General features: G+C 42.6%; 1 protein-coding gene across 1 annotated transcript; it reads left to right on the forward strand.

The window, feature by feature from the left end:
• Window positions 1–4,040: 4,040 nt before the first annotated feature.
• Window positions 4,041–40,386, forward strand: ARHGEF38 (Rho guanine nucleotide exchange factor 38). The gene is made up of 14 exons (XM_030492643.1): window positions 4,041–4,236; window positions 14,336–14,526; window positions 16,553–16,676; window positions 21,551–21,698; window positions 24,671–24,688; window positions 29,074–29,273; window positions 29,790–29,923; window positions 31,619–31,723; window positions 32,899–33,021; window positions 35,087–35,407; window positions 37,040–37,180; window positions 38,396–38,594; window positions 38,771–39,030; window positions 39,776–40,386. Exons 1-14 carry the CDS (start codon window positions 4,041–4,043, stop codon window positions 39,959–39,961), a joined length of 2,346 nt encoding a protein of 781 aa, XP_030348503.1. The 3' UTR covers window positions 39,962–40,386.
• The last annotated feature ends 12,996 nt before the right edge of the window (window positions 40,387–53,382 follow it).

Here is a 53,382-nt window from a genome sequence, read left to right on the forward strand (position 1 = left end):
AGGACAGCTTTCTGCAGCAGTACCATGGTGCCTTTCTGCCTCTCCACTGCCTGTCAGGTGTAACTGCTTTATATGGCCAAAATTGGTGCTGGCTGTTTAAAGTCACTCTGCAGTTGCATTTTGAGACTCCCTTTTAGATTAGATACAAGATCCCTGGAAATGTTCAAGGCTGGGTTGAACGGGGATTTGAGCAACCTGGTCTCATGGTAGGTGTCCCTGCCCATGGCAGAGAGGTTGGAACTAGATGATCTTGAAGGTCTCTTACAACCCAAACCATTCTTTGATTCTATGATTCTTTTGCCTTTGTGGCGTTGCTGACCATTGCAATGAACGAACTTGAAAATGGCAGTCTGGTGTCATTGCCGCAGGACTCCAGCCTTCACTCAAAAGGAACAGGCACAGCAGTCAACCCACACCAGGATTTTTCATATATGCTCTGGGATATGAAGTTATAAAGAAATCTTCTGTAACAGCTGTAAGGTATTACAAGGAAGCAAATAACTGTTTGCTTACTTAATGGCCATCAGTCTTGATGGCGCTCCCGGTTCGTTTATAGCTCAGGACCAAGATAAAGGTTAGCATTGACCGTAAAACAATAAGCTCTTATATGTGTCTAATACAGTTGCTTGGGAACACAATGCCAATATTTTCCATGTTGACACCAGCACCTGTTCTGTCTCTTAAGCAGGGTGGCTTCCGTGCAAATAGCTCTTGCGTGAGCACTCACATCAACTGGATTCCAGTTAGCTTTGTAGAATTAAATGAGCATGACATAGAGCGGTTAAAGAGATTTTCACATTAATTGCAAAAAGAGCGTTTTGTCCACATAGATGCCAAATATTCCCTCATGTCTTATGGATTAGTGACTTTGATACCACTTGACTGTCAGTTGTTACCGGAGCAGAAGGGAGCAGGAGTAATTTGGAAATTGAGAGAAGGCTGCTGGTACTATGGCAAGTGGCAGCTGAACTCAAGTGCTTCACATGCAGTTCTGACTGTGCTCTCTGCAGCATTTTGTCCAGAAGCCCAGTAATAAGAGTTTATAGGGGTATCTCACACAAAAACTCATCTGATTATTTTTACATATTCCTCCTACTGACTGCACTGGCACAGGCCACTAGTGTAAAACAATCACTGGATTTAATGTGACGATGGATACACCAGGATGTGGCTCAAACCTCCCTCCCTCCAGAGGGGATAGGGAAGCTGCTGGATGCATCCCCCTCACTTGGAGTATTATAGAAGACATGCTAATTTTAGCCTTTTCTGTGCTGAGTGGCACAGAGGAGATACTTTGAGGTTGCAGAAAGCACTCATGTACGTTTCCAACCTGCGGTGTGAGCTAGCTCTGGGCTCCTGCCTGCAACAGGAATAGTGTTGCCAGCTGAAGCCAGGTAAACCATTGCAACTACAAAGGCAGCAGCAAACCACAGTCAGCTTTCCCTGCAACTGTCCCCTTGCTGAACGAACACATGCCTTTTCACACCCTGTGACTGAGTTGAGGAGGAAGAGGAAGACAAATTTTGCATGTGGGTAGATTGCTGTCATAATAAACACCTGAGCAAACTCTGTAATATCGTATCTTGGCTGTAACTCTGCATATGTGGCAAAGAGCCTACAAAGCCAAGAGTTTCATGAAGTTTGTTCGTCCACCTCCAGAATATATTCCCCAGTTCTCCCCCAAACCATCTTAATTTAAATAAATATAATGAAATCTCATATAACTGATGGGACCTGTGTCTTTGGAAAATCACACCACCAAAAGTCCTGGCTGGGGGATACACCTTCCCTGGGCAATGTTGGCTTAAGCAACCACCAGCTCTACCCTCAGCTGCTCACATTGTACCCAGCTACCTAGAATCATAGAATCAACTAGGTTGGAAAAGACCTTTAAGATCATAAAGTCTAAAAAGTCCATCATCCCCTGCCTTATGCTGCCACAACTGCTTGCGTAGCTGGATGATGAACTAAATACGAGCACAGATCCAGATGGAAAATAGCCCGGGGGAAAGGGGGAAGGGAGGGATTTTCCAGCCAGATCAGTTCCTCCATCTCTTCTCTTCTCAAATGCGGGTGTTTATACCCTGCAGCAATAGTGGGAACAAAATTATCTGGGGAAGGGGGGCAGTCAGGGTGGTGACTGTTTAAACCAGTTTTGCCACCCTCACTGAATGCCAAGCCATTGCTTCGGAAAAAAAACCCCAAACCCTCAGGAAGTCCCCAGTGTAAGGGAATGGGGTGGCTGATTTCCCTCAACTCCCACCTTAATCTTTGTACTTGTTGCAGGGGCTTTGATGCTTGTCATAAGGCCCTCACTGGGTCTATCCCTCCCGACGCCTCTCCCCGCTGTCACCACTGCTCTGTCTTTCAAGGAACTTCTGTGGTCTGACTTGCAAAACAAAGAGTTTCTTAGGGAATATGAAAGAGGAGGCGAGACGTAACACATGAATCGCCTACGTAATACGTGACTTCTCTGTGCGAGCACAAAGTCTTCCCAGTATTCCCCTCACCGCTTTATTCCTCTGCCAGACTGTGTTTGGGCTGGACACTTTGTGCAGCTCTGGCATGGTGCTGCAGTTTGACCTAGTAAATTGCTAAAGAGTTTCATAACCTTTTCCTTTCATTGCTGGGTAGAAATGAGGGGCTTTGATCAGGAGGTTGCATCACCGAGAACATAAAAGTTGGAAATGAGTTTGTGCTACTACGTTACATCCCCATTTGTTGTTTTCCACTACGCAGTCCTTCGGGGACAGAGCGTGGCGATGCTGAAGCAATACACTCCGCCACCGTGTGTCAGAGGGACATTAGCTGTGTCCCCTGGCAGACGCTGTGGCAATGAGTGTGCGTGAGGCTGACACCGATTAGGCTGCACCACGGGGCTCCCACCAGGCATTTCCTAGGGCAGGGAGTCCGCAGCGGGTGGGTATCACAGCCGTGGCAGTGATTGCTACTGATGGCTGTTGAGGCTCTTCCCAGGATTAGTCCCGTCCAAGCTCAGATGCCAGCAGCTCCTGCTGTTTTAACATGAGCTTGATTAGACTGGCGCTACGGAGGATCAGCAGACAGTACATGCGTGCCAGAGGCCCTTGCTAACAGACAGGATAATAAGATCTCTTCCAGGGACTGATCCAAAGGTATTATGAGCAGGTGTTTTGGTGTCCACTTCCTCGGCCATCAGAGCATGGTAATTTGTTCCAACAGCCTCCACAGGTCCTTGGCAAGCTTCCATGTTGCCTCTGTGTGTGTAGTGTAAAGCAGGACAGAGCCTGGCTTGAGACAAGCCTCAGCTCCGTGCTGCTTCCCATCTCCTGGAGGGGCTTTCATGTCTTTCCCAGCCCTTTTCTTCACTGTCCTGGGGTGTCCCTTCAAACCTGTAGATCAGGAGTTAATCTACAGTTGTAGCCTCTAGGCTACACCTCTCAGAGGGGTCAGGAGCCTGACAGATGCAGTTCAGCACATGAGGAGTTGAGGTTCTGACCAGGTTAGGCGCTAGCCTTTGGGAAGAAGAAGGACAGAGTGTCAAAGGGACGGTTGGCCTCCCCTTCCCATTTGCCTTGCCCTCTGCTTCCCCAGAGAGGGAAGGCATCTGAAAGGGAAGGTATCAGGTGAAAGCACGGCTTTGCCCTGCCGCACTCGGGCATCTCCCTGTCAGCACACAGCCTAGGCAAAGCTGGGAGCATGCGGCTCCGCTTAGGGGTGCCAGCATGCACGGCCCCGCGGCGGGGTGAGGAGCGTGCCCCGGAGCAGGGAGAGGGGCCGTGGATGGCTGCGGTTTGGGGCTGGCTCCGAAACCGGCCCCGCCAGGCGTGCTTGCACACAGGGCAGGTGAATGCAAACACCGCCCGGGGCGTCAGCTTCCCGGAGGTGGAGCTGCTCCGCGCAGGTGGCAGGGCTGAGCCCGGGGCCCTGCGGAGCCTGGGCAGCCCTGCTCCAAAACCAAGCCCAGAGCAGCCAGCCTTCACCTGGGCAGCGGGTTCACCGGCCTAAAAGTCAAGCTATTGACCCCCCACCACTACCACCACCACCAAGCAAGGCTGGCCATGACGAGCGTGGACTGTCCGGGGAAGGAAGGCGCGGGGGGCAGGAAGAGGAATTTGGCGCTGCTGAGGAACAAGCTGTACATGGGGGAGAGGAGGAGGACGGAGCCTATGGTGGAGAGCACCGCCGGCACTGGGGACCACGGCAGCTTGAGGAGGAGTCAGTCTGACAGGACAGAGTACAGCCAGAAATTACAAGGTACCAGGGAAGCGTGCTTGGTGCTGTGCTGCAAGGATGCTCTGGGCTGGGGTGGTATCTCAGGATGCTCTGGGCTGGGGTGGTATCTTGATGCTCTCTGGGCTACAGCATCCAGCTAAAAAAAAGAATGGCAGGCTCTACCCCATACACTCACAGCTGGAGTGAGAAATTGCCCCCTCTTACCCTTGCCCCTCACTTCCAGAGTGGAAATGTCTCCCCTATTTTTTCTAAATTGTGATGTGTAGACAGGTTGCAAAATGCAGTTGAAGGGTTTGGGGTCTTCCTGCAAAATGTGTATGCAACTGGGATCTTTCTCATTTGTCATCAGATTTGCAACGCTAACAGTAATGTGGAAATATGGTGGTTCATCCTATCTGTCTTTGGCTGTCGTATCAAGTGGGGTATATACTAAGTAATTAGAAGCACCAAGGGCAGTTTTTTTCTTTCAGTTAAAAATACCAGGATCTATAATGTGTTTATCGTCGCTCAGATTGGGCAAGCCTAAACTGAATTATGTCCAAATACATGTTTTGATGGATATGCTGATTGAAATTACACCATTATGGAGAGGGCTTCTTTCCAAACAACCAAATTGCATCTGGACCCCAAATTGGTAAAGTATGTCAGTGCTGGGCCTGTCAGTCAAAATTTAAATGTGATGCCACAAATTGAGAAAAAGCGTGAAGAATGCATGTGGCTGTTTCTGGGAGGGCTCTGGAACACAAACTGACAAGTTTCTGTGGGTTTCCAGGGTCTGGAACAACAGGGCCCCATCACAAATGCAGGGTTTGTGTATTATTACAATATAAACATTTATTACTAATAGTGATATAACTGCCTTGTGACAGTCACTCTTGTGGCGATAATCCTTTATAGGGAAATAAAACAGGAAGATACTTTGGGTTGCTGTATTATGGTTTTGACGCACTTAATTAGGAAGTAGCATTCCTTCAGAGAGACAATAAAAGCAGAAAATAGAATAATAAACCTGAAAATAATAGGATTTCTATGGGGGCTGCATGCACTGAGAAGAACGGAGCGGTCCATTGATTATGCTGTTCCCTCCTGTGATAGGTAATCAATGAGAAGGGGAAAAATTTTTAGTTAAGTCAGGCACTTGCTGCAGAGGTCTGGCTGGGGTGCTTCAGGGTGCAAGGGCAGATCACTATGGCTGGGCAGGCAAGCTCCTGGCACACGTCCCACCAAAACAGCAGTTCTTTACTTGTGAAGGTGGTTGCCCAGGTGAGGTCAAGGTTATCAGAGCGGTATCCAGCAAAAAGACAGGTTTTCTGTCCTGTGTAAGCTGTATTTGTGCCATGAACATCTCCTGTTTAAAATCTGGAGCAAAGGAGGCGGGGAAGCCTAGGTAGTCATGGCAGAGCATGAGGTTATGTTTATGGCAGCAGTCCAAGGAGGCAGTAAATCCAGCTTTACAGCTCCTGCCACCAGCTGAGACTGCCGCGGCCACCTATTGCAAAACACCAGTCTAGTATCAGCTCACTCTGCTTGCTCACGTTTGCTCAAGGCAAATGGTGATGGGTTAACAAGGTACCTGCAGGCTTTATATTGGATTAGAAGTTGCCTGTCCTCAGAGTGAAAATACGAAGTCAGTAGAAATTCCTATGAAGTGTATTTACAGTCACAATAGAAAGAAATGTGGTTGTGTGCCAAGGCCTGATCTGGATCAAATTTTGCATCGTGGAACCCAGACCTAATGTGCTACCTGCCAGCACTTATGATGTACTACGGTTGTATGCCTTTTTTTGGTCTTCATTTTTCTCACTAGCAGCTGACTCCAAGGTGAGGGAAGTGGTTTTGCTGGCACAAAGCTTTTGAGTTTTCCATTCTTGGTAAGAAAACCCAACTGCTCTGTTGGTGACATAAACGGTCTGTTGTGTATCGCCAGGTCAGGACTCTCTGATTACTCTGGAATGGTAAATGCTTTGCAAAAAGATACACATGGTAATAATTTACACTTGCTTCCCATATGACTTGGAGGGAAAGCTCTGCGTTTAGTTGCCCCTCCCTTCTACAGTCCCCTGTTAATATGTTTTCTAACACACAGGCTGCAGAGCTGTGGTAGGTGTTAGCACAGGCAAGGATATATGAGATGGTATTAGCACAGACAAGGGTATGTAAGACAGGCAGATGCAACAGGAGCAAACTCCACAGAGGGGAATCTCCTGTGAGTGCAGCAGGTTTCCACAGCTAAGAGTCAGAGGCTGCAGGACCCCCCATCCCTGGTAATGGCAGGCAGCCTAGGCAGAGCATGAGGAAGAAGGTGTCTTTATGCCCCAGTGCCTATGTCAGCATTGCAGCATGTTTGTGCAAGGTGAAGCATGGACCAAACATCTCTCAAGGGCCCTTCCAGCCCTTTGTGTGCTTTAAAAGTTCCCTGAGTAGAAACCAGGCTGTTGTTCCCCCCCTCTACAAACATGAGCACAATAGCATTGTCAAAGGTGCAAATTTCTGTGAGGGCTTTTCACTTTAAAAGTAAGGATTCCTTAAAAACACAAGAAAGCATTTTCATGGTTACTTATAATACTAGACACATCTATTCAATACCTTATCTGGTGTGAATGGTCATGCAACACCTCCTGGCTTTACTCTTCTTAAAAAGGAAATAAGATGCAAAGTAACCATTATATTCTCAAAGAGCTTGGCAAGAATTAGTGCATCTATTTCAACTCATCCTGTGAGATAACCAAATGCCTGCAGCCTCACTTTAGATAGGGGAGATAAGGTGATTGCTATCAAATGGCAGGTTGTGATACAACCATGCGGTCATCTACAACTCAGGTTGTAGTTGCAATCCTGGATGAGTCCAGAAATACCTTGATCAAGCCTAACATACATATTCTTCTTCCATAGTTCTCCATCAACTGAACAGAAGCATCACTTTTTTCAAAGAGGGAAGAATGGGGTTAAGGAAGATATATTGACTAGCATTTGTGGTGGGTGCAGAAGTAGGATCAATGGTCATCATAAGAGCTAAGACAGAGCTCCTGTGATATTTCTATGCGGTGCTCTGCTCTACGTTCACTAGAAAATCTTGCGCATATGTCCTTTCAAGAGGAATGAAGAACTTGCTACTATTCTTAAGCAATGGCATAAAATGGTATTTAGCAGCTCTGTTTTCTGTAGCTGTTTAGCTGGTAGGAGTCACTCTCTTTTCTACAGTGAAAATCCGTCAGTAGCAGCTGTAAAAGGAACTGTATTAATATCTATGTATTGCATTAATATTGGGATCAGTCTTTGAATTAACCTAAAGCTGGTATTCTAAGAGTACATATGTATTTTGTTAAGAGGAGTGTGTTTGATGTCATTACTTGCACATAAATGTTTGCAAGATCAGGGCAGATTAAGATAAGACTAAGATGTATCATGGGGATAGATGCTATCAACCAAAAAGGGCAGACCATAGTTCACTTTCTGCTAAGTTTGGGACAGGTTGTTGGTATTTTCCAACATAAGGAGGATGCGGACCTGTTGGAGCAAGTCCAGAAAATGATCAGAGGGCTGAGTTGGTCATGTTCATCCTGGGGAAGAGAAAGCTCTGAGAAGACCTTAGAACAGTCTTCCAGGATCTAAAAGGGGCCTGAAAGAAAGCTGGAGAGGGACTTTTTAGAAGGGCATGAAGTGACAGGGCAAGGGGTAATGGCTTTAAACTGAAAGAGGGGAGGTTTAGACCAGATATAAGGAAGAAGTTCTTTACTGTGAGGGTGGCACGGCCCTGGCACGGGTTGCCCAGGCAAGCTGTGGCTGCCCCATCCCTGGCAGTGTTCAAGGCCAGGCTGGACGGGGCTTTGAGCAACTTGGTCTAGCAGAAGGTGCCCCTGCCCGTGGCCGGGGGGTTGGAACTAGATGATCTTTAAGGTCCCTTCCAACCCAAACCATGCTGTGATGCTATGATTCTATGATTTTTTTAATAATCATATACCAAACTTGTGCTTGCTGTGAAAAATGAGCTACAGAAAATGGTGGGTTTCCAGAAGGAGACAGAGATCCTACTTGCAGTGTTCAGTGAGACCATGCATGCGTTGAAAATACTTCTTGTTTTACAAATCATATTAACTCCCTTATAACTTTAGCTGTGAATGGGCCAACTGCACTGTTAAATGATTTGCACATGCTTCAGTTTAAAATACATCAGTGACATATCTGTAACAGATGATTCAAATCACACAACTACCACAATATACTGACTCCGTGCTGTATCTGATCCTCAGGTTTCACATTTTGCCTGTGTCTAATGTAGTTACAAGAAATAACCAACACCAAAAATGATGCAAAATCCTGCAGATTTATACAAATTCCTAGAAAGTTGCTATCCCTTGGTATATAGAAGCCCAGTCAGAAAGAAACTCATCCCCCTTTGGTCCATCACAAGCAGGGCACCTTCCTTCATCCTGTCCTCCTCCCTGTCTGTGGAGCACACCACTTCTTCCTGCATGGACTGCCAATGCACATAGCTCCTCGGCATCTACCACCAGGAGGAAAGATCCTCCACGCCTCTTCCCAGTTCCTTGTTTGCTTTATGCTGTACTTACTGATTAACTTTCTATGGACCACAATGCAGATAGTATCCTATTTCACTGCAAAATGTATTGATCTTTGGAGCAGTTGATTTGCTGAAGTACAGTAAGGAGCGAAAGTCCAGATTATTTCCTGAAGTGCAGGAGATGGCTTGATGAAAATGCCCTCTTGTGCCCTGTGACGAGAAAGCACAATCTAACCAATACGTTTATTTTCTCCTGTGCAAATTTAAGCTCAGAGGATCTAATTCTGTTAACTTGCACTGCAATAAAGCTGAAGTTATTCCTTGAACTTATTGCAGTGGCAGCCAGGCTGGGAAGCAAGCTCATCTTTTCAGAGCAGAATCCATTTTGTGCTGCTGTGTTTGCACAGTGCTTAGCACAACCAAGTCCTGCCGTGTGGCTTAGGACTCTCAGGAGCTACTGCAGCATAACTAGTAACATCAACTGGGATAAAAGAGTGAAGGCTAGGACCCAAGGAGCTTTACAGATCCTTCTCTGATCATATTAGCAAACATGTTATTAATCGGGATACTTTGCATTGTGCCAAATCCTGAGGTGCATGTGTCCCAGGGGAAGTGGTTCAGATGCAACCCTTCCTCAGTTCTTACTTTATTAACATATTAGCTTGATGCTACAGTAGTGGTATATTTATACCGGTATATGACACGCTGGAAAGGTTTATTTGTAAGTACTGGCACTAACAATAAGGGCATTCTTCTGTCACCTAACGATAAGCTTTCTTCCCTTCCAGTGCGGTCACATGGGATCTCTCTGTAGTCCTGTCAGCACACATATAATTAAAGCGGTCTGCTGTCAAGGAATTGAAAAAAGAACTTGTGTGTTGAATGTAAATATTTTCTGTACCTTATGGAACAGAAAAATGATCAAAGATCGAATGACCTAATTGCAAGGAAGTCTCTGATGCAGGTTTTATGAGCAAACCTGTTACCCAGGAAGGCTGGTGCAAGGTCAGTCTGGTCCTGCAGTGTTCTCCTCCTGTGCTCAAAAAAGGAGCTCTTTGCATGTGGAACTCACAGCTCCTGTGCATCAGACCTGCTCCTGAACAATGCTGCTGTTACATGCATCTCTGTGTAAAAGAAAAAAATGTGTTTTCCACAACCCTCTCACAATCCTTTTGTATTTCAGTGCCCAACTTGGAATTCAGTGGATCTGATTCGCACCATATTTGCACCATATTGTCGTACTGTAACAACTCTGGTGTAAAACCATAATAACACCCCTATGAAGTGGTCCCTCATAAGGGGAGGGGGAACTGGATTAGAACTCCGTGTGTGTTAACTCATGTGATGCACAGCGGGACGCTCCATCCTTTCCCACTGCTTGTCCCATTTCGATCTCTCACTTCCAAGGATCTCAGTGCCCCTGTGCTCTGCAGCCTTCATGGCAGCCACAGTGAAAGCAGGTGTGTAAGGGGCAGAGCTGGGGCCACTGTACAAGGAGATACATGAGGAAGGAGAGGAAAGCTGCCACAGCAGCAGCCTCTGAACTTGGCTGCCTGCATTTCACTCCCAAATCCAGCTGATAAAAGCCGGTGTACATTCCCATGTGTAATAGCTAGGTTATCTGAGGGTACAGGCTATCTGAGGACTTGCTTTCACAGAGGAGTAATTTTATGCAGGGTGGTATGAGACTCAGGTTTCACATGTGAAAACACAGTAATGCTGTGATTCGTTTGTTATACCTTGATAACGTATGCCTTCACTGCTCTCTTGTGCCAGGCAAAATCCCCATATCCACACAGCACAGGTGCAGAATTTGGTGTTCCTTTGGCATCCTCCAAATACTGCCTGAGCAGTGAAAAGGCCTGTTACTCACTCCATGCACTGACATCACTGTACTTGTTGCCAATTCTGTGTCAGTATCTTCACTTCCAGAGGGAAAGCATTGGATGGGGAGAAACCTGGGTCCCATCCCCAGGGGCATACATAATGTCTAACCTGAGCATCTTACCTGGGAGGAAGGATGGATAGATCAGACCTCTCGGAGCTGCTCGCTCTCTAGGTGAGAAAGTCAGGGAAATCTGCACACATAGATCTTGTAAATCTGCTATGGCTGCTCACCCGACCACTTGCTGTGGATCCCCCAATAGCCCAGAAGAGAGCTGCTGCTTTTGCACTGGGCAAGCTCTTTTCCTCCATGCTCTTATTTTGCATTGCTGGATGTCTCCATCTGGGGGATATTTTTAGACTTCACACTTGCAAGAAACTGTTTTTGTAAGACGTGTGGCTGCTTTGTCCATGTCATCACATAGCGAACCTCTTGTTTAGTGCATCTAGAGCTGTGCACTTCAATACACAGCTAGAAAGCCAAAGTCATCACCTTCTTCTCCAAAGCAAAGTCCTCCAGAGAGGCAACTGTTGCAGATAACTGACATTACAAAGCAACAACTGCAAACATTACCTTCTAGGTTACATTTCTATGCCTACTAATAGTACCAATTAGTTTTTTGTAAACTGGCCTTAAGAAACAGCTGTCTGATGAACCATTCAGCAGACAGTTTTTCCTTTTTCCTAAACCTCGTATCTCTGAAGATGAATGAGCCAAATTCTTACTGTAACAGTTAATCCTCAGCAACGTCTCTTCCTGCTAATCCTCTCTCTCAAACTGTTCTGGGGCTGGTACATATTACCAGGTAGAAATGAGTCTGCTTATATTTCAGATATGCACTTGCTGTTTGTGCATTCATTAAACTTTCATTTACTCCACAAGGATTTCTGCAAGCTAGTAATGTTCTCAAACTGGTCAAAAGCAATCAGTTGAACATGAAATCACAGGTTTTGGCTGTAATCATCACTTCAGGTTCTTGCTGTTGCATTCTATAGAGACAGACATGACTGAAATGAAAAAGTGAACGTATTGAGTGAAAATGGAAAATAATATTACTTTTAACAAAAGGATACATTTATTAAAAAACATGTTTTCTATAAGGAAACAGCATCTACCTGTATTTCTTATGGTTATTTCTTCCTGTTGAGAATAGTTTTTCTTTCCTGGCATTATTATCTATCATGCAATAAGGATAATAGATGAACCCTGACATAATTCAGGAATCAAATTCGATCAGGGTGATCTAATGACATAAACTGAAAGAACAGCCTCTCGAGGGATTGTGACTTCAAGCCTGAAGTGCGATAGAGTGGCTTTATTTTGCTCATATAATGCCATCCCCTGCCACCAGTACAAAACATTACAAAGTTCTTTCACACAACATCTTGTGTTTACCTTAAAATTCCATCTGATATCATAACAGTGCTGCATCTGAGATGAAATGACAGTTCTGAGGTCTTCCAGGATGTCTGATCCTCTCTGCGCTTCCTCAGGAGTTGCCCTGAACTCTCACAGTCACACAAACACAAACATTTTCACACCTGACCTCAAGAAAAATGCTGATTTTGGCGCAGAACTGGAATGGAAGTGGATTGTTCATGTGGTTCCCTATGCATTTATAAGCGTGGTTACATGCTGAAAGTTTCTCGAGAAACAAGTACCTGCCATTTTAGCACGTAAGCAGCAGGCAAGGTGGGCTTGTTCTGCAGCCCTAGCAAAAATTGCTCAGAGGGAGCTGTGGAGTGATACTGGTACCAGTTTTGCTCTCCTCCTGGCGAAAGTAAGGACAGAGTCTGTTTTGTCTGGCACAAAGCACCTTTGGTGCGTGAGCTCTGCAGCAGTGTGAGCTCCTGTGCAGCCCGTGCACTCACGCCAGCAGAGACTCGCTGGGACAAGATTCAGTTTAAAATTCTTTTGATAACTCAGACTTTGCGAAGGGGAGACATCCCCATCATGTTTTCATTTTATTGTCTGTGTACAAACTTGGGGACAAAATGTTCCAGGTGTTATACACAGACTTCAGGGCTAAAATGGTAAAAAGTACATCTAAATACAAAAAAGGCTGAAAAACCAGCCCCTCTCCCATGGTTTGTTTGGGTTTCTTGTCCTTGCTGTTTAAAACTACCAGTACAGAGGCAGAGGTGCAGCCCCAAGGCAGCTATTTAAAACAATAACTGTGGTCACATCAGTCTCACTAGAAAAGCTGATGGAGAAGCATTACTAACAAAACTGTCCTTTCCAAATATCACTGGTCAGCATAGCTGTAGAAGGGATTAGGGTGATGATACATTGGATTTATAATATTTTATACCTCTCAGCTTAAGATGTCCCAAAGCTGTCTATCTCCTGAAAGCGGCTTGGTTTTCCCACAAGTCGAGTTCCAGGTTACCATCTACAGCCTCGGCCTGTGTTGTCTGGGCGAGCTGCACGCTGTTCGATGCTCACTTGAGCACTCATGACCTCACCCAATCAATTCAAACAACTACGGTATATTCAGTATTGGCTGTCAGCGAGCAAAGCATCAGATACAGCTTTCTATTGCCTCATTATACAGAGTGCTCCCTGCAAGAAGTTGACATGAAGGCATAAGTGTCTGATCCTCAGAAGAGATTCCCGTCCTTTGCCACTAAGCACAATAAAACCCGTGCTGTCAAAGCCTGACCTGGGTAATGCAGAGATGAGTACGGTAATGATATGTCCGTGTTTGTTGGTGCTCTGCACCATCTTGTGGCTAGCAGAAAAACACCAGAATAACCTCTCAAATCTTTCACTTGATTTTATTTGTGTGGGGGGGGATTTCCTCATGAAAAATACAGATTGCCAGTTAGGCAGATAAAATTCAATGCCATTTTAACAGCTGACATGGATGACTGCAAGCTGGCTTATGAACTAGCAAAAGGGAAGACCATCATCACAGATAAGTAGGTTATGTGCAGGTCCTGTGCCATACATAAATTACCTGTCTGTAGAAGATTCCCTTACATTTCCATGTATTTGGAATAAATCAGATATTCTAGGTCTTAAGTATGGAAATGATTTCTGTTGTTCCAAGAAATGTTTCTTGTTAATCATTAACGGTTTTCCCATATTCTCCTGTAAAAAATTTCCTTTGCCTCTTTCAAATAAATCTTTTTAAACAGAATTACAGGTTTCGTCGTCATTATTAGCAACATTGTCTTCATTTGGAAGTTCATCTTCCCATATCTGCAGCCCTCAGCTTCCCATGAATAGACTCAACATTACATTGTACAAGCAAAGGTTATTCCAGTGCAGCTTATTTACAGTAAACACAGCCTTTTTCTTCCACAGGAACATACTTTCTCCCATCCTCCAAATCAAAATAGATGTCAGACTGAGACTGTGTTTTTGAAACAAATAGAAGGGCATCAGCTATGCTTGAATTTCAGTATGACAAGAATCAGACTCTCCTGTGCTCCATGGAAAATTTCTGCTGACATATATAACATCAAAGCCAAGGGAGCCAGTGATGGGTTATCCCCTTACTGCCAAACCTGTGTTTGGCATGATGAGGGAGATGGGATGACACTTGGTCTGATCTGGGATTGCCATTTCTTATGCTTCTTTTCCTGCTCCCCGTGGTGATTTGGGACTTTCCAACAGTCACTGCTTGCTTTTCCCCACAGTTGTGCAGGGCAAGCTGTGTGAGCATACGGGATTACAATGCTCCTTACAAATCTTCCTCTTTTAAACAGAAAAAATGGCCCCGCAGGTGGGGTCTGCAACCCCTGCCGCTTCACTGCAGGAGGACGAAGAGCAAGTTAGCAGACGCATGATGGCCAAGAGGGTGAAAATCATCACAGAACTCATGCAGACAGAGAAGGACTATATCAGCGACCTGGATCTCTGCATCAAGGAAGTGATTCAGCCCCTGAGAAACAAGCAGGTGAGCACTGGGGGCGGAGGACGAGGCAGTGACGTCGAGGTCTCAACTCACGCACGTTCTGCTGGCAGATAATGTTAATGCAAGCACAAGTGTCAGCGTGAGAGTGACGTGGTGCCGGAAGCTGTCCAGTGGTAGCTTTCCAGAAAGGGACGTGCCAGGGCTGTAGCTGAGAATTCAAAGAGTACCTTTTCCTCAGCAGTATTTAAATTTGTAGATAAACCATGCAGCTGAAAGCTGGGAAGAGAAGAGGTTGTCCAGAGAAAGATTCGTGGAGCCTGCCACATAGTATTTACTGAGGCTGCACAAATGATATCTGCTGGTAATACAGAATAAGAATAATTTTAAACAGACCTTGAACCAAGTATTCTGTATGTAGGGTTTCTTATGAGATTGGTGACAAAATACAGATGCAGAGGCGAAAGTGTCTTTAGATAACATTGGCACTCTTCAGGAAACGCTGTGGCCAGCTGAAGCCTGTGCTGTTTAAGCCCATGCAAGACTTTATTTCTTTCTTGAAACTCTGTTGTTCTGACCCATTTTCAGGAGAGCTGACATCTGCTGACATAACTTTAAGGAGTTCTTGACTTCTTTCTGCTTACTTGTTCATCCACTTAGAAGTAGTCTCATCTTGCCTCCTTCCCCAGCCTGGCCAGCACCAAGCAAGAGTATTCCGTGGTTGAACTTGCTGAGATTTTTGGCAACTGTGCTGTATTCCTTTGCACTTTTCCAGCCAACTGAAAACATAAATTTCAAATCTGTCCTTTGTCACTCTATTAACATGTGTAAGTGCCCAGGCACAGCGTGGTTCCAAATACAGTGCAGGCATTGTGTTGGAGTGGAGGTCAGAAGTCCTGTGCTAGATGTGTACAGGAAAAGTAATTTAGAGATTATAACAGTCTTAATTTAATAACTTCTGCATTTTTAAAGGCTTTCGAGAATGTGGTATGGTTTTAAGGCTGGTTCTCGGATAAACTACCATATTGAAAGTTTGTAATGTGTTTAGAGAAGGATTGCATTTAGAAAATTGACCTAGCAATGAATCTGTTTCACATTTCCAAATGGATAAAACATATTTTTGCCCCTATAATACCATAAAGAAATTAACTGCATTAGTAGTGAAAGTATATTTCTGATTCTGTTACAATGGCACGCAATTTGATCCTCCTGGCATCTGGTAAGCTGCTATGTAAGTCAGCAATTCTGTTTCTAATGGAGAGATACATTCAAAGGGTATCAGTATAGATGGAAATCAGTCTTGTCTTTGTTCTCAGTATTAGCACATTACCACTGGCTATCTCCAGTTGTCCCTGAATATTAACTATTGCCCTGCCCTGCAAGATAATAACTGCTGCATGAAAAGCATGTGGCCTGGAAATTTTTTACTTGTTCTAAAATGAGTAGGGACATGGAACCCAGTTTTTCGTTGGAGTAAATTGATGCAGTTCACTGAAGTCAATGTTGTGTGCCCAGGCTCTGTAGGAAGCTCTTTAGGTTGTATTAATAGTTAGAATTGTAAATGTGTTTGTTATATGATCTTGATTGTATTTTTTGGATTTATAGGACAACTAACTTAAAATGGTACTTGTACCTGGTAGCTGGCACCAAAGCGCCAAGGTCTGAGTTTATGTAGTGGCCTCTATATCAGGGAATCAAACCCATTGTCAACTATTCTGTTCCTCAGTGGGAAAGTAAACAAACATTTGAAAGCTAGTTAAGGATCTTTTCTGTATTCAGATGATAATATTTATTTCCTTCCTAGGTAAACACTTTCAGATTAGGAATAGTTCAAAATAAGGTTAAAAGCACTTGATAACATGCCCTTTGTTAACTGCATCAACCATATTACACTAATCTGAAAACTGTGTATGTGTCCTTGAAGTCACAGGGAGGATGTTTATATGAGGTTTTGCAGAAGTGGTGCCTCCTGGAGTATTAAGCATTGAGGGCACAGCAAGAGTAAGTCTGTAATACACAATGTCCTTCTTTATCCTTCATCAGTAGCTGTTTAATATTTGTATTCCACTAGATTGCTCGCTTTGACGTGGATGGCTTGTTTAGCAACATTGAATTGGTCCATCAAGTATCAGCCAAACTGCTGTCATTGTTGGAAGAAGCCACGACAGATGTGGAACCACCCATGCAAATAATCGGTATGTTTACTGTCCTCTTGAGTTCTGCAAAGCTACATGAAAGAATAAACATAACACTTTCCTGTCCTCTGCCCTAATCAGACTCAACTAGTACCAGTCTCAGAGGCTAACATGCTACAAGCTGTCCATAGTGACATAGGAAAAATGACATGTGAAACCTGTCCAGTTGTTCTGTGATAATCCTATGATCATGATGCTCTTTTTCCATTCATCTGGATGTTGAGGAGGAGAGAATGAATTTACCATGAGTAAAAACTGCATCACTGAGTTATGCCACCTACTGATAATATAATAGAATCACAGAATCATAGAATGTTTTTCATTGGAAGGGAACTTAAAGCTCATGTAATTCCAACCCCTCTGCAATGGGCAGGGACACCTTCCACTAGAGCAGGTTTCTCAAAGCCCCATCCAGCCTGGCCTTGGACACTGCCAGGGATGGGGCAGCCACAGCTTCTCTGGGCAACATGTGCCAGTGCCTCACCACTCTCATAGTGAAGAATTTCTTCCTAATGTCTAATCTAAATCTCCCCTCTTTCAATTTAAAGCCATCCCCCCTTGTCCTATCACTACATGCCCTTATAAAAAGTCCCTCTCCAACTTTCTTGTAGGCCCCCATTAGGTCCTGGAAGGCTGCTCTAAGGTTTTCCCAGAGCCTTCTCTTTTGCAGGCTGAACAAGCATCCTACTCTCTCAGCCTGTCTCCATAGGAGAGGTGCCTCAGCCCTCTGATTGTCTTTGTGGCCTCCTCTAAACTTGCTCCTTCATCCAGGAAGGTCTGCATCCTTCTTACGTTGAGGCCCCAGAGCTGAACACAGTATCCTTCTCATCTAGTTTGATACTATCTAGCTAACTCTGCTCACAGTTACACTGACTTTTAAATTGCCTACTAGTAATTGTGCTAGTCAAGAAAAGCATTAAAAATGTTTCGGAATAGTAAATGTGTCACAACCCCACCCCAAATATTGTAAACATTGTAAACATGCATCTACTAGCACTGCAATTTGTGTAAGATGTGGTTAAATGTGCTTAACAGGGGTATGGCAAGAAAGCTATATGATAGGGTGTTTGTGGGAATCTGTGCAGGAATGTCTGCAGGAATTGTGGATATTTTCAGCAAATGGATATCTCATGACAGCCATACATTTTGCAGGTCAGGCCATGAATGTTAAGGCTGTGATCTATTCACTTGTCATTCTGGCACAGCTGGAAAGATTTAAGAAGTTAACCACTCATCAGCTCTCCCATAACTGCTTCTTCAATGCAGAAGCAGTAGGTGATCCACCTTAAGGGATCAGGTGCGAATTCTTAATTTGCTTCAGTGCAAAGTCATCCAGCCTAGTTTAAAAAACTTCCAGCCATGATTCAGAGGTCAGAGAGGTTCTTTCTTCCCTAAACTGACCATATACAACAGGCAACGTTATAGAAACAACCCCTATTCTTGCAAATAATGGGGTAAAAAATTGTCGGTTGCCATTTGACTAACAAACATGGTATTAAAGCACATGAGGCTTGGGAAGAGCCTCATAATCCTAGCACGTCTCAATCTGGTTTGCCAAGGCAACAGCTTAACGTAGTTTGATGCCACTGTGTTGTTTGGCAGTATTTCAGTAAAAGTGCATCACGATGAGTCATACCCTTAATAAGCAATGTTCTATTCTAGCAGGAAGTGCCTTTCTCACAGCCAAGAGAATCATCCTTTTAGTTCTCTGACACATCCAGAAGTAAAGACAAACAATTTCATCCATCTATTGGGCTGTATTTCTCCAGAATCAGACAAAGAACTGTGAAAATGTGTGAGATAGCGGATCACAGATTTGGCTAACTTACGGCAGGGAAAAAGATGGCAAGTAAGGTGTGAGACATTCTCCCAAAGGCTGAGACAAAAGCAGCGATAATAATTGCATCACTATAAGCAATAAGTTAGTAAGTTTGTCATCCTCTAAAAGTACATCAAGGTGATAATTTTGTTTTCAGGATTTTCACAATCAGTGTAAAAGTTGTTAAAGCCAGTCTACAGAAAAAGTAGGCTGAGAATGTTTAACACACCCATCATATTCTATCATGTTTATGACATTTAAATGTCTTACATTGCAATATCTTAACTTTGGAAGGCAACCCAGCCATGGTGAGGTTGAGGAGAACTGCTAATTCACTGGTTTGAAATGAAAACAATGTGTTTGCTCATATTCATGTCTTATTTTAGTCTGTGTTCTCCATACTTTATGATATGTCCACATTGATGAGTAGTAATCTCCAATAGGAGCAGACTTGTAGAGTGAAACAGTTGCTTCTGATGACCTGATATTCATATTACCTATTTCAAGAGGTTGTACTTTAGATTGGCTGTAGCCTGTTTCTGTGGCTTGAGAGATGCCCTTTATAGTTGGTCTGCATAAGATGTGCCCTTGGAGTACATCTTACTGTAATTACCATCCTCAAAGAGATCCAGTTTGAGTGTCTGTGACTGGTCTGCCACATGGCCAAGGATAGGAGATCAGGGGTACTGAGAGACTGGCTTCAAAAGCCCTCTCCCAGTCTGAGCTAAAATGCTAATGTAGACAGACCTTTTGAGGTGCTTGGTCTTCTGATGCTAAATACTGCTGTGTTAAAAGCCCTTTCTGGTTCTCTACTATATTTTTTCTCCTCTCTGTTCTGGATATTCTATACAGAGGAGTATGAAGACTTAGTAACCTTACCCTGACTTTAGATATTAGACCCCTTCTTCCTCCACCTCCCACTGCTGTTCACACAGGAAGCACCACTGAAAGCCACAGGGAGAAACTGTTTCTGTCACTCAAACCTTCCTCCTAGGATATTCTCTTTGAGACTGATGATCACCACACTTAAGATGAGGCATCAGGCAGATTTGCATCTGTCAGAGTGTGCAAAAAACTGTATTTTTAAAGCTGTGCCCAAATACATTATGGTTTTAGTCCATAAAGCAAGCTCCCACAGTGATATGCCCAAAGCTCATCTGATTTGGTCCATATGGCTCAAAACCAGGAAGAGCTTTAGACTTAAGAAATCTGTCTGCTTTCAAAAAGCCCTATCCGTGAAATCAGCACTTAATTTTTCTATCATTGAGCATCAATGAAAATATCTGTCATTGTGGCACAATACATCACTGAAAGATCTTGCTCATCCCTTTCATTCTGGAGACAAGAATGATAATTTCCAGCCTCTAGTATATGCTGAAATGAGCTCTAAGTCTACAGTTTGCATTTTTGCTACTGAAAACATAACCTCACTTCATGGCTAGGCATAGTACGGGCTGTGCTAAGCACTTGGAGCTTTGCTTAAAGTTAGTGAAAAATGTGAGAGATCAGCATCTCTTGAGAATCAGGCACCAAGGGAGCAGGATCAAGAGAAAGCTTGTTAAGGTTTCCCCTTTCTCTACACCGTTGCCTGTATAGAGAGTTCATGGGAAAGTCAGGATGCAATGTGCGTTGGTAGCCACGAGCATTAGCATTAAGCACAAGACAGAGAAGACAGACAGCTAAAGAGCATTTAACTATAGGATGCTGGTGCTTTTCTGACTGTGGCCTTACAGTAACTAAAATGAACTCATGTGGTCTTAGCTCCGACATTGTTCCCTTACTCACACCTTGAAACCAACATGCATTAGACAGCCCAGTTAACCTTCGCTGCTAGGGGAAAAAACCCAGAGCTGTGTTACTGTGGTAACTGAATCATTTTTCACTTTAAGACGGAGCAGTTCAATGCAATGTATTATGAAACAGCCCACTCTGGTCAGGATGAAACATGCAGGATGCCTGACAGCTTGGTGCTTACTCTGTGAATGAATAGAGAGCTCCCAATTAATGTGGAGTTTGGCTTTTAACTTTAATAATCATTGCTGTAACTCAGCATGAATGTTTATAAAACATTGGACTGGTTGCCACATAGATGTAATTTTCAGTAAATGCCCGGGACAGGAGTTTTCACCATTGCTGTTGTTTATTATATGCATTTGCAAGGATGCTGATCAGGGCACTGCTACATTAGGGTGTAAGAACTGAATTAATATCTCAGCAGAAGAGATGAAGCATAATATCTTTTACATACACAGAAAACGACACAGGGGTTTTAGGCTGAGAGAATTAGGCACCAGAATTAAATGGGAAGTGGGTGCAGGACTACTTTAGTGCCTCTAAAATTCCCAACTGTTCTTTGGGGGGAAATGGTGGTGTGGAGGACTGGAAGTGGAAATGTTTTCCCCCTTCAGTTGTATATGAAGTTAGATACTATATAAAAATGGCTGTAATCCACGGTGGTTTTATTCAGTTAGGGGAGGGGTGGAGGTTGTTCCTCTGCCATGTGAAGAAGAAATCTCTATTCTAGGCCATAACAATTGTCATTTCAGGATTTTGCAAAACAGATAAAAGTGGAATGGCTAATGGGAGATAGGATCATTATTCCTGTTATAACCCATTTAAGTTCATATTCAGTTAAAAAAAAGAAAGTCAAAAGGAAAATTAACAGGCTTACATTCATCTCCTCTGCCAGCCCACGACACAAAAATGATCTCTCCTTAGCAGTCAAGCTCTCCTGTGCGGTTTCCACTGGAGGGGCATTAAGCTGGGGCAGTGAATTAGGGGGCTGTGTACAAAGGGTGTGAGGTATAGAGATCTCATGTCTTTTCCTGAGGGAATTTTTCTGCATTAACACTGATATAATGGTGCCTGGCTATGACAAAGATGAGCAGCTGAGAAATACATGTAATAAATAATGCACATAAACACACAAGATCATTTCTAAGGGAAGTAAAGTGGAAGCCAGCCTTTTTAGCTCACGGCTAATGTAGTGGAATAATAAAACTCCTCCTGAGATGCTGTTGTCTGGCTTGACACGCTTTGTTTTTCTCCTTAACAGGGGAAGTGTTCTTGCAGATTAAAGGCCCACTAGAAGACACATATAAAATCTACTGCTATCGCCATGATGATGCACACACCATGCTGGAATCCTATGAAAAGGATGAAGAACTGAAGCAGTATTTGAGAGACTGTGTACAGTCCTTAAAGTAAGATCTTTTCAAATGATGATTTCCGTCCATAGTCAGTTGTCTGGCAGGGAACATTTTAAATGGATGTAGATGAAAGGTCCCCTGTAAATCCGGAGTTTTATGAGGCTTGCTGGGAGCTCTGGCTTACGCTGCTTTCATGAAAAGATGACAAGCCAGGGGCCATGATTAGATTTCTTTTTCTCTAAGATGGCCAAAAATAGCTCAAGAAAGGTTGCTCTTCCCTTAGCTTCAGAGCCCCATACTGGCAAAAGAAATGCTGCATCATATCATGGGCTATTTGTAACACCTTGCCCAGCTGCCAGGAAACTTGTTGTCCCTCCCTTCAGCAATTCTATTCCTTGAATTTAAGTAGTCTGTAATGGAGCTATTCACATACACTGGTGTATCTGGGTCCCTGTGGCAAGGCCCCAGGGATCTGGAGTAGCTGTGTGGTGCTGGACCGCTCATGATGGGGGTATTTGAGAGTGATCAGTGTTTGACCAAGCTGACAGGTCCTGCCAGTGGAAAGTGCTTTGTGCACTAATCTCCAGTGCCAGCCCCTTGGGGAAATGTGTCGAGAACTGGGGATACTGCAGAACAGCAGATTCATCTTCCCTCCAGCAAAGCCTCCTCCTGCAGCCAGCCACAGCAACCAGCTTATCCACTCCATGGAGAGTGCTTCTCTTCCCTCCCATAAATCCCCTTGCCCCCTCAATTTCCCAAAAGCATCACAGAGACCTGCCGGGAGGGAATGTGCCATGGTCTTTCAGATCAGAGGTCTAGCCCCAGGCCCAGGAAAGTGTGCTTATAGGAGAGATGTAATGCTACCACACATAATGGAGTGTTCATCAGCAATAGATATTTCAATCACACCCCAGTTAGTGATTGGTCTGCAGACACGTGTAAGGACCTAGGAGATGGGAAGTATGTCAAAGTGAAATCTGGGAAGAGTGGTAGAGGAAAGTATTAACAACGCTAAAAAAGAGATGTACACTTTGAAGACAGGTTATATTGAAAATAATGCTTTTTTTGTGTAATGTGTCCAGTTATTAAATACATAATAAAGTGTATGTGCAGAGTACTTAGGTTTTAGCTACCCTGGAAGTTGAAGGAAATAGATTTTCATACAAACTCAGGCTTTCAGGCTAATGGATGGTCAGGTATCTCCCCTAAGGGGGTGTTTTGCTTGCTGATGCCTGCAATATTCTTTTCTGGCTACTCAAGAGAAACCGCTACTGTCATTCATTCATCCCTGTTGCTGAGCCAAGGAGACATGGAAGGGAATAAAGATAAAAGATAGCATCCCCCTATATCCTAGGGTGGATGCTGCTACCTGAATTCCAGAGCCAGCAAGAAGAGCTCCCGTTCCAATATCACAGCTGGGATTTGTGAAGAGAAAGGATATTTTGTGCTGAGCCATTGTAGCCTTTGCTAGCAGGAAGTGCAAAGCCTTCCTCTCACAATGAAGCCTTGTTTTGTCTTGTTCTTTCCTGATTAGCCTTTAAACAGGAACCAATGAAAAAAACACTGGCGTGTGCATACTACATTGTGTGTTTTTCCTAGTGCCTAAAGATTGCATATGAAGACCTGAAAGTGCATACTCAAACACAGAGCTATGGTCATCTAAACCTTTACTACAGATTGGAGAATTCTTGCCCTGGGAAGAAAACTGTGCAACATTTTTACCGAATAAGTTGTAAGCTGTTTTCCATTGTGAGACATAATATATGCAGGGGCTGGCGACAACTATTCTTGAACAATGTTTACTTAAATATTTCTTTTGTTCTTTGGAAAGAATATTGTTCCATTAAAAAAAAATAGTTAAAATGGGCTAACATCAGCAGGGGCTTCTGTTTCTCAGAATATCTGCCATGTGAAAAACAACTTCTATATCGGGAGCAATTTGAGAGTGGCTCTCTGCACATCTGTACAGACAAATTGGATTTAATTAGCCATGCTGAGATTCCTATTCTTCCTGTTGACTGAAGAGGAGAAATTCCATCCCAAAATGTAGGTGTCTGCCTTGGAGTCATGTGCAAATCCCAATTCTGTAGGGTCCTGTGTTTCAGCAGCGATTATGCAAACTGGGGATGTTTTTTCTAGCTTAGCCAAAGAAATGCAGCTGGTAAAAATGAAAGGATGCTGGCAACTACCTGCTCTGCTTTCAGCCTGAAGTAGCTTGGTCAACTATTACAGGGGCAGAGGGATGTCATAAGCATGCAAAGTGCTGACAGTGCAGAATCAATGAAAGCACCAGCTTCTAGATGCTCAGTTAGGCACCGGTGGGCAAGGAGATAAGAGTGCAGGCAGTCAAAAGGCAATGACTGACAACGTGATGTTGGGAAAGCCTAAGGCACAGATGGAGTGACATTTTGGTTCCCTTGCATTTGGGCATATTCATACAATAAGCAAAATATTGTATGTGCATGCTTGCATGTTTCCAAACTTCAATTGGAAACATTGCTTCTTCCAGTATATGTATCAACACCATCCTACTCTAAAGAGGTGTCAGCCTACAAAAAACTGAACAGCTTCATTGATTCTATATCCTAAAAGTCTGAAATGTATTCTTTGTCATTTAGAAATACATTTCTATTTAGAGAGTAGATGGGAATGTATGCAAAGTGTAAGAATTACTTTTTAATTTTACTTTTTATGTTAAGGACTTGATATTACTTACCGTTGCTGGCACAGAGACCCAAACTTCCTAACGGTGTTAGGACAAGGCTGGGTCTCAAAGCAAAGCCAGGTTTCTGACAATCCTTTCTTATTTGGGGCTGTCCTTTCAAAAAGATATAGGGGCAGATTCACCAGTACCCTCTGGCTGTTTCGTGCAGGTCTGCTGACACACAGCAGCCATAAACCTAAGTTAATGGGGCCAGTTATGGCTGCTCTGTGTCACTGAAGTGTATCTGAGAATCTGGCCCCTGAACAGTACAAATCCTTTTAGGAGGAATCTAATATATGTTTTGTTTTCTTCTCTTTTGCAGAAAGATGTATGAGGAAGAGTAAGTACCATACCTTTTTTACATGTAAAATAGTCTTTAAAATGTTGTTAATTTATCTTCAATATGCTTAAAACTGTAGATGTGGAAATTTTAAGAACACAATACTTTTGTATCAGTATAAACCATAGATTTTTCAAGGACAGATGTGATAAAGACTCTCAGTTTTAATTTCCCTAAACCTGTCTAGTTTTCTAGTTACCACTACACTAACTTGCAGTATCTTTGAAAACTTGAGGTTTATGAAGCTACTTAATTTGGTTGCCAATTAATTTGCAGCCCTTTCTTATCACCTTGCTGTCTTATCCATGTACTTAGAGAGCTCTGAGGTCCGCAAGAGTGCTTGTCAATAACATAGTATCAGACTTTGAAATCCAAACACTCTGAAATCATTTTGCATAGGCCTCTGTAGACCTGCTGCAATACACATTAGGTTCACAGGTAAAGCTATTTCTAAGGTGACAACCCCTTCGGTAGCCCTGTATGAGATGTCCACTGTAAGACGTTCCCACTGACAGTTGCTGGAAGAGCATCAGAAAAGAAAAAGCTTATTTCAACACTTTGCCAGAATACTTGCCCAGCCACAAATAACTTGTGGTTAAGGGACTTCTGTGCCAAATGCAACATCTCTGAAAAGCTGTAAAGGAGAGTTTATCGCAGCTGCGGTTTCCAGACATCCAGCAGGTCAGGATCATTGAAATGCAGCATCTCCTGAAGTTACCTGCAGGGAGAGGTCAGAGGAGGGGTTAGCTGAATGGAAGAAAATTATTACAACCCCAGACAGAAATGTTAAAAGAGAAAAGAGGAGCAAGTGTGCTCTGTGCTGGTAGAGGAGGAACACCTGTCAAGTCAGCAAATTTGTAAGTCAGTCAATCACATGTCATAAATAACATCAGTGTAAAATATGCTTTGAAGGATTTGCTTGTCGAAATTCTACAGCTGGGGTTTTCAAAGCTTAGTTTGTGATAGGAAGTAGTTTTTCTTCCTTTTGTTTTGAGAAGGGACACTCTCATATACTCCTGTGTCCCAGGAAGTGGGGCTCCAAGAGGAGCACAGTATCCAGAGTCGCAATAAGAAAATGTGAGACAGCAATGCACATAGAACTGATTGCTCTGCCTTGCATAACCCGATCAGAAATGAATGCCTTCAAAAATGAATGCCTTCTCCTTCAAAAAGTTTCCAGTGGTGTGTAGGATACAACTCACTTTCTGAGTTTAAACTGGGTTTTATAAAGCTGTGCAGAGTGAAATAAGACACGTTTAGCTGTGGTACCCACCTCGGGCTTGACTGCCTCCCATGGTGTGGTGGTGTTTGCCTTCCCTGCTGACCGGCAGGGCACTCAGAAACACCATCACCTGCAACTCAGCCTAGAGGCTGCAAAGCCTCGGCAGCCTCTGGGCAGGACTGAGCCCAAAAATCTGGTTAACGTTGAACTGTAAAATACAGCGCAACTCACCCCAAATGGTCTGTGATGTTGCTGCTCCCAGATTGCTTTTCACTCAAGCACGATCAAGAAAACAATTACATAAATATCAGACAGTGCTGCCCTTTGCTAGCAGCAAGATAGGTTAAATTCTGATTGGCTTAACAACTGTGCAGCCTTGGTGAATTCCCTGGGTTTGCATTGGAATCTTACGGCACAGTGAATTATTTGCTCTACATGTCTTGTACTAAAATGAACTCACTCACAGTAAACCATGAAGCCCAAGACTTTTATGTTGTGCTGCAGCCTATGATGCCTGCACACTGTTTCAAAACTGCCAAGCTGAATATGACACCAGCCTCAGCCCTGCTGTACCATACTGGCTATCGCGTTTGCACTGGACCTAGTTGCTGTGTAATGAGAGCAAATGAAACTAAATCCCGAATCACCTGTCTTTGCAGAGCTCACCATCACGTGTGTTTTAAACAGGCGGGAAGCTTTCTTCATTTGTGACTTTGTTTTGCTGGGAGGAGGGAGGAAGGGTATATGCTGTGAAGCTCGCTGCAGTTAAGCCAGCTGCCTGTACTGCAGAGCTACAGTAATAATTTGCGATGAGATTAGTACAGCTACATATGACCTAGAATACTTGCTAAAATCACAATAACATGGGAGGAAGGCTGAAGGAGCATCACAAATGAATTATCAACTTAATTTTCTTCACAATAGATGTCACAAGCCGTTACTCGTCTGTTTCGGTTGTGTGGCAAGGCCGTGTCCTGCCTGCTGCCGGGCATGTCCTGGGGGGGGGGGGGGCGCATTGCAAATGGAGCTCGTCCAGGGACAGTGGCTATCATCAGCCAATCTTGCTGGGGAGAATTAGATGAGCTGAACTTTGTGGCATTGAGTGCCCTAGGGAGTCATTATCTTATAACAAACCTACTATCTCTCCAACCATATTGCAAGACTGTGTCATGCAGATATGGGAACAGAGGGCTGTTTATCACTTGGGCAGCTGTCCAAAGTGCAACTATATAAAGAGAAGACACTTGAAGATTTTTCCATTCATGAGGCAGCTTTTATAGATTTGCATTCATGGGGCTTTTCAGAGAAAACAATAACAATTTAAGATTTTTTTTTTTTTTTTCATTATTGCTGCCAGAAGCTGAAAGAAGGGAAAATAGCTCTCTATTTAATGTAGGATACAGGGGAAATGAGGGGGATTGAAATGATGAGAAGGTTTGAGGACATCAAGAAGCCTTAAAAGGCATCTACTGTTAATTTTTTTTCATGCAGAACTTTTTTACAGATAATGCCTGTGCGAGAGAGATGGTTTAAATATGCAGATGTCTCTTCTCAAAGGCATTCAAATTGTTATTTAATTCGTCAGCAGTAAGGATTGGCTCTTGTACTTTTTATACTTATAAAAGTGGAAATGAAAGCTTTTTTTTCTCCTCTCTCTTTTACTCTTTCTACTGCACAAAACAATAGATGTCAGCCCACAAAACCAAGTGGCTGCTCCCTGGTTTTTGTACTCTCCTACTACATTGTGTTATTCCATCTTTCCATATGTAGAAATCCTTCTTTGCTAGCATTAACTCTTGCATAGTTAACACCAAACAACCTTTTCCCCTCCAAAGCAGCCTTTTTGGGCCTGCAAATGGAAAGCTTGCTCTGCTTTACTGCCTTTCACACTGTTACCAACAGCTGATGCTCCATGCCAAAGGGGAGGTCTGTGAGTCACAGGTAGTCTGTGCCAGCACTGGTGCTAGAGCATTGCCTGGTTATGAGGTGAGACAATGAACATGTCAAGCAGGGATTGAGCCTGGAGCTGCAGACCTGTGCCCATGCTGAAAGCTGTGACTTTCCTACCCTCATCCTTCCACCACCCATGGCAGCTGCCTGCTTTGCGTCTGTGTAAGTGGCTTCCAGCAGGTTGGATCAAGCCTGGATGAACATCTGTATGTTCAGCGTTTCCCCAGGCCAGATCTGGTACCTTTTGGAAGCCCAGGCATTATTAGACATAACCTACCAGCAACCAAACCACAGGTAAAAGACAGTAAAGCTTAAGAGTCACTGTGGTGAGTCAAGAGATCATATAATCATAGAATAGTTTGGGTTGGTAGGGACCTTGAAAGGTCATCTAGTCCAACCCCCCTACAATGAGCAGGGACATCTTCGACTAGATCAGGTTGCCCAGAACCACATCCAGCCTGAATGCGTCCAGGGGCGGTGCATCCACCACCTCTGTGGGCAACCTGTGCCAGTGTTTTACCACCCTCGTTGTAAAAAATTTGCTCACCTCTAGCCTGAATCTCCCCTCTTTTAGTTTAAAACCACTACACCTCATCCTGTCGCAACAGGCCCTGCTAAAAAGTCTTTCCCCATATTTCTTACAGGCCCCTTTTAAGTAACGAAAGGCTGCAATAAAGATATGAGAATGGATGAATGGGCATCCCAGTTACTCACAGCAGGGAGATGTTGCAATTTCAACCCTGAGGGGCCAGGATGTAGTAACTCCACTCAGATGTGTTTCTCAAACTTCCTGTTATTTGTTCTTCCACCCTTCCTGGGTGTTGTTGCGTGTAAGTTGTACCACACACCCCCTCAGACTGAGTGGGACAGTTTCAGAGGAAATGTCTAAGCAATAGTCTGGTAGGTTGCTGAAAATACAGCAAACTCAGATCTAGTGTGTATTTCTTATTAAAGGGGTGAGAGGAGGGTTTTGTTTACAACAACCCCTGTTCCCTGACAGATATATCTTCTTTTTTTACTGAAGTAGTAATGGCATTTAAGTGACTGTGGCTTGGTGCAAAGCACTGCTCTGGTTTTGATATTTTCTGTAGTTGAAAGGTTAACTGAAGGATATAAAAGGCAGTGGCTTCAATGACTCGACAGAAATAATAAAAAGTTTTTGTCTTCAAGGAGTTTCCCCTTATGTGTCAATTTTTTTTTTAATAAATTGTAGAGGAAAGCCAAATCTAATGGACATGGGATCCCTGATGATCAAACCAGTGCAACGGGTGATGAAATACCCCTTGTTACTCTGTGAACTCTTGAATGCTACTCCTGCTTCTCACCCTGACCATAAAGTGCTACAAGATGCCCTTTCTGCTATGAAAAACATAAATGTGAACATCAATGAACTTAAAAGGAGGAAAGATTTAGGTAAGAAAAAGGCACATTAAGTTCTTCTGTCTTTATAGGTTTGGGCTGGCAATTACAAGAGAGGTTTCAACTCCAGTCATATCACTACAACAGTTTTGGCTGGTGCTACTGAAGTTGTGTAATACACTGGGTTTCAAGAAGGTAACAGATGCCTTAATGTCACTTGTCCTCAGCCAGCTATGTTATCTGCATGGTAACTTCAGAAATATGAAAATGATTAAACAATTCATGTTATACCCATGTTCATTGTCCAGAATACAGTTGCAAACACTGGTAATAATTAAGATGCTGTAATAGCAACATGTCTTACAGACTTGCCACGTTGAAGCCCTAACTTCACTGTTCCCAAGGCTAGCACTGATAACAGGGTTTTCATCATCTCAAGCGTTTTCACACAAGATTACAGTTGGTGACATCAAAATATCTGCTCTCAAATGGTTTCGTATTTGTGCGCCTATCCCTGTGAAAAGCCCTGTGAATACAGATTATTAGTGTCATGAAATTCTCTATCTGCAGTGCTGAAGTATAAGAGGAATGATGATGATGAAACCCTTAAAGAAAAGTTTTCCCGACTGAATATCCACTCCATTAGCAAGAAATCCAAGAGGGTCACGAGCCACCTGAAAATACTGACGGGGGGAGAACCTCAGGTACTTACTCATCCAACTGCAGATTTGCATGGACAGCTTCAGTTCTGCTTTTGCACTGGGCATTTTTAAAAAACATGTTGGAAATGGAGTTTGTGGTGTTGCTTTTTTTCTGCATCATTTATAAAGTCATTTTCTGACTGTCACAGAAGACAGGAAAGATCTTTGTGATTGAAATAGAAAATAATGTAATGTGTTCTCCACCTTTTCCTTTTTTATCTCGGAGTTTCTCAAACTTCTGATCTTCAGCAGAGAGGAAGTAACTGGTAGTTTTGTGAAGCTCAGTCTGAGATCAATGATTTGCAGGATAGACTGGCAATAGTTATTGTTGGTGCTGAGATTGTGTTCAGTCCACCTTGCTCTACATTGTAACATTCAGGTTCTGAACCCACCAAAGAAGATGAGCAATACTTCTGACTAGGAAAGGCCATGCGATTTGCCTCTCTGTGTGTAAGGACATGGAACCGTCAAAAACTACCAGAGACACAGAACCCTGTGATAAGACTGATGGGTGCTGGTTTCCGAAAATAAAATGCTCCTTCATAGTTTCGAGATTGTAATTCAAAACCTAGTAGGATAAACATTTTCAGGAAAGATTAAATCTAAGTCTCAAAGAAAATCAATTACAACTGACCTTGAAAATGATATCCAGTGCACTTCACTGCATGAGATCGCTGATGATACAAGGTCACTTGCCTTTGTAGATGTGACTTTACAAGACGTGCTGTTTTTTCCTGTTTTGTTTTTTATCGGTGGTTTCCCCCTTTCTCTGATGCAAACTACCCATATATATATTTTCTGTTCATTGATTTGTACAGTGGAAATTTTTGTATTCAGAATGGGACACCAGCAAGGCTACAAAATCACAGAAAACCAGAGAATTAAGTTTAGTTAAGAGGAGCTTGTGATTTTTCTTTCTTTTTATTTTCTTTTTTTTCCCCTATGAGAAGCTTCTGGTTTATGTTTTGGGTTTTTTTGTTTGTTTGTTTGCTTGTTTTGTTTTTAATTAAGCTTAAAGCATTTGAGAATCATTTTGGAATCAGGATACATCTGTTAAATATTCAGCCCTCTGTCCTGCTTAATTAGACTAAGAGAGTTCGCAATTCACATCTCTGAAACACGCTGTGACCCTTACAGTAAGACCACTGAAAACAAGACTTGAGATTTCTCAAATTCCCCAAATAAAAGGTAGGCAGAAATAAATGTATTTTCAGGGTTTTTTTCAGCTAGCATAAAAAAGAAGTACAAGCCTATTTCCAGCTGCTGAGGTTTCGTTGCTCTAGAGGTAACAGCTCCATCTACAGCGTGCCGGGGGGAAATCTCCCCATCACTTAAGCACCCAGGGAAGCAATTCCATGGCATAAAAATATCTGAAACAATTTTCACCATTCTTTCCTCAAACGGAGCAATAACATACAGAAATTTAGGAGTTTTATTAGTAAACGTAGGTGTGCTTTTAATAAAGCAACTCCCTGCTTCCACAAGGATTAAAAATAAAATTCTCTGTCATGTTGCCCTGTGCCTTCAGCTTTTCTTGGATTAAAACTGGAGCTTGGAAGAATTAGGGGCCGATCATTCTGTTTTCAAAGGGAGGTGTTCAGGGAGGGTTTGGGATTTTTGCAGCAGTGCTCTGGATGTTTCTTTCATTAGCCAGGCTCTTTTGGGCTGCCAAAATAACAGTGCAAACATCTATTTTAGGTGAAAGATCAAACTTTTAATAAGGAAGAAAAGTTGTTTCGAAGCTTAGAGAAGACCGTGAAACTGTGTGTGAAGAACATTTCACTCTTCTCACAACATCTACAGGTGGGTACAGGCCTTTTTGAAATCTGTGGCCACAAACCATGTCCATAACCAGTTTAACACTGGTTAGGCAACACCAAATTACTTATAAGCAGGCATATCTACATCACAATGTTAAATAAATGAGCTGTGCTGCTGTTGCATTACTGAGCCCATGGCAGAGAAGTTTGGAAGCCCACACTTCATTTTTCCCCTTAGAAAAGCAGGCTTTATGGAGATCTATGGGTGCAGTGCAGAAAAGAAGGTGCTGTCTGGTGGCACAGTTATGACTTTCAATCACTGTGTGAAGCTGTCATATGGGTCATGCACATCTGCTGCAGTGGTGCACCAACTGCTTCTTGTTAAAAATGGAGGAACTGAGTTGCAGCCACATGAACTAAAATGTCCTAAAATACATGTTTTAGCTGTGAGGCCTCCGTCTTTTATACTGTTGCTAGGTTGTGTTGAGGACTAGCATTAGATGTACAGAATGCTCAAGCCCAGTAAAAGTCTCTGCTTTTATCCTCTCCAAGAATGTGGCTTGGCTTGTAATTTAGCAACATTTCCCCTCTCACGGACAACTTACCAACTTTGTAGATGGCATAAGGCCTTTCAAAGTGTAAGTGTGCCCAAACTGGACACGCAGGTTGCTTGAGAGATAGGTAAGATCAATAGCCAGCTGGCCAGAGCTTATAGCAAATGCACATTGTTTGGTTCAGCAAACCAGGGGAAGGCCAGTGAGCTCAGCCAATAAAGGTTGTTGCCTTGAACTGCGTTGGCAGTTCCTTATTCAAACAGGTGCATACTTCATTAAGATTAAAATTCAGAGTAAGTGAAATACACCACCATAGTCCTTAGTCCTCCAAAAGAGGGCTTTGAGGGTGCATGGTCTTGACCTGGCTTCTTTCTGAGGAGTAGCTAAATTCCAGTGGGACACTTATGAGGTTGGGGCATAATTTTTTCAGTTGAACATTAACAACTTGATTTTTAAATAGTTTACACTGAAAATAGACAAAACACAGGAAAATATTATCACAGTAAACAATTCCACAATGGCTGGAAACTCCACAGCAACTGCACAGGTGTCAGAGATGGAAAATATTTCTGATTCCATCAGTATTATTGCAGCATTTGCATGAGTGAATGCAGTATACTAAGATCATAACACAGTTTCATCTTCCTACTATCTTCTTGATTAGGATTCTATACATCTGGCTGCACAGAATATAACTGGTCTTCAGGAAATCTTGCAAGACAAAGATGACGAAGTCAACAACTGTTTGAAAACAAGGAACAACACTGCAAATCTCTGTGAAGATCTGGTAAGTTTATGCAATGTCCAGCATTACACAGCTATCCGTATGTGTGAGAAAACAGGTGGTCTGTGTAAAGAAGACTAGGACAGAAAAGAGCAAAAAACTTCAGGAATCCTTTGGAAAAGATGAGTGATTTTTTTTTTTTTTTGTCGGAGTTTCTGTAAGAAACGAGATAAAATTCAGTGCACTGGTTTTTCCCTTGAAGAGCTGAAGAAAACTTATGAAGCTAAATTCCTGAGTTTAAACTAAAATCTTCGTGCTAAATTTGCATGTTTCACCTGAGCTTCAGACAAGAGCAGCAGATCTTTGCTTTGCTACTTTTGTTAGCAACACTTGCAGTTTTAGATTGACTTTTGTGATCTTTGTTGTGCTCATGACCATGCTCCTGAAATCATAGATCTGTGCAAATCTCAGCTTTATTACATTTTTAAGTAAGTTGCTATCCTTCATGTAGGAAAACCATGAAAAATCTGAATATAGCCCATAGGAATTAAAAAGCAATTAAAAAAAAAAAAAAGTAATAGTTTTTCAACTAGTCATTGCTTTCAGGGTCCAATGAACTCTAATGCCTGCCTCTACTAAGATAGACTAAAAGGTCTCTTCAATATGGGGCAGCTGCTCAAGCTGGAAAAATTCAGAGATGAAGATTTTCTTATACTTTCCTAGGTTTTTGCAGAGTAAAAAGTAACCATTCAATCCTTTCTAAAATACTGAAAACGGAGTCTGCCAAGAAACTGAAGGATCTTTGACAGACCACATCCTCCCAGATAATGACAGGGAAGTAAGATGTTGTATTTCCTTTCCTCTGAAGTTCCCACGTTTAAAAGGAATCTCAAAAAATAATCACAACAATCAGAAAGATATTTTCAATATCTTTACAATGAATGAGAGCATAAAGTGCAGAGTAGTACCCCTCTATCATTGCAGTGGTGAGTGTGTCCAGTATGGATGATGTCCCCATATTCAGAAACATCAAAGAAAAGCAGGGGCAATTCCACGTTTTTTCCTTTGTGCATTTGTCAATAATGAATACCTGCCTCTCTCATTATATTTTAGTGAAAATTTTAGGGCAGAAATCCACAATAGCCTCTTCTCTTCCAGAAATCAGCACTCTGGAAAAAGAGGTTTCTTAATGCATCGATCAAAAATTTGCTAAACACAGCCCAGTTTTTCAGGTGGAAATAAAGGAACTATGTAGCCAGTATACATCATCTTGGCCTTGGGAGAGCAATTCTGGTGCCAAAATGGATCCGTCCTCAACTGTGCTGTGATATGGAGGGTAGAGGGACAGATGCTCTTTTATTCTCACATGCAACTCAACAGCTTAATTCACACGGAATGTGCAAGAGCTTTAATACGATGATGAGTTTTACTCACTACAAGCTTGTACAGTATTTGAACAAGCGACTTACAAAAATAAATTTTATTTCATGCAATATTAATCCCTTGAGACAATTAGAGACTAATGGAAAAGTCTGAGACTTCGTTTTTTTACCAGGTGTCTAATTTTGTTGATTACTAGAGATAAAACCAACAAGCATAACATAATTTAATCAAATCAAGTGATTGTTTGTGTTTGCTTAAACAGGAATTGAGTTACAGCTGTTTCCAGAAAAAAAACCCCAAAAAAAAAAAGGAATAAAAATAAAAGCTTTGATAGCATTCAAGACTGCAAGACTGCCATTTAGCAAGACTCCATTGCCTCTAGACTGTATAATGGCATGGGCCTTCCAGATACAGAAATCCCACTTCTATTGGACCACTTCACTTATCCTTGCCCAGTTTTTCCTCAGCGGTAACACAATGAGGGCCACACTGCAGGCTGCATGCTCCAGGGGACCACTACTATTACCAGACATTTTAAACTACAAAACTGTTACCTCTCCTTTGCAGTGTTATGAAGAAGATTCTAACTCATGCTAGATGCTGCTTGAAGCTGCCTCTAACAGCAGTGTTTTGTGAAGAGTAATTAACAGGTTGCTTGATAGGCTACCATCAGGCTTAACCTATTACTGGGTCTGAAGGACTGTATGAATAAAGTAACAAGTAGATCTGTTTTATATCTTTCCAGATGGCTCAGCTGGACAAGCTTGTTTTGACTCCTCTCTCAACACTGCGAGCCTTGTTTTCAGGCCCACAAAAGCTCATCCAAAAGCGCTATGACAAGTTGTTGGACTACAACAGCTACCTTCAGAGGTCAACAGGAGAAGAGCTGGAACTGGCAAAGAAAGACTATGAGGCTCTTAATGCCCAGTTAGTGGAAGAACTTCAGGTATTTAACAGAGCAGCTAAAAAGATTGTGTTGAACTGCCTGTATTGCTTCATTACCCTCCTCAGGAATATCATGTCTGCAGCACTTCAATCAAATTCTGCTATGGTGGTGCCTGTTCCAGTAAGTACCTTAGAAACAGATGTAGCTCTACCTTCATCTTTTTTCTTTCTGTATAATTTGGCTAGAGTTATGTAGGACACATGCCTACAAACTACACTGATTTTGTTTGTTCTGCTGAGAATAGGTTTGGGTTTTTTCCCCTTGAAAACTCAGCAGAGGTTAAGTTCCGAGCTTAAGTTTTGTCAGGCTTGGACTTTTCATCGAGAGTGATCCAAATGCAGCTGTTACAGCTGTTACAGTGATAGTAATGGCAAGAACATTACAGTAAGGCAAAAAATGAGGCAGATGCTAGCATTTTAGTCTCTATTTCTTAGCACCTACCCTGAGTAGCCCAGAAAACACAGGAAGAGAAATTCTAAGAAAGTACATAAACACTCCTGTTGCTGCCAGACCTGCAGAGTCACAGATGACTGCAAAAGAGAAACAAGTTAGGAGATCTGATTAAGTAATTTCTATGAAAAGCAAGTTGCTTTTAAACCCAATATACTGCAGAAATCTCTAGGCAGTAAGGAATAGGTTTGTCTATGCTGGCATTTTTAGAAAGTTCAAATCATTTCAGTTACGTAGCCAAAGGTATTAAAGACGCCTGTGTGAGCTGCACAGAAGGGCATTAGTTGTTCCTCCAGCCCACACTACCCTTTCTGGGCACTGTCATAGAATCGTAGAATCAACTAATTTCGAAAAGACCTTGAAGATCATAATGATAATTTCGTGAAGAATGATGCTGAAAAATTATTCTTAATTTGTGTGAAAGTCATACAGTGTTTCAGTTTTGTGGTACTTTTTCCTAGAAGACTTGAACCCCTGGAGAAATGCAGCTGCAACAATGCCTTCCACACATCCACATCCACTCACCTGAACCAGAGCAAGACTCTATATAGGAAACACATTGTAGTGAGGCAATTCTGGAGTATTCCTTTCCATCAGCCTTGAACACAGCACATTATAGTCAGGGGCAGCTGAAAAATTAAGCAAGCAAGGTCAGGATCAAAACATAGAGCTGCGCTGTTTAATGCGAAAATGAAGGCTTTTCCCGCACGAAGAAATTGCATCCCTGTAATTTGACTGTTTCGTATTTTGAAAGCTGTTGTATCGAGCATTGTTTTCTGTGAGGCTCCACCTACAAAATTACCTTATTTTTCTTCTTTCTGTTTACATCAGCAAATACATTTGTGGTTAGGCACAGACCAAAAGCACTTACCCAGTGCCACAGACAGAGCTTCAGCTTTCTGCATGATTTTTAGCCTGGTGGCAGCTTCCAGTTGCACAAACACACAGCTGTGATGTAAGCTACTCCAAGCCTTACAGCACATCGGCCACTCCTGATGGCTGCTGAGATGCACATTTGCATCTGAAAGCAGGTGGCTCAGCAGCATAAAAGCAAGGCTGTTCTTTTTCATCACTGTTTAGAATATTTTTTAATGATTTAACTTAAATTAGTATGTCTTTTAAATCCAATAATGACCTTTTTTTCTTTCCATCTTGTACCTAGCACACCATGGTCTCTGCAGAAAATAGAAGCAACTTGTTAGATTTCCTGACTCCTAGCATTCAGCCCATTAAACCAAATCTGCTCTCTCAAATCTCCTTACCATTCTGTTTGTGAGATCTAACCCACCTTTGTGTTTGCAGCTGTCTTCCACAAGCATCTGTGAAGTGCAGAATCAGTTGATGGAAGAGGTTCACAAGCTGAATTTTGTAAAAGAAAACAACAGTGCAACCTTTATTGAGAGAAAATTGAGCTTGGAAAAAAAGAAACCTGTCTCTTCTCCAGTGAGTACCCTACATCCAAATTGTGTATGACACATCCTCTTTCAGTCACTTTTGAAACAAATCCATCTTTATGCCACCTAGAAGTTTGGGCTTTGTGATTTCACTGGGACTCTGAATCAGGTTGTTGGAATGAAGCTGTTCCATTGACAGGTAACTTCTGAAGATCTTTCCTCTATTTTCATGTTATTACCTTCAAAACCCACTTGATATTATCTCTGATTACCCTTAGGTCTTCAAGCACATGTTAAATCTAAGGTTACATAGGTAAACTTTGATTACTTCTTTTATTAAATACTCTTACAGGGCATCTTGGTCTTCAGATTCAGAACATTTTTTTTCCTCATCCTCAGTTGTGGTTATGTGCACTGGCGTTTACACACATATGCACACACATACACCCCCACAGCAGAAGATTCAGAAAATCCACCTGGAAGTCTGTGTCCCCCTAGTTCCCAGTCTTACCAGACATTTCCAGAGCTTTTAGGAGTCTAGTTTGCAGTAAAATAAAAGCTCAAGCGCTGATTTATGGGAGAAGCTGAGGAAGCTGTAGGATTCCTTTTAGCATCAGTAAGGCACATGTGCTCTTGCTTCCGTGGTGCATGAAGATCACATTGATGTGCACCTCCATCCCTCCCCTCTAACCAAAACCTGAGTGAATATGCTACCAGCAGTTAATAGCACCTTGCTCTTATTTAGCGAGGTAATTTCACACAAAAAGCAGACTGTTTGGGTACTACTGATTTTTTTGCCTAATGCTTTATCATGCAAATTGTTATGTTACCTTAGCACACCTCAGCTGATTTCTGCATTATGGTTTTTTGGTGCTATTATTACATAGGTATTTGATGGGTATATTTTACATATATTACAAGATCATTGCTACAGGAAAACAATGAAGCAAGTGACAGTTCACATACAGAACACCAGCTCTTTGAGAGCACAGGACAGACTAAGAGGTCTTTAATAAGTGAAATTCTTACATTTCTTTAAAATCTGCCCTTTATTGCTCACACATTAATATAGCAGTTCCACAGGTCATTGCTACATATGCAAAGGAGATTCAGTTACATATAGCTGTATAAGTAACTCCTTGATTTGTGTATAAAAATGTAGGGTCAGTTGCCACACGCAGCAAACACGGTTTTTTATGCACCTGTGTTGCTCTAGAAATGGCATCAGCATTATTCCCAGTGAATAATTTTCTTTGCTTTTCAGCTCGAATCACCACGTCAAACAGAAGGCCACAGGTCCAAGCTGTTGTCTACATACAGCACAGAACTGCTATACCAAGCTAAGCGCAAGTGCAATGCCACCCAGGAATTTGATATTGATTTACATGAAGGAGAACTGGTGGCTGTTGTGGAGCAAAAGGACCCCTTCGGAAGTACGAGCAGATGGCTTGTTGACACAGGAAGTAAGTTCTCTGCACAAACATCCCAATAACAGCTTCCCTTTGGGATATTGATTTCATTCTGGCCCCATCTGTTTGCCTCTGTCATACTGACAGCTGCATAAAATGGTTGGTTTTGAAATGTTTTTAGCAGTATTTTGCTGTTTTCTTATTTTCTCTCTTTTCATTCTGGTGTCTAGTCCTTAAAGGGTATGTGTATTCCTCCTTCCTGAGGCCTTACAATCCAGCCAAAGTGCAGAAGGACATGGCAGAAAACAGCTTTGGTGATGATGATTTTGATAATATCAGCCTCTTTGTCTCTTCGCGGCCCTCTACTGACAACAGCCCAAGAAGTCTGGGGCACGAGAAGAGTGACAGCACTTCATCTCTTCGATTCTGCGAAACTCCCACAATTAATGGCACAGAGACTGATGCTTTTCAGGATATGGATGATCAGCATGTATGTATGGTACACACTGTGCCTGTCTTCTTGTTCCTGGTTCAAATCTAGAATTATAATTCAAATGTTTTCCTTTTACACCAGAAAAACTGGCACTAATCTGTCAGTATGACATGGGAATTAATTATCCTCTGTTCTTTGCCTTTCTTAAATAGTTATGGGGTAGGAAAAGCTAATCAGTTAAACCATGAATCGCAGTCCTTGTTCACAGAATACACACCCCACCTCATGTCCAACACCTCAAGGTTCTCATATGGAGCAGGAACCTGCAAAATAGCTCAGTTTGGGGGATTTTTCCACTTACTATTGACAAGAAAGCTGTGGCAATGCTGATCAGCAAGGCACAGAAGTTAGGTGGGTGCCACATTTGAGTACAGGAGCTTTAGGAAAGGTGGCTATCCCTGACAAAACCTTGCTGGAAAATTCTCCATCCAGTCCAAGGCTGCTTGGTGTAACAGAAACAGCCACCTGGTGTGAGCTGACAAGTGTAGCAATGTGATGAGGTCTCGGAGCTTGGTTTGTTCCTCCCCATGCAGAATTCCTCAGATCCTTCAATTTTACTTTTGATTTTGGCCCTGTTCATTGTAGCCTGTCTAGCGATTGCAGACCACATAGTTCTGTACTGGTTCATATACATTATTACACATTTTCTGCATACAGAATTCATACTAATACACAATGACAAAGTAAGATGTGGCTACATTTCTGAATTCAGATTTTGGTTTTTGTGGCTTTCCTTTTTCAGACTTTCTATGCTGTTTATGCATTTCAAGCAAGAAATGATCAGGAACTCAGTCTTCAGGAGTACCAGAAGGTTAGGATACTTCGGTTTTCTGACCTGAGTGGCAATAAAGAATGGTGGCTAGCAGAAGCAAAAGGTCATAAAGGGTATGTACCATCTAATTATCTTGGGAAGATGACATACGCTTAGGAACAGAAAGGCCCATTAAGCCAGTTTCCCTGGAGTAGACAGAGTAATCATCTATCATGGTTTGCAGCAAGCAAGACAAACTCACAAGTGATTGACAGAAGCCATAGTATCTGGTACAGCACACAGGTGATATTGAGAACCTCCATCCTCCAAAACCCATCACCTTGTCAAGACCTGAGGGAGGAAACACTTCACAGGAAGACTGATTCTGATTAACATCCCGAAGAAGTTGCTTTTGTATTACCCCATAATTTTCTCTTTTGTCAAAACATCCTATGTCAAGAGTCAACCTGCAAGTACAAATCACAGCTAAAATTATGTTTTTCTTCCATGATATTTAACAAATAATATTCAAGATGAAGAGAATTAACCTTGAAAAAGGACAAATTCAGTCTTGAGGGATGCTGTAGTTCAGGATTAATTGTTCCTGAACTGCTATATCAATGAACATAGACACTTCTTAAATCTCATGCTTTTTGATTGTCTGTTTTTATCCTCAGCCACTTTTGTAATGAACCTTTTTCTCAGTGAAAATTATTGGAGTGGGAAAAGAAAAAGGGCTTTATTTTTGCACGAAACATTTCAACTTAAAACATACGAAATACGGTGGTAGCAGTGGCTGGTCCCAGGGCAGAAAGTATATTTAGTTAAATATGGAAATGGGGACAGAGAAAGAGGGGGCACAAGAAACAGGTACTGTGAAACAGATGTTATAATTTTCAAAAGAATTACACAACTACTTCATATGGTAGGAAGCAGTTTGCAACAATATGGAAGTGCCTCAGGTTTGAAATTCCACATATGTCTCCACACTAACTGCTTTATAGCAAGTAGTGAATTGAAACATGTGTTATCAGACTTGGGAAATTTATTTAGATTAAAAAAAAGTCAAACAGTGCCTTTCAATGAATATATACTGCCTATCTGATTCCTTAGGTCAGATACAGGGATCATAGTGTCTAGTGAACAAGCTAGGACTTAAGATTCATTGAAAGGTCTCTTCCAGAAAAAAAAGAAAATCATTATTCTCAAAGTGTCTGACATTAGATTGAACAGTGAAGAATGTATCCATGAGCTGATTCACTGTTTGCAGAATTCAGAATCAAAAGCCCTGTATTTTGCTAAAGTATCTTCAAAATGGTCGAGGCTATTTTAACAAGTTAATATAGGTCACATTTCATCCTCAATGAGCATAGAAAACAAAAAATCCCAAGGAAGGATCTGGATGTCAAGTCATACTTCATTAGGTTCACCAACTACAGCAATCCTTGGGTCAGGCTGGTGCCCTACACTTGAACTAGACGTAATAGTGATATAACAACAACTAGTCATATAACAACATCTCAGTGCTATTACCATCAATAACTGAGTGTTCATCACAGTTTATTTCAGCACAGACATGCCTAGGTCCTCTTGTGATAAGTGAGAAACTTCTTGTGCTAAGCATCGCAAAAAAGAAACAAAAAAGTGACTACGCCTGCAGCAGATAGTGTGATTGAAGGTACACTCCTGTCAGGTATTTTCTATATTGCTGCATAACTGCTTATTACTGACTGACCATTAAAATGACAGTACTATTAAAATTGAGGAGGAAGGGGGGGTGTGTGTGTGTGTTTTCTGATCAAGGGTGTTGTTCTAAGTTGTTCTAAAGCTTTTGTGTAAGTTTCTACTTCCTACAGTTGAAGTGTAGGGCATGAAGATGAAATGATTCAAAAACCTTACTGAGATGTGATGGGAAATTACCTGTCAGCAAAGAAAGGATGAGAAAAGCTAGGGCAGTCAATACAAACAATAGCTTTTGCTACACTAATGAACCTAGTTTCATTTTCTTTAGTGTCCCAAATTTTCATGTTATTTTCCTAAGAAGGGAAAGAAAGTTCTCAACCTTGCTCGGAAGGTGAATGCAGTGGATCACAGAGATGACAACCTGACATTTGTGTTGGGTTAAATCATATGATAAAGAGACTTTTTGCATTCTCTGAGATGGATATCCAGAAACTGGTATGTGAAACTCTGTGAACTCCTGCAATCCAATGAGCAGTGGTAACAGATAATGCATTATTTTCCCTAACTGTACATCACTTCATGCACTTAAATCTTGCTGTTTCCATAGCAAGCAAAAAGGTTCTAAATCATTTTATTAATGGTGTAGCTTTTTTTAAGGAATACTTTTCCTTTAGTTAGATGAAGAAAATAAGCTTTGGAGAGGGAGTATCAGCTTGGAAGAGTGAACTGAAAGACTCTCCCCTCCTGAGCTTGCTCTATTTTGGCTTTTGTATTTTAAGATTATGGCAAAGGTGCACGCAAGAAACTTCAGTATGTCTTACAATTTAGAACATTTTATTTGGAGATGATCTATACTTTGCAATATTTGAAACAGTTTTAGAAATGACTGAATTGTACTTAATAGGCTTAATGCCATCATGTAAGCACAATGATGAAGTTATATATTTCATACTGTGAAACTAATTAAGGGTTAGAGTTGGAAAAACAAGATTCCTGAAGTCTAACTCTGAGAACTCTGCTTGAGTCATAGGGAGAGCTCTGATTTTGAGTGTGAGGTATATTCCCTATGAAAAATCAGGCTCTGTGAAGGTGTCTCAAAGTGTACTCAGATGCTACTCTCCAAAAGGTATCCTGAAGTAACAAGGAATGAAGGATTAAATAAACTGGAGCTGGCCACCTAAATTTCATTGAACTTTTGTGGGACTTGGGAACTCCCAATAGGCCATATGAAACCCCAGTGTATGGTTAGGACCCATAATTATCCCATATTGTGGGATAATTTATATGACTTTATTATAGCCTCAAAAGTTGGGATCCAGAAAAAGTACTTTACTGAGTTCACATGTAGATTGGTTTACTTCATTTCAGAAATTCAAAGATTTAGCTGTTATCATTTGATATTATGCATATGTTGCAAACTTTTATTTTTGTTTAAAACAGATGAATGCAAACTACAGTTGCAAAAAATTGAGATGTTCTTTGAATTTAAAGCCTTTCTGTATTACAGAGATTTGCAACAATTCATATTAGACTTGCTCAGACACATTTTTGTTAAGGTAGAGCTTCAAATATAAGAAACTAAGCTATGTAAGGGCTCCAGAAATTCCTAAGAATACGCAATGTTTTTGCAGCTGTTTCTTTAATGTAGTGAATGTTACAGTATTCTACAAGTTTTCTTATTCTGATTAATGAATTATTTTGATTTATTCAAAACTGATTTATTTTGATTGAAGCAGGGACAGTCTGCAGTTTAATGGACCGATCTTGCATTTATTCAAATATGTGTTTTACTTACTTGAACCATTGTGACAAGAAGAAGTACAATCTTGGAAGTACTTGTACTTCCAAGTAGTGTGGATCTAGATTGGGTCCACTCAAACTGAAGTGTTTCTCCATTCAGGGAATATTTTGCCATTGATAATCTAGAATCCAGAAAATGTCCAAGCTGATGAACAGCACAGTGTCGCTGGCTATGCCACCTGTGTGCTTCACTATCTACTTGGATGGTGCTTGTGAACTTTAAGTAAGGATTCACTTTTTCAAAGCAAAAACAGATTGAAGAATTATTCCTTCTGACTTTTCATCTTAGGAAGCTTCACTGAGAAATTATGTCCTTCAGACACTAAAGTGTACTTTTGCTGTCATTTTATGATAGCTTGTAAAAATGCGGATACGCGAAGCAGACCTAACACCAGCAATAGGAAACACAGCCATGATAATTCTTGTGTCTGTAGATCTATTACTGATAATTCCTCTTGCAATATTGTTTGTCCAAAAATAGAGGGGAAAAAAATCTTCTTTAAAATTATTGTAATAATAAAAATCTATTTTTATAAAGATGTTTCTTTTTTTTTTAAACAAGACTTTCCAGAAGCAAAGAGCTTTATATTCTATCCAAGATCTGCCTTCTCTTGTGAACTATAAAAAGCATCACTGCAAAATTAGCAGAGGAAATATAGACAGTTTCTTGAGATAAAAAGTTGCATTCTAGTACGCATCCCAGCTTATCTATCAATTTATTAGAACTCATCAAACACTATCAAAATACTGAGCAAGTTTCAAGATAGATACACTTCAAGTTTCCAAATGTCAGTTTAGTTCTGATCTTTTCTAGCTGCTCCTGAGGTCGTGACCATTATTTACTGCTGTGTCCAGCCAGAGGTCTTAATGAGTTGTAACAAATAAAAGCTCGTGTTACTAAAATAACATAAAGCTAGATCTTTTCTCTTAGCCTCAGACATCACCAGCATCCCCTAGTCCAGCCAGGAGGCGCACTCATGGAACCAGTGACCTACCATTTCACTTTACTAAGTGTGCCACAATTTGAGCATCAATGAAAAAACGTACTTAAATGGAAGTTTAAATATTACCATACCAATTTATAAAATGGGTAAGGAAACTCACATAGCTATATTTTATAGTAAATCACAGAGCAATTTGGTTTGGGGATAGGATAATCACAGGACTGTTTTCTGGGGTTTTTTTTCTAAATACAAGGTATGTTTCTCAAAATGCAGAAGGGCTTTCCTGCTTTCTGCCCTACACTAGATTCCTCAATCATCTGATGTGCAAATTCAAACAATCCTGTAGAACAGACTTCTTTCCTGAAAATACAGTTGTTAATTCCACCCTAACTATAACTTCAAAGCAGAAAGCAACTGTTCCTTTCAATCTACTCTGTTTTTCAGCAGTGCCTATCTTACGTACTTAAGCTAAACACTTGATTTAAAAGACCAGGTCTGTGATATAAATCCTTCATGATACAATACTTCAAAGAACCACAATCCTAACTGACATTTTTATACCAACAGGAGACTTTATATTTCATTTACAAAGCTGGGAAAGTTAACAGCGGAAGAGTTTTTTCCGAGAAAACTGCAGCTCTATTGCAGATTTTGCTAACACAGTCATATCAGCAAGACCAGCTAGAACTGGCCTTATTAAAGGGACAAGACAGACACACATAAAAGTTATAGCATAAGTTATTTTATTCTAAGTGAATAGAAGATAACTTACAGTCAGTGTTATAGATGTAGAAATGTCAGAATACACTTGAATGAGGTCTCAGAGCACTAGCTACCACAATTTATGAAACAAAGATCTTTTTTTTCTGCCTTTGTTTAACTCATACATGTACCTAAAGTAATCTGCACAGTTCAGATTAAGCCCCTGCGCTCTCACAAGCAAAACTGCATGTATATTCAGAGGCAAGAAAGAGACAACTAGCACCTTCACCCTTCCTGTGGGAGCAGGTTTTACTGCTAGAGTGTACACTTTACATAGGAGCACTCTAGCCATTAAAAAAATCTGCCCTCACGCTCTAATTCATAGTGCAGGCAGAATTCTTCTGATTAACATTTAGTAAGAAAATACGCCTTCTGTTTGCTAATGAAAACTGCTTCCGTGTCTTTTCCTACTACACCACCATTAAAAACCTTCTATGCTAGAGAGGAAGAAGGATGGGCTGATCAAAAAGCAATAAAAGTTCAGGATTCCTCCTCCTCCTGCTGTTATTTTTAAATCACCCTGGAAGCCGCAGGCACTACAGAGACAAAGCCTTTCTTTTTTTCCTCCACAGGAAATAATAGTTGAAAAAGTATGCGAAGTCCCCAGGTAGATAAAGCAACCCTGAATAAATGAAACTATTCCTTTGGATGTTTAAGGAACCTTAGACTATATCTTAATTGTGGAGATGGAAGAAGAGGTACGGGAAACAGCTGTGTGTAGCAGCTTTACACATACTTAAAATACAGGATGGCTAAGATGCAGCTTTTACCTACCTACAAATATCTGCATGGGTTGACCTTGGCTGGATGGCAGGTGCCTACCAAAGCCACCCTACCACACCCCCACCTCAGCTGGACAGGGAGGGGAGAAAATAAGAGGGAAGGCTCGTGGGTCAAGACAAAGACAGGGAGAGATCACTCACCAATTACCATCGTGGGCAAAACAGACTTGACTTGGGGAAATTATTACCAAACAAATCAGAACTGGATAATGAGAAATAAATCCAAATCTTAAAAATACCTTCCCCCCCCCCTTCTTCCCAGGCTCCACTCCTGAACACGGAATGGGGGTTGTGGTCAGTTAATCAGGTTGTTCCTGCTGCTCCTTTCTCCTCAGGGGGAGGACACCTCACACTGTTCCCCTGCTCCAGTGTGGGGTCCCTCCCACAGGAGATAGTCCTCCACCAACTTCTCCAACAGGGTTCCTTCCCATGAGCTGTAGTTTTTCATGAACTGCTCCAGCATGGGTCCCTTCCACAGGGTGCAATCCTGCAGGAACAGACTCCTCCAGCGTGGGTCCCCTGTGGGGTCACAAGTCCTGCACCAAACCCGCCCCAGCGCAGGTTCCTCTCTCCACAGGGCCACACGTCCTGCAAGGAGCCTGCTCCAGCACGTTTCCCACGGGGTCAGGCCTCCTTTGGGCATCCCCCTGCTCTGACGTGGGGTATTCCCCAAGCTGCAGGTGTATATCTGCTCCACTATGGACATCCATGGGCTGCAGGGGCACAGCCTGCCTCACTATGGGCTGCACCACAGGTTGCAGGGGAATCTGCTCCAGTGCCTGCAGCACCTCCTCCCCTCCTTCTGCACTGACCTTGGTGTGGGCAAAGCTGTTCCTCTCATATGTTCTCACTCCTCTCTCCAGCTGCAGTTGTGCTGGAGTGCAGTTTTCTTTCCTCCTCTCCGCTTCTGAAACACTTTATCCCAGAGGTGGGCTCAGCCTTGGAAAGTGGCAGGTCCATCTTGGAGCCAGCTGACATTGGCTCTCTCAGACAAATTCCTCTTCCATCCCCCTTTCAAGTTTGTAGTATAATTAGCAGTTAGGCAGAGGGCCCAAGATGCTGGTAGGATACAAGTCAGCTTGGACACCACCAATGTCTGGATGCAACTCTGCCTTGGCACAGCTTCTCTCCTGCACTAATCTCACAGCATCTGCTTCATTTGCTCCTGGAACTGAGACACTAAGGTCTCTAACATGTCCTGGTCCTTCTGTCCAAATTGCATCTGGAAATCCAACCCTTCTCCCCAGGCTTAAACCCATCTATATACAAACCCTGACAGATACAATGCCAACATCCAGTTCAGAGAAGTTCCACAACAAACACTTGATAGTAAATTCAAATACAGGGTCTTCCAGAAGATTTGGGAAAGCATGCATGAGCAGAGTGTCCCCTCTAAAATGGAAAGCACTGAGGGGAAGGGAAAAGAAACTGAACTTTTAGAATATACAAAATCCATTTGCTACTTTAAGTATCATGAATGAAGACATGCACTCGTATATATTTACTGTCTTCTGCAGAAATTGCTGGAAAAGGTTTTCCAACTGATTTCAAAACTCTGTAGTAAACATTTTTTAAAAGCCAACAAACAACTACCTCCCCTTAGAAACTAGCTGACAGGGCTACAAAAGGGTTTTTAACCTATCTGAAGTGTTGAACGGTGACCAACGCTGTCACTAACTACTAAAGAGATTTCTGCCTTTGCTCCTTCCTTGTATGAGAAAGCAGTAATTTCAGATAATAATCATACAGGCTGTGTTAGAACAGTTAAGAGACTAGAGGCTTCATTTTCCTAAATAGGTTGGCAGGCAATACTACTCTGACACATGCAAGGCTTGTGAATACGATAGCGATACTTAACAGCATGGAATACTTAGGTAATCGAAAAGTCTTCTGTGTTTCAGGTGTGCCAGAAAGGAAGCTAATTTACTGAAACCTAAGACAATTCCCTTAATTTTCCTTTATTCCCCCCAGCCCCCACATCATCAAAACAGTGTGGTTCAGTTGGACTGGGTTTTAACTAAAATATGTACTGCCTACCACTTATTTTCCATCCATATTCAATGAGACAGTGTGAACTCTACAGATTAAGAAAGCTTGAAAACACTGTTTTGGCTCTCTTCTGCTCTTCTTACACTTTAGAGGCCATTTATCTTCTGCCAATGCTCTTTCTTCCTCCCTCAGAGAATTACAACAACAAAATGATACATGGAGTTTCTCATACCCAAAGACATGGTGTTTGTCCCTGAGCAATTTTCCCAACTAGCCCTTCTCCCTGCAGTCAGGAAAACCTGGGATATTTCACATTAAAATGCCTCTGGGTTATTGTTCACAGCAATCTGCAGGCACAGTGAGCCCCTAATAACAGAGAGTTGTTTCTCTGCTGATGGATGCAGCTCCCATCACCCAGGCCTAGAAGTGAAGATTTGACCCAGAGTGATGCAAAGAGCCCAAGAGAACTCCTGCCCTGGCATGCAAAGGGCACATGCTGAGTCTGCAGAGCCAGGGTAAGTCTTCAAGAGTCCTACACCAAGGCTGCAAACACAACCTTATCTCTAATTCTGCTTTGCAGGTAGCTTAAGGCCAGAGGCAGGGTGACAAGGCCAAGAATATTGACAGATTACAAATGTATGTAGGCCTTTTATCCTGCTAAAATAAAAGGAAATGGGACACAAATGCCTCTGAGTATCTAGCCCTAGGTGGCTTAGCAGCCTGTTTTCCCTAGACTTGCAACAAGGTTAGGTTCACTTGTCCACATCTGGTTTGAAAATGAGTTACCTGGGGACCTTGGAAACCTCCCTGTATCTATCTGCGCAAGTCCAGTTTGTCTCTACTTTGAAAAGGATGATATTTACTCTGTGCAAAGACTGAGCAGAACAATGCATTGCTCACACTGCACAAGCTAATGAGGGAATAACGATGTTTCCTGTTCCCTAATGCACTTCCAAGGAGACCAGGGTTACTGCCCTCTCTCCTCTGTATGGGGAGCAGGGTGACAGAGAGACCAGGCAATTTTCAAGAGACAGGGGCAGTCTGCAAAAGCTGCACATCAGTGGCTTCTGCCTGTCTGCATCCCAAACTCCACACCCTGCCGCTGGGTAAATACCATTGCTTGCCTGCTAGTATGTCAGATCCTAATATATTTTCCTTGTGAGGACTTAGAGCCACTTCCACAGCTGTCATCCTCTTCTCTCAGGTAGCCAGAGTTGAGTTTGAGCTAAGGGGAATTTTTCCACTGCAGCAGTTACCCCCACTACATTTATAGCTTTCCTCGATGGTTTAATTCCTAACCTCTCGGCTTGCTGTTTATTTAAAACACTAATTTGGGCCCCATATAAATGAGAATTTCCAGACTTACTCACTTTGGCCCCACAGGGATATGTCTATAGGGCTCCTCATCAGCAGGCCATTGGCAGGTGTTCACCATGCCGAGTGGCCTTCCAGTAATTGAAGGGGGCCTGCAAGGATACTGGGGAGGGACTCTTCATCAGGGACTGTAATGATAGGACAAGGGGTAATGGGTTTAAACTTAAACAGAGGAAGTTTAGGTTAGATATAAGGAAGTTCTTTACTGTGAGGGTGGTGAGGCACTGGAACAAGTTGCCCCAAGAAGTGGTAAATGCTCCATCCCTGGCAGTGTTCAAGGCCAGGTTGGACAGAGCCTTTGAGCGTCTAGGGTGAGGTGTCCCTGCCCATGGCAGGGGGTTGGAATTAGATGATCTTAAGGTCCTTTCCAATCCTAACCATTCTATGATTCTATGGAACAAATAAATTGAGGCTAAATGAAATTGATCATTCAAACTCAATTAAAGCTCCACCAGCATCAGCTACAGATTCCGGATGTCACATGGTTTCATCACTACACTGCTGGTTCTTAAAGTTTATGGCCAATGATCCAAAATGTGCAATCACTCACCTGAAAAGGGAGAGCTCTCAGCCTCAGGGTCTTTCCGTGGCCGGCGTCCTGACCCAGGGGGAGTGTCCTTGATTTCAGGCCTGCTGCTCCAAGAAGTACTGACTCCCAGTGGCTTTCTGGCAGGGCTCCTTTTATACGCTGGTTGAGTCTGAGTTGTGGTCACATATGGTCATGCAGCCCCCCATGGGCTCAGGACCCAACTTCCTTGCCCCTGGCCCTGCAGACTGCCACCTTGTCCTGGGTGGGACAAGAGCCGTGCATGAGGGAAGTTATCTGAGGGTTCTTGTCTGTGGCGGGAAGCTTTTGTGGGCTTTTGTTAGCACTTTGTCAGGGCTTTGTCAAGGCGGGTGTACCTGACACACCTGCATTTCTACCCTTTGGATATCTGGGAGGCCCAAGGAGAGTTGTGCCTGTTGAATCTGATGTGGAATTACACTGAAATCCCATTTCCAGGCTCCTCTCCACAAGGTGAGTGGTGTCAGGAGGTTTATGGTGGATAAGGATCCAGCTGACTTTTGTGGATGGCAGATGTGAATTTGGCTGAACAATTTTTACTCAAACCTCCCCAAACAATTTCCTTTCATGTGGAGAACAAACATAGGAAATTTCAGCCTGAAGATAAACAACTGGCTCAGCGCTACACGTGTGAGCAAAGGCCTGGGATGAAGGCTAGAGGCAGGGCCAGATGCTGATGGGCTGATTCACAAAATACATCAGGTCCAAATTAACTCCTTCTAAAAGAGCAAAAGTGCAGAAGTGCTTCTTCTGGAAAACATGTCTCTTTCTTTCATCCTCAGCTCACACCTTGTCTTTGCTTCCCCGCACTAGGACCTCAGTGTTATTCTGGAGTCTTACTTTCCATATTTTCTTACATTTCCACTGTCCATAAACTTTTACTCTTTTCCTGCATCCAGCCAGGCAAAGCTGTTGCCTAGTCCTATAAGAATTGTCATTCATAATTCATTCTGCCACCTAGTTGGTGTATGATGTGAGAAGTATTGCACTTATCAGGAGAGCAGGGAGACTGTGGCCTTTTCCTTATGGGTGTGAACTCTAGATGGAGAAAACACCCTGGCTGCCCACGCATTTCAGATCCAGATGGAAACAGTGATCCTGTGCCTGGAAGGGCATCTTGATAGAACTATGGGCTAAGTCACATTTTCTCAAGACACTGAAAGAACAAAGGAAAGAAAGTTTCCTTTCTGTAGATGTTTTTGACACCCTTTACTTCTAAATGCAAATATGCAAAGTGAAATTTCTGGATAGAAATCTGGGCCACATCCCATAGTCCTCTTCACCCTGCCTCTTCTTCCTACCTGCAGTATTTCTTTCTTGTCTATCCCCCTGGGCTCCCATCACTGCTGTTGGAACCTACTGCTGGTGCAAGGAAGTCATGGGGAAAATAAAGAAAGAGGCTAGGAAAAAGCTGCTTTCAGGCTGCAGGCTGCTGGTGGACCTCGAATGACATCTATAGTAGGATTCAGTACTTTCCAGAGAGCAAATCTCCTCTTCCCTACTGTCATTGTGGAATCCCACTCTGATCTACCTTTAGACCTTGTTACACTTAGAGCATCTGTAAAAACTGCATCCCATGCCATGCCCAGAAAGTGTCATTCCAGATCTCTGTGATGAGATTTCCATCAAGGTTTTGGGGGAAAAAGACCACAGAAATGAATTGGGTCTCTCCTACAGGAAGCTGGAGTGAAGCAGTATAGATTTGTAGGCAATATGCGAATCCAAGTAGAACAGGGAGGAGACTGCCATTTTATCTGTTCCAGGATACAGCAAGCCTTCAAGAAAAGGCTTCTATTATGGCTGTGTTTGGACAACCATGCTATGATCTCCCATCCTGTTGTGGGTCATGGAGCCATGCACTGATCTCTTTAGCTCAGTAGGTCTTTTAGCAGGAGAAATCTAGTCATTGTTCTAAAAATAGGAACATTTTCTAGCACAAAAAGGGTTCTAGATACAAGCAGACTTCACTAAATACACTAGAAAGAAACTTTTGTAACTCACATAAGCTTCAGAAAAGGAAATGTTTTAAAAGCATGTTCCTCCATCAACTGGATTTTATTGGAAGATAAATCCCTGTTATAATGAGAGCACAAAATGTTAATGACATTTGCACTGTCATGTTTACTTTCATTTGCTTTTACGCTGGCAGCACATATGTTACACGGCTCTGATCTCACGTGGTGTTTCTATCTGATACTAGCTTGCAGTGGTGTGTAACCTGTGATAGCACTTCTGACTGGAGGTGGCCTTCGGTGATGTTTTTCCTAGCTCTGATCCCACCAGAATTGTTTGAGGGCTTGATTTTCCTCTCTAATAACAGAAACGGTACTTTATGCAGGCACAGTTTAGCAGCTGAGGATGCATTTGAATGGACCACACCGATACGTGAGCCTCTGGATGTGCCGGAGATGCAGCCTGCCTTCTCCTGGTGCCATCAGTACTTCGCTTGCTGAAGTTAGACAGAAAAGCCTGAACAGCACCTCTTGTTTGAAGGCTCAGAGAGAGGCTGATAACCATGTGTGTGACCCAAATGGTTATTTTCTTCTTAATCCCTCCATCCTACAGCACATTTGGTGAATAAATGATGGTAAAGGGACCCTATTAAAGGTACAAATTCAAAAACATGGAAGACTGGAAAGCGCATAATGAAGGGAAGAGTGAGACAGTAGCCCACTGCTATGCTACAGGTGCTTCAGCAAGAGCAGACCTGCCAGTGAACGCCTCTTCACTGCCTGCAGGTTGTTGTCCTAGAGGGCCTTGGAATGAGACAAACGGACATTTACAGTTCCACCAGTTGCTCTCAAGGAGGAAATTGAATTTTCAGGGGAAAAATCCTGCAGCAACTTTACTAAAACATCTCTCTGAGTCACTCCATGGATCATGACCGCTCATGGCAGGAGCGGGCACTTGCTCCTGGCCTGCTGATGCTAACTGATTAAACAGGCAGAGGGATGGTCCCGTTGGAAGGGAGGGACACAACTCATGTTATTTCTCACCATCCTAGAAAGACGGCAAAGAAAGAAAATCCTGGGGTTTCACACCCCTCCTTGCTGAGCAGCTCAGCTTTGAATTCAGATGGAAACCATTTGTGTGGGCGCTCGTCACACCCCTGGCTCAAAAACCAGATGAAAGGGTTGAAATTACCTGAACTCCTCTGGCAGTAGAAGACACTTGCAAGTTCTCAGCCCACAGGTATCCCCTCCATGCTTGCTTTTTGATGAAAGGAATTGAGTCGCCAGTGAAATCTCTGCAAAGAAACAAGTGGCACTGTCACTCCTCTGCAAAAGCCCTTCTCCTGCCAATTTGTCTGCTGAAGTGGAAGCAGAGTTGGCTTGGAGATGCACCAGCATGGCCAGGCTGGCTTCACCCCAAAAAACCAGGATGTCTCCTGGCAGGGACTCTCTTAGGGTGTCCCAGGAGGGGCTACCAGGAATGAAAAGCCAAGGTGGGGAAGATGGGGGGGTCTGCTCAGGTGGACTGTCTGTGGTACTCACAAAATGGAGAAGGCCTGGCGGCGGGTGGCCGGAGGCACGCTGGCCAGGGCAGCGCAGGTGCAGTCCAGCCATTGTTGCCGGCAGCAGCAGGGGCCTGGGCAGGGCACCGCAGGCTGCCCGAGGCAGGGAGCCATCGCCAGCAGCAGCAGCAACAGGAGAGGGCCCATGGCAGAACAGGCCAGGGGCTGTCAGGCAATGGGAGAGC

This window comes from Strigops habroptila, chromosome 7 (genome assembly GCF_004027225.2).
Source record: "Strigops habroptila isolate Jane chromosome 7, bStrHab1.2.pri, whole genome shotgun sequence".
Lineage (NCBI taxonomy): Eukaryota > Metazoa > Chordata > Aves > Psittaciformes > Psittacidae > Strigops > Strigops habroptila.

Bases quoted from the DNA above. Each gene is read 5' to 3' on its own strand.
- ARHGEF38 (XM_030492643.1), top strand. From the start codon at position 4,041: ATGACGAGCGTGGACTGTCCGGGGAAGGAAGGCGCGGGGGGCAGGAAG. The intron at 14,527-16,552 runs GTGAGCACTGGG...GTATTCCACTAG, and splicing joins AGCCCCTGAGAAACAAGCAG to ATTGCTCGCTTTGACGTGGA. The intron at 29,924-31,618 runs GTACTTACTCAT...CATCTATTTTAG, and splicing joins TGACGGGGGGAGAACCTCAG to GTGAAAGATCAAACTTTTAA.